At 46.0% G+C, this 72,089-nt stretch overlaps 1 protein-coding gene across 1 annotated transcript; it reads left to right on the top strand.

Moving 5' to 3' along the window:
• Positions 1-48,923: 48,923 nt before the first annotated feature.
• On the top strand, positions 48,924-49,958 carry LOC128063686 (protein ABHD18-like). The gene has a single exon (XM_052656494.1). It carries the CDS (start codon positions 49,089-49,091, stop codon positions 49,956-49,958), a length of 870 nt encoding a protein of 289 aa, XP_052512454.1. The 5' UTR covers positions 48,924-49,088.
• Positions 49,959-72,089: the final 22,131 nt, after the last annotated feature.

Raw genomic sequence — 72,089 nt, 5'->3', positions numbered from 1 at the left:
CACAGGATGCTACCCGCAACGACCGCTCAGCTTCGAAATGTCCATCAGGGCTGAGGGCGAGAAACCCTGCTTTCAGGAAACACCTGTTCTCCTTCAGCGAGTGGGAACGTGGGGAATTCAGTTCTCAGGACCGCACACCTCACAGCTGGGCTGCCGCCGGTTTTTACAGCCTCGGGCACCTGGAGCTGTGTCTGCGCCGGAAATGGGATCTCGCGCATCCCGCCCCTTGTCAGAGCATCCGCGAGTCCCTGCAGATTTGTACGAAGTAATTGACCAAGGCCAGCTGAGCTCGCCTTGTTCCCGCCGGGCAGGGACAATGTCCCATTACCGGGAGGCCGGGTCCCAGCCCGCAGCAGCTCAGAGTGTGGACTGGAGAGGGAGAGAGAGGGAAACGGGGCAGGGCCAGAGAGGTCCTGGGATGAGAGGGCAGAGAGACGCAGGTACGAATGGTTGTAAACAGGACAGCACCAGATGTCAGTATCTCCTTCTGAATGCCCAGTCCGTGAGGGCTTAAGCTTTATTCACAACCCTGATGGGACACGATACCTCTTCCTGAGGTGTCGTTCGTTGTCCTTACAACCAACCAGATGAAGAAACTGAGGCTGAGAAAAATCAGGTGCTTTGCCAAGGTCACCCAGCTGGTAGGTGGAGAAATAGAGCCCAGAACTCGGATGATCTGAATTATGGATTTTATAAAGGCTCTAGTTTGTGCTAAGCACAGTGAAAGTGCCAGGTGGAGAGCTGGTAACCTCAGTAGGGCGGAGAACTCGGAAGAACCTGATGAAAACCCCGCCGCTACCTTCCTACAGCGCACGCAACTCCTACCTACCAAGAGGCTCCGCCTCCGCCATCACTGATTGGACTGGAAGAGGGTGCGGCCCAGTGTGAGCCAATCAGAATTCCTCGCCAAGGATCAGCCATCAGAACGGACCCCCTGGGGGTCAGAGAGAAGTGGCCTGGGAAATTTTGTTAATGAAGATCCAGAGAAAGCAGCGTTCTTCCGATCCAGGTGTTCAAAGCCAAGGTCAGGCAGAAACGAGGGAAGGACAAACCCTGCAAACTTCTACGCGCGTCGTCGGGGTTCTCAGTCTATGGAGAGGCGGGCAACTTTCACACAGGAAGCAGCTAACCCGCCACGCAGCCCTGGAGGCGGAGATGGTCTCCGAAATCACTTGTCCTCCAAGTGCCTTACTCCCTGCGTCTGGATTCCAAAGGAAGCTAGACGAGAATGTGGTTTTTCTCTTCGCCTCTAAATCTGAAGTTGACAAACTTTTCCTGTAAAGGACCAGATAGTGTTTTTGGCTTCGAGGGCTACACGGCCTACATCCCAGTGCTCAACTCAGCCACTGCAGGAAAAGCAGCCATAAACGGCAAGGAAATAAAGGAGCATGGCTGGGTTCCAGTAAAGCTTTAAATACCATGATGCAAGAGGGCAGAATTTGGCCCACAGGCTGGAGTTTGCTGACTCTTGGTCCAAATAAAGCCTGAGGTCTCGTGCACAGCATTTGTCTAAACCACAAGTTCGTGTCTCAGGAGATGGCATGGCCATTTATCCAATTGTCTGGCTGAAAACCTGGTGTAACTGAGCAGACAGTGCCTCACCCCACCCCATCCCTGGGCACTAGCCTCTACACCTGAAGCTGCTTGCTTGCTACAAAGTCCTGTGACTCAGTGTGACAGATGGGGACTCAGCCCCTCACCCCTTGTGTCTCAGATGTGTGCCCCTGATTCCCCCTGAGTCCCCAGCCAAAATAAGCTGAGGATCTATGGAGAGAGGAGCCTGGCAGGAGGTCCATGGGGTCACAAAGAGTCAGACATGACATCACAACTAAACAACAACAGCAAAGCCCACAGTGGTAATTTCTTGTTTCCGCATCTTTATTGGCTGTGTTCCCTTCTCAACTCAGCTCTCTCCCCGTGAGTGCTTCCTGGAAACACTTCTCTAATAACTTCCTCGCTCTGGAATCCTGCTCTCAGGATCTCCTAACCCAGACTAAGACTGCCAGGACTCATCAATGGCCGTGCCTATTCTCTCTCACCCCACACCCAGATTGTCATCACATCAGTCCTTCAAAACATATGGAGAATCAAGCTGACCACTGCCACTGCTTTCCTCTTGGTCTGAGCCAGTCATCTCTGGGACCCTCACAGTCCGTTTTCCCCATACACAGCAACCAAATAAAACCAGTGTAAGGCTAATTCCCACCTCTGCTCAAAACCCTCCTAGGGCTTCCCATACATTTAGAATAAAATGCCACGACCTTAACCTCATCTGTAAGACTTTATAGGATCTGACTTCTTACCGCTTCTCTGATCTTTCCTTGCAACTCTGTCCCTCTCACTCAGCCTAGTTCATACTCTGGCCTTCTTTTGAGTACGCTAATGTGCTCCTGCCTCAGGGCCTTTGCACTGGCTCTTGTGTTTACTTAAACCACTGTTCCCTGAGATATCTATGTGGCTTCTCCTCTCGCTACACTCAAGTCTCTTCTCAAATTTGACATGATTAATGAGGTCCTCGCTGTCTATCCTCCTTAAGATAGAACTCTTCCTGGGACTTCCCTAGGGGTCCAGTGGCTAAGACACTGTACTCCCAATACAGGGGCCTTGGTTTGTTCCCTGTCAGGGAACTAAATCCTATACGGCCTCAACTAAAGAGCCTGTGTGTGGCAACTAAGATTTGGTGCAACCAAATAAATAAATTTCAAATAATAATAATAATTAAGTAGCAAGATAGAAGCCTTACCTGTTCATCCTCTTGCCCTACTATCCTGAATATATCCTAAATATTATACATTTATTTGCTAATTTGATTTTGTTTTGTCTTTTTTTTTAACTTAAAAAAACTTTTTATTTTGTATTGATTAACAAACAACGCTGTGATAGTTTCAGGTGAACAGCGAAGGGACGCAGCCATACATATACATGTATCCATTCTCCCCCAAACTCCCCTCCCATCATCAGGCTGCCATATAACACTGGGCAGAGTTCCACATGCTATATACAGTAGGTCCTCTGGCAGGTGGATTCTTACTCATTTTTAAAAACTTTGTTCAAATTGCACCTTTGTTCAAACTGTCACTGAAGCCTTGGTCCCTGTGGCCCCTTAGACAGGTGGAGGTTGACAGTTTTGTCTTTCCCAACTACAGTGTAATCTGCTTGGTCTGTGCCTGGCATGTTCTCATTATTTAAACCATGTTAGTTAAAGAAGAGAAAAAGATGTTAGGCTGCTTGGGTCCAAATCTCAGCTTTGACATGAACAGCTGTATGACCTTGGGAAAATCATTTTCCCTCCCCATGCCTCAGTTTCTCATCTGTATTATGGGAAGAAATAAGAAACAATGATAATAAAACATATATAATGGGATTATTGTGGAGATAAAGTGAAATAGGGTTTCCCTGGTGGCTCAGATAGTAAAGAATCTTCCTGCAGTGTGGGAGACTTGGATTTGATCCCTGGGTTGGGTCGATGCCCTGGAGAAGGGAATGGCTACCCACTCCAGTATTCTGGCCTGGAAAATTCCATGGACTGTATGGTCCATGGGGTCACAAAGAGTTGGACACAACTGAGCAACTTTGACTTTCATTTTCAAGGTGAGATAATCCAAGTATAGTGACTGCAGATATTACAGTGCTTAATAAATGGCAACTGTGTTTGCCATTGGGATGATCATAGGTCCTCAGTTTCCCAATCTGTGAAATGGGTCTGTTGCAAGACTTAAATGAGGTGAAGAATTGACATTGCTTGGCACACACTCTTCTATTAAAATTAGTGATTTTTTAAAATAAATACACACACACACACATCCAGTCAATGAAGTGTCATTCATGTCTGCCTTCCCTAAGCAGATTCCCTGAGGACTGGGAATTAGCATGACCATAAGACCGTGAATTCAATGGCTGAAGAAGGGTGGCTTCTGTTCAGCCACATCCACGCTGGTTGCCTCTAAGCTGATGCCAGCACATTCTTTCTGGGAGTTTTCTCTTCGCACACACTCTGCAACCCTGGTCTCCAGCAGACAGGCAGCCCGGCGTCCCTGTTAAAGCCCCACACAGGCACAGAACCCCAGCTGCTCCCCCTCCAGAGCCCAGACCACCAGGCTGAGCAGCCACCGTGCCTCTGTGTGGTGTTGCTCCTTATTAGGCATCATTAGGTACACAGTAATTATAATAATTATGTGCACTGCTTAGGCGACCATCCTCAGTAACAACCACTGCTATTCAGAAGTCATAATTGCTGCATCAAAACTTAAAATGAAGGCTAATTCAATGTCAGCTGCTCCCCCTACCCCAACTCACAGCCCTCAACATAATCTCTATACCCAAAGTGCCCCATGACCCCCGGCCATCCTTGATTAATCTGCAGAACCTCAAACAAAGAATCTGGTCCACAGGAGAGCATGATTCTGCCAGTGGGATTACAAGGAAGCATGAGGAGGCTTGAGGATGACTTTGTGGGGGTGTTAAATCATTTAAAAAGAAAAGAATTTGAGAGCAAGAGGTGATTGCAGAGCCTGGGTGGTGGCAGCGGGGGGAAGGAGATGGGATTTGAATTCAGGTTGTGTCAAAGGCTTCCATGAAGTTGAGCTGGTCACTCATTCCCCATCAGTGAAGTGAGTGGGGTTGACTTGGGGAAGCACAATGAGGGCTTTCCCTCTAACGATATTTTATAGGGAGGCAACAAATAAAGATATGCAAGCAGAGCTACTTTGAGAAAGGAGAAACAAGAAGGTCTGAGGACCCCCCTGCCCTATGCCATCACACAGCACCTCTGAAATATCTCTGTGAACCCCTAGGTTTCAGGGCATGTCAATGCCCTCTGAAGCACAGGGGGTCACTGGGGAGATTTAAAAACTGCTAATGCCCAGGTCTTACCTGGACATTATACCTGGGCTTCCCTGGTGGCTCAAACAGTAAAGAATTTGCCCGCAATGTGGGAGACCCAGGTTAAATCCCTGGGTCAGGACGACCCCCTGCAGAAGGAAATGGCAACTCACTCCAGTATTCTTGCCTGGAGAATCCCATAGCCAGAGGAGCGTGGTGGGCTACAGTCCATGGGGCTGCAAAGAGTTGGACATGAGCAAGTGACTAACACACACTCGGACATTTAAAGGGTCTCGATTCCGCCCAGCCTAGTTCAAGCATCTCCTTCCTGGGCCTGTTTCCCCATTTTCAAAGTGAGAGTGTTGAATGCAATGGCTCCCGCAGGGCTCCCGGCTCTCACTTCCCTCAGGTGGGGGATCACTCCCAAGCTCAGCGTGGTGAGACTGCTTAAAGCAGGAGGGAAAGCGTGGCTGTTTGTGTCCCTTTTTTTCTGCCGAATGTTTGTATCCACTTCTGTTATGCAGGCCTGGCCTCAGGGCTATAGAACAAAAAATCCGAAGAAGACTACTGAGTATTCCTTGCCCTCCAAGCACTTTAGGAACCAACAGAGAACCATTTACTGAAAATAAAAGGGCAAACAGGAATATATACATACGCATTAGTCATTAGCATTCCCCCAAGGTAAACTATGGTTCTTGTGACTCATATCCAGCATTTCTCCAAGTGGGCTGGGCAGGGCACTAATCCCACGAGAAGATGCTCACTGAAGATCTGGACACATGACAAAACACTACGGAAGAGTCACATACAAAAGAGTCACAAAGCAAGTGAGCCGAGTAAGAAGAACCCGGCAATGAAGAACCCTGCAATAAAGAATCCTGTTTCGCTCTTTTTAGCCTATAGTTCCCAGACCTTCTTTGACTAGAGAACTCCACTCAAGGTCATTGGAACTAGTGGTCATCTGAGCACAGACAGAAACAAAGATCCAGGCATGGACACCCAGTTAATGCAGCCTAAGGAATGGAGGTCTAATTTTAGCAGCTTTGGGCAGAATGTTGGTAAAATTGCCACAAATTTGTCTGACTTTGGCTTCAGGAAAGACAATGTTCTCATGTGATTCTGAAAGAAATGGAGCCAAGCCATGGGTGCGTTTCAGGAATTGAGGGGCGGCACAGGTCAGGCCTGTCCATACAAGCCTGGACATGGATCCAGAACATGAGTCAACAAGAAGCATCCAGAGGGGATTCAGACAGAAGCTCCTACGCTATCCCCATTAGAAGAGATGGGTAGCTGACAGCCCTCATTGGGAGAGGTCAGTTATTCACAGGGAAACTTTTTGTTGCCTTTATAAAATTGCAGGTTTTAAAAAACACGAATTTTCAGCAAGAAATGGATTAGACATCAGTAGTGGCACAGAGTTGAACACAACTGAAGCAACTTAGCAGCAGCAGTATCTCAAGAGGAGGAATTTCTTGAGACTGCAGTGGTTGCCAAGTACCCCCAAAGTACCTAGATGCCTCAAGTAAAGCCTGTAATTCCACCCTAAGTAATCCCTGAGTCTATAGAATCATAGCGGGTTTCACAGAGGCAGTGGCAATGAGGAAAGCTTTTGCAAATGGTAACTGCAAAAAAATCTAGCTGGTGCCTAGGAGGAATCTATTCTCTAGAGTGGATTCTTCTAGAGTGTGATTGCCTTCCTGATCTATGGATAATCCAAAGATCTTCTCATGCAGTTCAGGAAAAGGGCCTAGAATATTCCTCTTTCATCATGAAGCCTTGAATTATAGGGGCTGCCACTGTGTCCTTGAGCCATAAAGGAGCTCTGTGGGGCCAGGAGGAAAAGAGCAGATAATTCTTACATAGTACCCACTACATGCTAAACACTGCTCTAAGTACTTTACATGTATTATCTCATTTAATCCTCAATATAACCCTATCAGTTGTTACTGCTATCATTCCCATTTTGCAGATGAAACTGAAGCAAGGAGAAATTAGGCAAGTTGCCCTAAGGTCCTCATCATAGCTGGACATGGTAAGGAACACCCCTTGGGCACTTCATTAGCCTGAATTCCTCCGGGTTTTCCAGGCAAGGCACTGAGGTAGAGGGGCTGTTTACAAGCTAAGAACCAGAAACTTTTGTTGGGATTCCCTGAAGATCCTTGGCCAACAGAGGTGCTATGCATGTGCAGAACAAGACTCTGCAAGGCTAGCTGAGAGCTAGTGATGAAGGCTGATGGCTAGACATCAGAAGTTACACCATGTAGGGAGTTCTGGCCCAGGGAGAGTGAGAAGGCTCCCACTGAACACCTCAGGCATAAAACTGAGAAACTAGAAAGTCTATGCAATGGAAGAACCACATTCTAAAGTAAGGGCCACGTCCTAAGACCGAAGACAAAAATCAACATAGAAGCAGCATAACAAAATAAAATAAAATAAAATAAAACCTAACAAAATCAAGAGAATCCACCACTAGCTTAACCAATTGCCAGAGCAAACATCAACACTACTTAAAAGAAGACAGCGAAATCCAAATTATCCGAAATATCAATGCAATAAGCAGTTCCTACATGTGCAAAAAGCAAAGCAAAACAAACAAAAAGGCACGCAGGAAAGTAACCCCAAATTAAGTAGAAAATAGAAACAGATCTGAGCTATTTAGAATTTATAATTGACAGCCAAGAATATTTGAACAGGCATATAGTGTTAAAGAACTTAAAGGAAAAAAAAAAAACATGGAGAATTAAAAATGGGGACCTTCAAATACAAATCATAAAAGAGAATCAAATGGAAAGTCTGGAGCTGAAAAGTTCCATAACTGAAATGAAATATTCTCTGGATGGTCTTAAAATCAGAATGGAAGTGGCAGAAGAAAGCCAGGAAACTTGAAGACAGATCAGCAGAAATTATCCAATTTGAAGAACAGAAGCAGCCAAAAAACTTTAAAAAATGAACTGAGCCTCAGCTACTGTAGAACAATATTAAGTAGTCTAAAACAGATGTTATTGGCACTCTAGAAGGATAAGAGAGGAGGAGAAATATTTGAAAGAATATTTTCCAAGTTTGAGGGAAAGTACCAGCTGAGAGATCCAAGAAGCTCAGGAGATCCCACCATAAATATAAATATAAAAAAGCCATACAGGCAGCTCATAGTCAAAACACTAACAAAGTAAAAAGATGTATCTAAAAAGTAGAGAAAAATATAATACATGAAAATAATAATTATATAGCTGATAAGTAACCTCATCAGAAAACATGCAGATAAGAAAAAATAGAAGGTATGTCTTTAAGACCTTGAAAGATAAAAACTATCAATCCAGAGTTAATATCTGTCAATCTAGATATTAATATATCTGGCAAAAATGTCCTTCAAGAATAAGAGTGCAATAAATATATTTTCAGATAAACAAAAGCATAGAAAATTCATTGTCAGGAGACCTACATTACAAAAAAAGAAATGCTTTAAAAAAGTTTTTTAGGCAGTTCAGTTCAGTTCAGTTCAGTCGCTCAGTCGTGTCCGACTCTTGGCGACCCCATGAATCGCAGCATGCCAGGCCTCCCTGTCCATCACCAACTCCCGGAGTTCACTCAGACTCACATCCATCGAGTCAGTGATGCCATCCAGCCATCTCATCGGGGTAATTAAATCAGATGACAACTCAGACTTTGGGGAAGAAATGAAAGCGTACTGGAAATGGTAAACATGTGAATACCTTTTAAAAGATTCCCTTTTCCTTCTCTTTGGCTTTGTAATAGGCAACTGACTATTCAGAGCAAAAATAGTAGCACTGCTTTGTGAAGTTTATAACTTATGTAGAAGAGAGAATGGCAATGATGGTGACGATGGCGATGGAGATAGATAGATAGATCTCAGACAGATGTACATAGACAGAGAAATATGAAAAGAATAGCACAATGAATAGGGAAGAATAAATGAAAATGATAGCGTGTAAGCTTCTTATATTTTAGATGAAGTGGTAGAATATTAACTCTCAGTAGAGCTAAAAAGAAATATATCTGAAAAAAAGAATAGAAGGAAAAATGGAATCAAAAAGTTTCTATATTCCAAAATAGAGAAAGACAAAACAGAAAGAAAAAGATCAAATAGAGAATAAATAGTAAGGTGACATGATTTAAACCCAACTGTATTAAGAACATGAAATGGCAATGTTCTAAACACTCCCATTAAAAAGCAAATATTATTATTCTGATTCAGACAAACAAGGTTAACTTTATTCCAACAAAAGAAATATTTAAAATAGTAAGACTAATTAAAAGGGGAGAAAATGTGGACCCTGTAAGCAGTAAAAGTTTGGTGTAGTTACATCAATATTAAAAGAAATAGACTTTGAGACAAAGAGTATTCCAGATAAAAGTAGGTATATTTTTTATTGAAGTATAGTTGATTTACAATGTTGTGTTAATCGCTGTCGTACAGCAAAGTGATTCATATATGAATATATATGTATATCTTTTCATATTATTTTCCATTATGGTTTATCCATATATATATATGGTTAAATGGATCCAGATATATATATAGTTCCCTGTGCTGTACAATAGAACTTTGTTTTTTTATCCATCCTATTTATATTAAAAACTCACTTTATATCCAAAAGCACAAATAGGTTAAAAGTGAAAGGATGCAGGAAAAATTATGCATGCAAATAATCAAAAGAGAACTGAGGCAGCCTAACTAATATCAGACAAAATGGGCTTTAAGACAACAAATTTCCCAAGAGACAAAGAGGGAACTTACACATTGATAAAAGAGTCAACCCATCAAGAAGCTATTATATATAGCAATTATATACATATACATGCTTAACAACAGAGTCCCAAAATATGTGAAGACAAGCTTGACGAAACTGAAGAGAGAAATAGACAGTTCCACAGTAATAGTTGGAAACTTCAATACCAAACATTCAATAACAGGTAGAACAGCTACATGGAAGATTGATTAAGAAAGTAGATTTAAACAACACTACAAGTCAATTCAGTCTTATAGAAGCATACAGAACACTTCATCCAACAACAACAGAATACATCTTTTAAAGTGTATGCAAAACATTCTCCAGTATAGACCATATGTGCAGCCACAAAAGCAGTCTCAACATATTTTAAAAGGTTTAAATCATACAAAGTAACTCCTTTGGTCACATGTAATTAAATAACAAATAAATAACAGAGGAAAAGTGGAAAATTCAGACATCTTAAAATTAAACAACACACTCTTAAATAACTAATGGATGAAAGAAGAAATAGCAAGGGTAGAAAATATTCTAAAACAAAAAATGAAAACACAAAATACAAAAAGTTATGGGATGCAGCAAAAGCAGTGTCAAGGAAAAACTGTAGCTTTAGATGCCTACATTTAAAAAGAAGAAAGATCTCAAATCAAAAACTTAACCTGACACATTCAAGAAGTAGAAAAAGAAGAGGAAAATAAACCCAAAGCTAACAAAAGGAAGAAAATGATAAATATTAGAGTCAGTTAAGTAGAATCAAAAATAGAAAAATAGAGACTCAATAAAATCAAAAGTCAGTTCTTTTAGGAGATCAACAAAATTCACAAAGTTTTTGCAAATATTTGGGTTTTTACAAATTGAAGGTTTTGGCATTGTCAGATGATGGTTGACATTTTTCAGCATTAATTAAAGTATGTACATTGTATACAATATGGCTATTATATACTTAATAAATTACAATACAATGTAAACACAACTTTTAAATGTATTGAGAAACCAAAAAAAAAAATAAAAATTGTGTGACTCACTTTATAGTGATATTCACTTTATTATGGTGATTTGGAACTGAGCCGACAATATCTCTGAGTTATACCTGCAAAGAGAGTTTATCAGTAATCAAAACTTCCCAACAAAGAAAAGTCCAGGACCAGATGGATTCACCGGTGAATTATACCAAACATTTAAAATTAACACCAATCTTCTCAACTCTTCCAAAAATTTGAAGAAGAAGAAACATTTCTGAATGCATTTTATGAGGTCATCATGACCCTAAACCAAAGCCAATCAAAAATAATACAAGAAAACAACTGACTAATACAACTTACAAATACAGATATGAAAATCCGCAACAAAATACTAGCAAACCAAACCCACCCAGCAACATATTTAAAGGATTATGCACCATAACCATGTGAAATTTAACACAAAAATGCAAAGTTGGTTCAATCTTCAAAAAATGATATAATACATTACATTAATAGAATGAAAGAAAAGATATTCATAATAATTCTAATTGATGCAGAAAAAAAAATTGACATAAGCCCACACCCTTTAATGAAACAAACTAAGGGGAAGGGAACTCCCTCAACATGATAAAGACCATTTATGAAAAACCCACAGCCAACGTCATAATCAAAGGTGAAAGTCTGAAAGCTTTCCCACTAACGAACAAGACAAGGATTTTGCTTTCAGTATTTCTATTCAACATTGAAATAGTTCCAGCCAGAGTTACTAGGCAAGATAGCATTTAAAATTGGAAAGAAGACATAAAACTATCTTTATCTGCAGGTAGAAAACCCAAAGGACTCCACAACAATACAAGAAAATTTTATCCATCAAAGAACACCATCAAAAGAATTTTTAAAAAAAACTACAAAATGGAAGAAAATATTTATAAATCATATCTCTGATAAGGGTTTGGTAATCCAGTAAGTATTATCTTGTAACTAACTGACCAAAAGATAAACAATCCAATGAAAGTGTGGGCAAAAGACTTGAATAGATATTTTTGTAAAGATATATAAATTACCAATAAGCATATAAAATGAAGCTCAATGTCATTAGTCATCAAGGAAGCTCAAGTCAAAATCACAATAAAATAGTACTTCACACCCACTAGCTTGGTTATAATTAACAACAACAACAAAGGAAACTGGGAAACAAGCGATGGTGATGATCTGGCGGCAGCATCTTCATACATTGCTGGTGGGAATATAAAATGATATAATCACTTCAGAAATCAGTGTGGCAGCTCCTCAGTAAGTTAAACATATTATTAAACCATGTGACCCATAATTTCCATTCCTAAGTATGTGCCTAAAAGAACTGAAAACGAACCTTCAAACAAAAACTCGTCCACAAATGTTCATGGCAGCACTATTTGTGATAGCCTAAAGGTGGAAATAGCCAAATATTTATAAGCTAATGGATGCATAAACCAAACATAGTATATCCATACCATGAGATATTATTTAGCCAAGAAAAATGAAGTACACACTACAATTTAGATGGATTTTTAAAACATTATGCTAAATGAGAGAAGCCCAACACACACACACACATACAAAGTTTTACTGTGTAATTCATTCATATGAAATATCCAGAACAAACAAATCCACAGAGACACAAAACAGATTACCAGTTGCGAGGGCCAGGGAGCAGGAGGGGGTGGGATGTTAAGTTGCTTCAGTCATGTCCAGCTCTTTGCAAACCCATGGACTAGAGCCCATCAGGCTCCTCTTCCCATGAAATCTTCCAGGCAAGAATACTGGAGTGGGTTGCCATTTCCTTCTCCAGGGGATCTTCCTCATTCAGGGATCCAACCTGGGTCTCTTAAAATCTCCTGCATTGGCAAGTGGGTTCTTTACTAGATGCTTAACGTATAAGAAAGTTGAGCACTGAAGGATTGATGTTTTTGAACTGTGGTGTTGGAGAAGATTCTTGAGAGTCCCTTGGACTGCAAAGAGATCAAACCAGTCAATCATAAAGGAAATCAGTCCTGAATATTCATTGGAAGGACGGATGCTAAAGCTGAAACTCCAATACTTTGGCCACCTGATGCAAAGAACTGACTCATTGGAAAAGACCCTGATGCTGGCAAAGATTGAAAGCAAGAGGAGAAGGGGATGAATGAGGATGAGATGGTTGGAAATTCACACATGACCCAGGGACAGAGACGCGCAGTGGCAGTACTATTCACACTGACACAGGCCACACTAGACATACACCACACCAGGCATCCCAGGCATACACCCATCAGACACTCTGATGAGATGAGATGGATGGCATCACCGACTTCATGGACGTGAGTTTGAGAAAGCTCTGGGAGTTGGTGACGCGCAAGGAAGCCTGGCGTGCTGCAGTCCATAGAGTCGCAAAGAGTTGGACATGACTGAGCAACTGAATTGAACTGTATATGGGGTTTTCTCGAGGGCGATGAAATGTTCTGAAACTCCGTAGTAGTAATGGTCACAGGACATTGAGTATGTACTCAATGCCACTGAATTATACACTTTAAAATTTAAAATGTTGAATTTTATGCTACGTGCATTTTAACACAATAAAAACAATAAGATACCACCAAAAAACCCAGACTCAGATGTTACAATGGAAGTGTGCAATGTGTACAATCTCCCTCTTCTACACTAAAATAATTCACAAAATATTAGCAAATAGAACCCAGCAATATGTAAAAAGATAATACATCATGGCAACAAAGTGCAATTTATCTTTATAAGCAGGACTGATTTAATATTTGAAAGGCATACAATAGAACTTATCCCAATAACAAAGGAGAAAAATCATTGGATCATCTTAATAGATTCATCAAACACATTTGAAAAAATTCAACACTCATTCAAAAACTTGCTAAATGTCTCTCCCACTCTCATCTCATGGCTGGGAAAACTGGAGCCCAGGAGGCTCCCATGGGGGTCAGCAAATGGAACACAGGTTCCTCATGATGGTTCACCCTTAGCTTCATTTCGACCCACCCTGGGTGTGGCATCTTCCAGCCAGCCACCATTCCCAGGCCACTGGGTTTCCCAGGAAAGCCGGATGTTCATAGGCACATGGTCAGACATATATGTGCACAAGTCTATACATGTTTACACACATCTAGACAGTCCCAGAAATTCACACATGACCCAGGGACAGAGACGCGCAGTGGCAGTACTATTCACACTGACCCAGGCCACACTAGACATACACCCCAGCAGGCACCCCAGACATACACCCATCAGACACCCTGCCCCACGCACAAATATACTTATGTCTACAGCACAGGCTCACACACAGTGCCCCAGGCAGAGAGAGCTGTTGAGGCTCCTGCTCAGATATGTACACCCACAAACAAAGACACACACACATCAGAGACACACACTGTCCACCACGGCCAGGAGACTCACGCGGGCAACGCAATCACAAGCGCGTGCACTCCCGCACAAGCAGACAGACCTGCAGAGACAGCACACCCCCCCACAGGGTCACACCCATTCTGCCGCACGAGCACAGATGTGTTTACACACTCCGACACCAGCACACGTTGCACGTGTGCTGAGAAACAGCGTGCTCTCCCACGCACGTGCACACACACACACGCAGACGCAGGGGCGCGCCCAGCACACAGGCAGCGTCTCCAGCCCGCGGTTCCCGGGCGGGTGCTGCCACACAGTGGAGACGCGGCAGCCTCCCCGGGGGGCCCCGCCCCCCTCCCCCGCTCCCGGGCAGTCACGTGGATGAAAAGACAAAAATATGGATGGGGCGGGGGAGGCGGGTAGTGAGGAAGGGAAGGGGCAGAAGATGAAATAATAATACTGCTGGGTTTGTTCATTTCGGTGATAATTAGCGGTGCATTCACACCGCCTCACCGGCCGCTCCCGGCTGATCCCGCGTGATGGATGCCTGGTGGTGCTGAATGCAAATTAGCATAATTTCATTACCGAGGGACCCGTGAAAAGGTTCAATTATAGAGCAATCTCATTAATACCAGGGCTTGTTAAACTAATAGAAAGAGACAGGCCCCGCAGCTCCAAGAGGTAGGCATGTGCTCGGAATGCAATTAATGCTGGAACCCCTAGTACCTGGGCCACGCCTCACCCCCTAGACCCGACCCCTAGTGCCCTGCAGACTTGGTCTCCCAGGGAGACAAGGGGCCCCCGAACTTGGTGGCCCAGAGCTTGATAAATAGACATCCATCGGAGAAGTAAAGCATCCAGGCTGGGTCAGCCTTTGCAAATCTAGCCTGAGCCTACAGATGGGGAGACGGAGGTCCACAGAGTGGTGACCCAAGGTCAGGGACATGGGAGGCAGCATGGCAACAGAGGGGAACATTCAGGAGAGGGAAGGTGACGCTCATCCCCGTTTTAGGCACCGGTCTACATAACAACCTCCCAGGAGCCTCTCCCACTCTGACTCAGTTTCTCCATCAGCACTTGGAAACAGAAATGAAGGTCTCCAGAAGGCTTTCTCTTATGAAATTACCTGGCTTCATTATGTCATGAGAAAAAGAAAGGGTTGCTTGGCGTTCCTTCCTGTCCTCATGAATCTTATCAAAGCAAAAGGACCAGCTTCAGCCCTTCCCCCACCAGAGCCAGCCACTTGAGCCCCCAGCATCTCAAGAAGAGGTGTCAGAGCACCACAGACCGAAGCCTCGGACCATTGGAGGAAGCAGAACTCCAGCACCGTTTCCTCCATCCCCACTTCCATCCAACCCCTCCCACCTGCACACCCAGCCTAAAGACCAGAAGGCACAGCTCTCTTTGAGGGAGGAACCACCACTTTCTTCCCCAACACTCAGGACTTGGATCCAGAGGCCAGCACATTCTGCCTTCGGCATCAGAAAGTTTCTTAGGGATGTCATCTTTGCCCCTTTCTTCAATTTCAGCAAAAAGGGGTCATGCTTGACATTCAACTTTGCCCACACTCCCCACCCCCTGCACCCTCAAAAACCCTTCACAGTGACCTCAGGCACAACTAGCTCCCTTCCCAGCCCTGGCATTGTGAACACACCAAGTTGGGTCATATGAATTTGCTGTATTTTTTATCACCTCCGTAATATTTGATTTTTTTTCCTGTGATTGTAAGTAAAACAGCACAAGTCCCAAAATACCCCCAAGCTGGAGAATGACTCACACTGTATATTACTGAACACATAAAAATATGCAGTGACTCAGAAGGGCCCAGCAGAAGCGACAACCCCCACAAAAGGCCCCATTGTTCAGATTCTAAAGGTAGAGGAGGGGGGCTCCCCAATCACCAACCCTGGCTCTGGCTGCTGACACTTGTCAAACGCCTGGCAGTCTGCGGTGTGTTTGGATTCTCTCTTTTTCTCATGACATAATGAAGCCAGATAATTTCATAAGAGAAAGCCCCCTGGAGACCTTCGTTTCTGTTTCAAAATGCTGATTGGGAAAGATGAAGAGGCAACCTCAGAGACCATCTGGCCATGGGACCCCAAGAAGCTGAATGTCCAAAGGAGGGACTCCTGGTCATGCTGATATCCACCCCCTCTTAGGGGACCCTAGCAGAGCCTGGGATGGGGGACTGAACGCAAGAGGAAGGACAGAGTGATGGGAAGAGGAACACAGACCCAGGAGCCCAGGTCAGCCGTGAGCGCTGGTCCCCACAGGCACGTGATTGGGCCTTGGAAGGGGCCTGTGGAGCTGCAGGCAAGGCCGGGTCCCGGAGCCTCCTCTGACCAACAAGGGCTTGGGAACTACAGGAGGGGCAGCCAGCCCTGCAGAACCAAGAAACAGAAGGGGAGATAGCATCTTCAAAGTTAGGAAGGTAAGCACTGGAAGCGCTGGAAATTAACACTGGGATGCTGTGTGAGTGGAGTAGGCGTGAGTGTGAGGGTCATCCTCCCGTGAGCACAGTCCTCATCCATCATAGCAGAAAGTCGATAGATAATGTCTAAAACTGATGAATCAGGAAATAGTGGCAGACGTGCATTATTGAGAGATATGGGCAGTGCTCAGGAGGCCAGGCTGGGAGTGAGCGTGGAGGCTCTGGGAAGAAGGCCTGCGCCACCAGGAAAGGAAGGAGACTAGGCTTTGCATAGGAAGCTGACCAGCACTGTTTCATTGTTTGAAATATTGTCTTAAATGTCTGTTGTTTATGCTCCTGGCAGTGGCTCTGCTTCATCACCATCACCCTGAATGGTTGTAGTCACTCCCTGAGCACGTAAATGAGAGGGGCTGCTGTCTGTGTGTGTGTACGTGTGTATGTGCGCACACACGTACCCATTCACACCTGTAAATCACCACTCTACTAGGCAGACATCCACCCAGTCTCTTTCTTATCTGCATCTCAGTCTCTCTTATCTACATATTTGGAAGCCTTTCCTTTCTGATGGTCTGAGGTTTTGTAAGGATGAAGTTTAAAGCCGGAAGACCCAGTTTCATCCCGGTTCTGCCACTTTCTACCTGTGTGACCTTGAATAAGACACTCACCCTCTCTGTGTCGGGTTTTCCTCCTCTCTAGAATAAGCAGGCTAGGGACTTCCCTGGTAGTCCAGTGGTTAAAAAAGAATTCATCTTCCAGTGCGGGGGACACAGATTCCATCCCTAGTCAGGGAACTATGATCTCGTATGCCATAGGGCAACTAAGCCCAAGCACTGCAACTAGGGAGCGCAAGCACAGCTAGAGAATCCTGCGCACTACAGCGAAGAGCCGGCACCCCACAGTGAAGATCCAGTGAGGCCAAAAATAAATGAATAAGCAGGGTAACTGCAGAGCCACCACAGGGATCCAGTGAAGGACAGTAGGTATCAAAGTGGCTTGTTAGCTTCACAAATCCAAGGGGTTGTGGAAATCTGTGGGGTTGCTGCAGGTGGATCCTCATTCCTTAGGCTCCCTTGACTCAAATGGTATATTGCTGCCTCTGTTCCATTTCCCCCTTCCACTGTGTCTTCCTTTCTCTCATCTCACCCCCTACTTTGAGGGATCATTGGAAAGAAGTAGGCTAAAAGCTTCAACTATAGTGAAAGACCAGGGGATGGAGAGAAGCAAGATTAGGGAGGGAGATGACCCCAGAGGATGACTGGTGTATGGATGGAGGAGGAAGGGGCACCAAGTGTGACTCTGTGCTAATCGGGACTCTTTGGGCTGAGTCGCAGAATCTAATCCAATCTGGCTCAGATGAAAAAGATAAGCTGATTGGCTTATCAAACTGGGAGCCTGATGCCATCTTCAGGCATGGCTGGATCCAGAGGTTCTATCCTTTAGAACCTGTGTCTCTCTCCAGGTGTCAGTTCTGTCTCCTCTGTGGCAGTTAAAATAACAAGGAGGCTTGTTCCAAGTGATGGGGAGAATGGTCTTTGTTGAATTTAGTTAGTTCAGTCGCTCAGTCGTGTCCGACTCTTTGAGACCGCATGAATCGCAGCACGCCAGGCCTCCCTGTCCATCACCATCTCCCGGAGTTCACTCAAACTCATGTCCATCAAGTTGGTGATGCCATCCAGCCATCTCATCCTCTGTCGTCCACTCTTCCTCCTGCCCCCAATCCCTCCCAGTATCAGAGTCTTTTCCAATGAGTCAACTCTTCATATGAGGTGGCCAAAGTACTGGAGTTTCAGCTTTAGCATCATTCCTTCCAAAGAAATCCCAGGGCTGATCTCCTTCAGAATGGACTGGTTGGATCTCCTTGCAGTCCAAGGGACTCTCAAGAGTCTTCTCCAACACCACAGTTCAAAACCATCAATTCTTCAGCGCTCAGCCTTCTTCACGGTCCAACTCTCGCATCCATACATGACCACTGGAAAAACCATAGCCTTGACTAGACAGACCTTAGTCGGCAAAGTAATGTCTCAGCTTTTCAATATGCTGTCTAGGTTGGTCATAACTTTTCTTCCAAGGAGTAAGCGTCTTTTAATTTCATGGCTGCAGTCACCATCTGCAGTGATTTTGGAGCTCCAAAAAGATAAAGTCTAACACTGTTTCCACTGTTTCCCCATCTATTTCCCATGAAGTGATGGGACCAGATGTCATGATCTTCGTTTTCTGAATGTTGAGCTTTAAGCCAACTTTTTCACTCTCCTCTTTCACTTTCATCAAGAGGCTCTTTAGTTCTTCTTCACTTTCTGCCATAAGAGTGGTGTCATCTGCATATCTGAGGTTATTGATATTTCTCCCGGCAATCTTGATTCCAGCTCATGCTTCTTCCAGTCCAGCGTTTCTCATGATGTAGTCTGCATATAAGTTAAATAAGCAGGGTGACAATATACAGCCTTGACGGACTCCTTTTCCTATTTGGAACCAGTCTGTTGTTCCATGTCCAGTTCTGTTGCTTCCTGACCTACATACAGGTTTCTCAAGAGGCAGGTCAGGTGGTTTGGTATTCCCATCTCTCTCAGAATTTTCCACAGTTTATTGTGATCCACACAGTCAAAGGCTTTGGCATAGTCAGTAACACAGAAATAGATGTTTTTTCGGAACTCTCTTGCTTTTTCGATGATCCGCAGCTTCTAATTTCACAAGAGCCTTCCTCTCCCAGCACCACTAGCACTTTCCCCCAGAGGAACTCTGATTGGCCCTTCCTGAATCACGTGCCCAGTTCCAGGCCAGTTATTGTTTCCAGGCAGATGAGATTTCCTGATTAGCTGGCTGGAATCACATGGTCTGCCCTGGGGCAGAAAGGCAGGGCCCTTGATTGGCAGTCCTACCAAAATCACCTGGAAACGGAGAAAGCAGTCCCCGGAAGAGACGAAAGGGGAGAGGGCCATGAGGGACAGATACCTGAAGGCCACTTCCAATGTCAGGGTTCTTAGCCTGGGAATGAGGTGAGGGGAAGACAGGCAAAGGGGTCCCTGATGCTCCAATGGGACTCCTTCCACCAACACCTGATTCTCTGCTGACAAGGGCTGCAGCTCTTGCTGCCCTTGGCCCAGTGGACCGGTCATTGGGTGCTCACTATCTGCTGGGCATTTTAGCTACACAATGTCTGTTTTAAATTCTCTTCTTTTATTGGAATATAATTGCTTTACAATGTTGTGTTCATTTCTGCTGTACCGTGAAGTGAATCAACCACTTATATATATCCCCTCCCTCTTGGAGCTCCCACGCACCCCACCCCATCCCACCCATCTAGATCATCACAGAGGGGCAAGTTGAGCTCCCTGTGCTTTATAGCAGGTTCCCACTCATTATTCCAAATCTCACTTAACACTATTTTGGGGAAATCGAAGTTCAGAGAGGAGAAATGACACCCCTGGGAGCACACAGTTAAGGAAACAGTGAGTGTGGGTCAAACTCTGAACCCTATGCTTTAACCAACAGGCTCAACTGTGTGTAAGATGTTGTATTTACTTACAATTACCTATGTAGTTTGTGGTTGGGGCCAGGAACTCTCCAGAATACTCACTCTACAGGCACCCTCACGTAATTCCATAAAGTGGACACTTTTGTTACTCCCATTTTACAGATGAAGAAACAGAGGCACAGAGGAATTAAGCAATGTATCCCAATGCCCAGCCAGTCTCCTTAGGGGATGCACCTAATTGCCCTCCAAGCCAGTGCTAGCCCAAGCAAGTATTGTGAGTTTTTGCTGAATGGCATTCCCTCTGGCAGCAGAAAGCCCTACTGGATTCAGTACACCAACTGCCCCCAGAGCCCTGACATGAAGTTTTCTGAAGAAATCTCTCTCAGTGCCTCAGCTTCTTCATCCGTAAAGGGGCTCAGACTTGGGGCAAAGACATGTTAATGCATGAGGGTAGGGAAAAGGAGATGAGAGCCATAAAGGAAAATAGAGACACAGTCCCAAAGAAAAACTTACAAAAAGGAGAGAGAACCATGCGGAACCTGGGTGGTTGCACAGCCAACCCCAGGGCACAGTGAGTGGGGCTGGGGTCTCCCAGCTGAGAGGGGAAGGAGGAAACCCCCGGTGGGGTCCCCGCAGCCCAGCTCACTGTGCTTTCCCTGCTGGCCCGCTGCCCAGCTGGCCTTCAGAAGTGGGTCACTGAGGGTATAGATCTCTCCCTAGGACCAAGAAGGGGTGAAGTGGGGGAGGGGTTGCTTGGAAAGAATGAGACTTCAGCCAGGGGTCTGTAACAGAAAAGCCCTCCTTGCCATCCTGCTTACTCTCACAGCTGCCATAGCTTCCCAGTCCCCACGTCCCAGCCAACCTTATGGCCCTCCACCACTTCTCCCCAACATCCCACCCCTCCCTGTACCCCTGGACATCTGTCTACTCATCACAGGACGTCTGACCTCCAGGCCTTTGATTCAGCCTGTGCTTTTAAACATAGATCACCCTTCTGACCACCACTGCTGCCCCTAATCCAGTCCATCCCTCAAAGCCTGGCCCAAACTGGAACCCCAAGGATGTACCCATCACTCTTATCCCAGACCCCACCCAGCAGGCGTTCTTTCCTCCACCTCCCCAAGCCTAGCATCCATCACCGAGTCTGCTTCCTCAGAGATCTATTCCCCCAAACCCAGCGATTATCTTAGCCTCAGTTTCCACCTAAGTTTCATTTTTGTGTCTATATGCAAATGTAAATAATGATAGTAACTGTATCCTAGGGTGAGTGTGAGGGTTCAAATAAGATGATGCCCTTGAATTGGTTAGAACAGAGCAAGACACTTCATAAGGATTCAAAGAATACCCCTACTATTGCTATTGCTGTTATTATGACTGTGGTTATGACTATTACTATCTAGGAGGAGACGGTTGGCTATATTTTTCAAAATAGTTGTAGTCCCATAGGCTCCTGAAGAACCTGTCACTTACTGTCAAGGGTTGGAGGGACGAAAGTGATGCTATATGACTGCTAAGTCTAGGATATAAAAATGATATAGCTTCTGTCTCTTTTAGTCTTTGTCTCTCTTATCTCTGTTCCTTTCTCTGTTTCTCTGTCTATCTCTCTCGTTTCTCATTCCACTCACCCTTGTGGTGCTGTGAGGATGCCCAGGCCACATGAAGAGACCATATGGGAATGTCCCAGCTGAATGCCCCAGTTACATCTCAGCCAACAGCCAGCATCAACAAGCAGCCATGAGTGTAAATGAGCCTTCAGCTGAGACCAAATTCCAGCAGGAGAATGGCTCCCCAAAGATTTCTATGTGCTAGTCCCCAAAGCTTGTGAATATTCTCCATCTCACAGCAAAAGAACTACACATGGAATTAGGGTTGTGGGCTTTGAGAGGGAGAGAGAGCAGCCCGGGTTACACAGGTATGCCCCCCATCTAATCACACAGGTTTGTATAAGCAAAGATTCTTTCCCCAGAGGCTGGAGGGACCAACAAGGAGGGACTAGCAGAGGGGGCGCAGCAGAGGAAGAGGGAGGAGCGATTTAAGCAAGGCAAGGATTTAAGCAAGGCCTGCTGTTGCTACCTTTGGAAATGGAGAAAAGGGCTACCCTCTAGGAATAGCAGAAGGGAAAGGCTACCCACTCCAGTATTCTGGCCTAGAGAATTCCATGGACTGTATATAGTCCATAGGGTCACAAAGAGTCAGACAGGACTGAACGACTTTCACTGCACTTCACCAGGATTTCAGGCTGCCTCTAGAAGCTGAAACATCCATCCCAGTAAAGAAACGGGGACTTAAGTCCAACAATCACAAGGAACTGAATTCTGCCAACCACATGTATGAGCAAGAAAATGGATTCTCCCCTAGAGGCTCTTAAGGAGCACAGACAGCCCTGTCGTCCCCTTGATTTCAGCCTTGGGACACTCTAATCAGAGACTTTGCTGTCCCCACCAGAATTCTGACTGATAAGGTAAGAAAATCAGTTGGTGTGGTTTTAAGCCTCTGCATTTGGGATAATTTGTTGTGGCAGCAGCAGAAACTAAAGCAGCCTTGAAGATCTCCTTCGGAGGCTGGAGCAGAGGCAAACATCCCCATTCCTATGAGCGAAGGCTCGTTCTGCGCCAGTGTTGGAGGACAGGCTGTTACCACCCAGCCCCAGGAACTGACACAGCGTCTGCCCCCCACCCTCCCCGGAGGAGGAGTCTGCTCTCTTCTTCGAACTCCCCAAGCCGTGGTTTCTTCATCTGAACCATGAGAATAGTAATAATAAAGAGGCAACTGGCAAATGCTGCCATAAAAAGGTACCATGCTGTGTTTCTAAGTGCACGTTTGGTAACCAATTTACATTGTATAACACCATTGTTGCGAAATTAAAACCTATGGACGTCACAATGAGATGTCTCATCACACCCATTAGAATAGCTATTATCCAAAAAACAAAACCAGAAGATGGGTGAGCAAGGATGTGGAGAAATTGGAACCCTTGGGCATCACTGGTGAGGATGTAAAATGGTGTAGACACTGTGGGAAATGATATGGCAGCTCCTCAAAAAAACATAGAACCACCAACTGATTCACCAATTCCACCTCTAGGTATATACCCAAGAGAACTGAAACAGGGATTTGAATAGATGTTTGTAGACCCATGTTCATAGCAGCATTATTTAGAATAGCTAAAACCTGGAAGCAACCCAAGCGTCCATTGGTAAATGAATAGATAAGCAGGATGTGGTCTGTGCATACCGTGGAATATCACCCAACCTTGAAAAGAAGGAAACTCTGACACATGTTACAGTGCGATTGAACTTCAGACAGTATGTTAAGTGAACTAAGCTAGTCGCAAAACTACAAATACTGTATGATGCCATGTAAATGAATCATGAACTCCCTGTAATAAATATAATATAGTAGGAATGTGTGTGCATGCATGCTAAGTCGCTTCACTTGTGTGTGACTCTTTGCAACCCCATGGACCGTAGCCTGCCAGGCTCCTCCATCCATGGGATTCTCCAGGCAATAATGGAATGGGTTGCCATGCCCTGTTCCAGGGGATCTTCCCAACCCAGGGATCGAACCCAAAGAATAATATTAGTCAAATCCATAGAGACAGGAAGTAGGATGGTTGCCAGGGGGGAGAGCAAAGGGGCATGTGGCATTACTGTGCAACGGGATGGACGCAAGAGTTTCTGTTTGGGATGGTGGAAAAGTTCTGGAAATGGAATGATGGTGATAGTTACACCACACTGTAAAAGGATTTAATGGTGCTGGACTGTACACTCGAATTTGGTTAAAACAGCAAATTTTATGTTAGATATATTCTACCAAAATTTTTTTTTAAACTTTATGTGTGTATGTTTGTACCTGTATTATCTGTGGATGTTCAGTCGTGTCCAGCTCTTTGCAATCCCATGGACTGTAGCCCACCAGGCTCCTCTGTCTGTGGAATTTTCCCGGTAAGAATACGGGAGTGGGTTGCCATTTCCTTCTCCAGGGGATCTTCCCAACCCAGGGATCGAACCCAGGTCTCTTGCATTGGCAGGTAGATTCTTTACGGTCTGAGCCACAGGGGAAGCCCCCACCTGTATTATGGAAAGCTTAAAAGGATACATTCTATATCATCAAGGATGGGAATAAACTGTGGGAGCATAGAGTGGGAAGCATGTATTTCATCTTTTACTTAATATACCTACATAGTGCTTAACCAAATTATATAAGGAATGAGTTAAGCTTGCAATAATTATACAAACAAATATGCATTTTTATTTTTAAAAAATGTTTATTTATTTATTTGGCTGTGTTGGGTCTTAGTTGCAGCATGCAGGATCTTAGTTCCTGAACCAAGAATGGAACTCTGGGCCCCCTGAATCATATACATTTTTTAATGGTGCCAGCAACACCCACTTAAAAGGCATGATGTGAGGATTAATATCCTTGCTGTAGGAAAGGCATCTACCTACCCGGGGCCTGCTTTGGAGTTCTCGCTAGAGGAACATAAAACCTTCTCCCTTCCTTTTCCCAGTCCTGAGCCTTTTCTCATTTCTAGGGTTGGGCCTAGAATTGAAGGATCCGAGCCCAGCACAGCTTTGTGCCCTAGAATTGAAGGACCCGAGCCCAGAGCAGCCAAGACTAAGGAAGGGTCCACCCCAAGAGGCTTACCCACAGCCTGGTGAGCCGCCCAATCGTGAGGCTGGGAAACTGTCTCCACCTCGGGAATGAGCAGGAGGCTTGAGTCCTGAACACTGGGAGGAAAAACATGATCCTTTATGGGTGGCCACATCATTAAGTGCAACAATTGCTGCCTCTGGATCATTCTCAGGGACCACCCTCTGGGTACCTGTTTTCTGTTAGAGTCAGACTCTCCTTCTAGGCCTGCACAGACTCAAGCTTGCTACATAGCTGGGTGCCCAGCAGTTGTGAGCATAGGCTCCAGAGCAGGGTAGTGGGGGAGGCAAAGAGTGAGGATTTGGAAGCCAGCTCTGCCACTTTCCCGCTTTGTAATCTTAAGGTACTACTTGACCACACTGTACCTCTGATTCCTTACCTATAAATTGGAAATAACGATGGTACCACATCACAGAATGTTTCAGAGTCAGTGAATAATACATGTATGGTTCTATGGAAACTGATAAATAGCAAGTCCTGAATAAATACTTACGGAATGAATTATACTATCTTTGAATTGGTCCCAACAGGCTGAAATGGTTTGGTGGCTCCTGACTGTTTTACGTAACAAACCCAGAAGTACACTATTGCACTGGTCTTTTGAGCCACTCCAAAAATAAATATTGGTGATTTTCTGAAGTCTAAAACCCCAAAGCACTTAAAGAAAAGTAAGTTTTGTCATCAAAATATTCTGATGATATAAAAATTAAAACTTTGTTTTTTGGCATCAGATAACAAATAGATGGGGAAACAGTGGAAACAGTGACAGACTTTATTTTGGGGGGCTCTAAAATCACTGCAGATGGTGACTGCAGCCATGAAATTAAAAGACACTTCTTAGAAGAAAAGTTATGACCAACCTAGAGAGCATATTAAAAAGCAGAGACATTACTTTGCCAACAAAGGTCCGTTTAGTCCAAGCTATGGTTTTTCCAGTAGTCATGTATGGGGAGTTGGACTATAAAGAAAGCTGAGCACCAAAGAATTGAAGCTTTGAACTGTGGTGCTGGAGAAGACTCTTGAGAGTCCCTTGGACTGCAAGGAGATCAGATCAGTCAATCCTAAAGGCAATCAACCTTGAATATTCATTGGAAGGACTGATGTTGAAGCTGAAACTCCAATACTTTGGCCACCTGATGGGAAGAACTGACTCATTGGGAAAGACCCTGATACTGGGAAAGATTGAAGGTGGGAGAAGAAGGGGAGGACAGAGGATGAGATGGTTGGATGGTATCACCGACTCAATGGACATGAGTTTGAGTAAACTCCAGGAGTTGGTGATGGACAGGGAAGCCTGGCATGCTGCAGTCCATAGGGTGGCAAAGAGTCAGACATGACTGAGCAACTGAACTGAATTGAACTGAACAGAACAAACAAAATCAACTTACACAAGTAATAGATTTGGGGAAATACTTGCAACATAGAAAATTGAAGGTTAATATTTATAATATGCCAGTGAGGTGTTAAAAATAGAAGGAATTAAATTTTAAATTGGGATAAGTACATGAATAAGCAAATCACACCAGAACAAGTCCAAAATGTCAATAAACAACATATGTGATATGAATCACCAGTCCAGGTTCAATGTATGAGACAGGGTGCTCAGGGCTGGTGCACTGGGATGACCCAGAGGGATGGGATGGGGAAGGAGGTGGGAGGGGGGTTCAGGACAGGGAACACGTGTACACCCATGGCAGATTCAAGTCAATGTATGGCAAAACCAATACAATACTGTAAAGTAAAATAAATAAACAGAAAAAAATAAAAAGAAAAGATTCGAACTCTGGGCTATGTAAATTGAAATAAGAGGATACTATTTTTAAACCAATAGTTTGGGTTATATATTTTAAGTTACATAACATCTACTGCCAGGAAGTTGTGACAAACTGGGTTCTCTTGTTCAAATCTAGAAAATGAGAATTATTTCCAGAAACAGTCATTAACATGTAAAAATACATATATTCTTTGATCTGGCACTCTCTTTCTAAGAAATATATCTTACAAAATAAAAACACTGATACCTAATACATGTGCTTGTCACACAGCTCTTCACCATGATGAGATGCAAGCTGCTCATCAAATCATTCATGGATAGATATATTCATATTACACAGCCATAAAAAAGAATGGATTAGAGCAATGGCAAAATTAGAAGGATTTCTTGAAGACACTGAAGAGTAAGAAAAACAAAAAGCAGGAAAATATGTATAAAAATAATCCCATTTCTGGTAAAAATAAACAAAAACTCCAAATTGATGCAGTTATGTAAATATTTGGGCTTATGAAATAAAAATTATTAAAAACATAGCTGCAAAAAAGTATGTGCTATTATTGGATACATATTTACACATGGGAAAGTACAAAAATGCTCTGTCTAGAAGATTAACCATGAAAATAGTGAGGATCATGGTCTCTGGGGAGGAGGGAGGGGGTGGTTAACTGATAAACAGTTTTATTTGTAATACCTTATTTCTTTAATGAAAAGCACACTGTCAGCAAATATGAGAAATGGTTAATAGCTGAGTCGTAGGAGTAGGGATGTTTGTTACATTATTCTTTAAAATAAAAATAAGAAAGGGAAATAAATCTAACTATACATTCTGTCTCAGTTGATTCAGTTTGGTGTGACAGAATACCATAAACTGGGTGACTTATAAACAGTACAAATTTATTTCTTACAGTTTGGGAAGCTGGAAGTCCAAGCTCAAAGCACCAGCAGATTCAGTCTGGTAAAAGCCCACTTCCTGGTCCATTGACCGCTGTGCTCCCACTGTGATCTCACATGGCAGAAGGGCAGGAGAGTTCTCTGGGGCCTCTTTTATGGGGCACGATTTGCATTCATAGGGGCTCCACTCTCATGACCTCATCACTTCCCAAAGGCCTCACCTCCTAAACTCAGTACCTTGGAAGCTAAGCTTTCAGTATATAAATTTGCAGGGGGGCATAAACATTCAGCTCATTCCACATTCGTTATATAACGAGAAAGCATCAAAAGCATCTGTTACGGAGTCTACAGATTTACCCCATATCGTGTCCCCATCCATACAATGAGTAATACTCGTAATAGGATGCTGAGAAGTTCAAATGAAAGAATACTCACAAAAGGGTCCAGCACTCAGCCAGCGTCAGTGAGCCCTATCTCCTTGGGCACTTGTGTACAGATTGGCAAAATACTTTGGTGCCCCTCCCAGGGGCTGATAATCTGGCCCAAGCATGGGGCCCTTGATGGCTAATCTGAACTCTTGGGCATTTCCAGAAGCCAGGGGCAGAAGGAACACCACAAGAAAGGAAAACTACAGATAATATATCTTACGAACATAAATCTGAAAGTCTTCAAGAAAAATATTGGCAAACTAAATATTGCAACATATAAAAAGAGTTATACACCATGACCAGCTTGGAGTTATCACAGGAATGCAAGTTTGGTTCAGCATCTGAAAATTAACTAATGTAATAAATCATATCAATAAAATAAAAAACAAAAATCACATGATCATCTCAATTGACATAAAATATGCTTTTGCCCATCTGAATAGAGAGTTCCAAAGAATAGCAAGGAGAGATAAAAAAGCCTTCCTAAGTGAACAGTGCAAAGAAATAGAGGAAAACAAGGAATGGGAAAGACTAGAGAGCTCTTCAAGAAAATTAGAAATACCAAGGGAACATTTCATGCAAAGATGGGCACAATAAAGGACAGAAATGGTATGGACCTAACAGAAGCAGAAGAGATTAAGAAGAAGTGGCAAGAATACACAGAAAAACTATACAAAAAAGATCTTCATGACCCAGATAACCATGATGGTGTGATCACTCACCTAGAGCCAGACATCTTGGAGTGCAAAGTCAAGTGGGCCTTAGGAAGCATCACTATGAACAAAGCTAGTGGAGGTGATGAAATTCCAGCTAAGCTCTTTCAAATCCTAAAAGATGATGCTGTGAAAGTGCTGCACTCAATATGCCAGCAAATTTGGAAAACTCAGCAGTGGCCACAGGACTTGAAAAGGTCAGTTTTCATTCCAATCTCAAAGAAAGGCGATGCCAAAGAATGCTCAAACTACCGCACAATCGCACTCATCTCACACATTAGAAAAGTAATGCTCAAAATTCTCCAAGCCAGTACGTGAACTGAGAACTCCCAGATGTTCAAGTTGGATTTGAAAAGGCAGAGGAACCAGAGATCAAATTGCCAACATCCACTGGATCATAGAAAAAGCAAGAAGAGTTCCAGAAAAACATCTACTTCTGCTTCATTGACTATGCTAAAGCCTTTAACTATGTGGATCACAACAAACTATGGAAAATTCTTTAAGAGATGGGAATACCAGATCACCTTACCTGCCTCCTGAGAAACCTGAATGCAGGTCAAGAAGCAACAGTTAGAACTGGACATGGAACAATGGACTGGTTCCAAATTGGGACAGGAGTACCTCAAGTCTATATATTGTCACCCTGCTTATATAATTTATATGCAGAGTATATCATGTGAAATGCCAAGCTGGATGAAACACAAGCCAGAACCAAGATTGCCAGGGGAAATATCAATGATCTTATCAGATAGGCAGATGATACCACCCTTATGGCAGAAAGTAAAGAGGAACCAAAGAGCCTCTCGATGAAGGTGAATGAGAATGAAAAAGCTGGCTTAAAGCTCAACATCCAGAAAACTAAGATCTGGTCACATCATTTCATGGCAAACAGAGGGGAAAAATGGAAACAATAACAGACTTTATTTTCTTGGGTTCCAAAATCACTGCAAATGATGACTGCAGCCATGAAATTAAAAGACACTTGCTCCTTGAAAGAAAAGCTATGACAAACCTAGACAGCGTATTAAAAAAGCAGAGACATTACTTTGCTGACAAAGGTCCATCTAGCCAAAGTTATGGTTTTTCCAATAGTCATGTGCGGGTGTGAGAGTTGGATCATAAAGAAGGCTGAGCACCAAAGAACTGAAGCTTTTTAACTATGGTATTAAAGAAAACTCTTGAGAGTCCCTTGGACTGCTTTGACTAGACTCAAACTCAATCGTAAAGGAAATCAATCCTGAATATTCATTGGAAGGACTGATGTTGAAGCTGAAATTCCAATACTTTGGCCACCTGATGCGAAGAGCTGACTCATTAGAAAAGACCCTAATGCTGGGAAAGATTGAAGGCAGGAGGAGAAGGGGATGACATAGGACGGGATAGTTGGATGGCATCGCTGACTCGACAGACATGAGTTTGAGCAAGATCCAGGAGATGGTGAAGGACAGGGATGCCTGGCGTGCTACAGTCTGTGGGGCTGCAAAGAGTCAGACACGACTGAGCGACTGAACAGCATGCTTTTGACAAACTCCCACAGCTTTTCAGGGTAGAAAGACCCAACAAACAGGTAATAGACGGGAACTTCCTCAGCCTGTTAAAGGGCATCTACAAAAGGCCCACTGTTTAACATCATATTTAACCGTAAAAGATTGGATGCATTGTAAGATCAAGAGTAAGGTAAGGATGTGTGTTCTCACTACTTCTATTCAATGTTGTACTACAGGCTCTAGCAAAGGCAACTAGGCAAGTGAAAGAAATAAAAGGCATTCAGATTGAAAAGGAAGAAGTAAAAACTATCTCTATTCACTGATGACATCATCTCATACTTAAAAAATCCTAAGGAATCCACTAAAACTACTAGAAATAATAAAAGAGTTCATTAGGTTGCAGGACATAAGATCAATGTATAAATATCAATTGCCTTCCTATATACTTGCAATAAAAAATCCAAAGTGAAAATTCTTAAAAAACCATATTAACAATTGCATTAAAATGAGTAAAATCATTAGGAATAAGTTAACCAAAGAAGTGCAAGACTTGGACACTGAAAACTGTAAAACGTTGTTGAAAGACATTTTAAAAGATCTAAATAATTGGGAAAACAGCCTATGTTTATGGTTGAAGACTTAACATTGTTAAGACAGCAGTCTTTCAACCTGATCTGCAGATTGAGTACAATCCCCATCAGAATCCCAGATGACTTCTTTATGGAAATTAACAAACTGATTCTAAAATGTATAGAGAATTTCAAAGGACCTTGGTGGATAGTAAAAAAAAAAAAATCTTGAGCCAAGAAGAACAAAATGGGAAGACTCACATTCCCTGATTTCAAAACCTAGTACAAAGCTACAGTAGTCAAGACCATCATGGTACTGGCACACAGACAGACATGTAAGTCAATGGGCTAGAACTGAGAGTCCAGAAATAAACCATCACATCTACAATCAACTGATATTTAACATGGGTGCCAAGACCATCCACCATCTTTTCAACAGATAGACACATAAGTCAATGGGCTAGAACTGAGAGTCCAGAAATAAACCATCACATCTACAATCAACTGATATTTAACATGGGTGCCAAGACCATCCACCATCTTTTCAACAGATAGACACGTAAGTCAATGGACAAGAATTGAGAGTCCAGAAATAAACCAACACGTCTACAATCAACTGATATTTAACATGGGTGCCAAGACCATCCACCATCTTTTCAACAAATGGTACTAGAACAACTGAACAGTCACAGGAAAAAAGAATGAAGTTAGACCCTTACCTATCACTATATATAATAATTAGTTCAAAATGGATCAAAATCTTAATGTAAGGGCAAAACTATCAATACAAAATTCAGAAGAAAACCAAGGGTAAATATTCACGACCTTGAATTTGGCGAATCCTGCTCTTTTTCACCCTTTCTTCTCTTGTGCCTCTGTACAATGCACGGCATGGGGTAAGTACCAAGAGAATTATCATTGAATGAATAGCATGTCTCCTCCATGAGCAAGAGGAATAAATAGAATCCATAGTGTGCACGCCTTGCCTTACATGCAACTTGCATGTCTGATTTCAGACAGTCTTCACGAAAGCCCCTAAGATAGAGGCTCCCATTAGACCCATTTTACAGATAAGAATGCTGAGGATCAGAGGAGTTCAGCAGCTTGCCCTGAGTCACACAGCTTTGACAGCTGGAATTTAACTCCAGGCTATCTGGCTCTAGAGCCCGTGCTCACCATCATCATACTCTAGTACCCCTCACAAAAATATGAGTCTGCACAGCCTGTGTAGATGCTTGTCCTCTGAGCAAAGAGAGGAGATTGGGGTTCTGATCCCAGGCTGCCCTTTACATGTTGTACATTCAGAGGAAGGTACAAGGAAGTACATTCTCTTCTGTAAGAGGAAGTCCTATCTCTTCCTTGGACCTCAGTTTCCCCATCCCAACAGGGAGCAGGATGGACTGGGCCGTCTCAGGAGGCCTTTCCAACTCAGACCTTCTGTGAAGTGGACATGAGCCCACATGAGCCTTCAGGGCCACAAAGATGTCTGTTAGCAGCACTGTTTCTGGTGGCTCAGTGGTAAAGAATCTGTCTGGCAAGCAAGAGACGCAAGCTCAATCCCTGGGTCAGGAAGATCCTCTGGAGAAAGAAATAGCAACCCACTCCAGTATCCTTGCCTGAGAAACCCCATGGACAGAGGAGTTTGGCAGGCTGCAGTCCAGGGGGTCCTAAGAGGAGCAAAGATTAGTGGCAGGAGGGCCCATGGGGAAGGAAGAGGTACAGACTGGGTAGGGGTTTGGGCAAACAGACCCTCTGGGCACAGGAGGAAATTAAGGCAGTCTGTTTGGAGTACAGTTTTGCAGCGTGTATCAAAAATGCAATTCCCCTTCTCGAATCTAGTAATTCCCCTTCTAAGTCTCCATCCTACCAGAATGCTCTCACCCACCCACCAAGACACACCCAAGCATCCGTGATCTCAACAGGCTGAAAACAGATGGAAGGTCCCTCCGTGCAGAAGTGGTTGAATCCATCACAGACGTAGCTCCTCTGAAATCCTCTGCAGCACTTCACAAGACGGCGTGGGTGGTATGTTCTGACATGAAAAGAAGATCCTCGAAATATTGCTGAGGGAAAAAAAAGCAAGAGCAATATATTTAATATAATCACAGGAGTCCTGGAAGAAAAACCAAGACATGAATGTGTAAATGGGTATTGATATAAATGCAGAGAGAAAGATCTGGAAGAATGGATCCTCTGGAGTGGAGAGCAGGCTGGGACAGGGTGTTGGCAAACACTTTCCCTTGATGCCCTCCATACTATCCCTGTACTGTATGAATTTCTTACTGTGAGGATGTATTCATATTTTCCTGCATCACTTTTAAAACAAACTAAATGATGTGGAGAAGGCTGAGCGCCGAAGAATTGATGCTTTTGAATTGTGTTGTTGGAGAAGACTCTTGAGAGTCCCTTGGACTGCAAGGAGATCCAACCAGTCCATTCTGAAGGAGATCAGCCCTGGGATTTCTTTGGAAGGAATGATGCTAAAGCTGAAACTCCAGTATTTTGGCCACCTCATGCGAAGAGTTGACTCATTGGAAAAGACTCTGATGCTGGGAGGGATTGGGGGCAGGAGGAGAAGGGGACAGAGGATAAGATGGCTGGATGGCATCACTGACTCGATGGACGTGAGTCTGAGTGAACTCCGGGAGATGGTAACGGACAGGGAGGCCTGGCGTGCTGCGATTCATGCGGTTGCAGAGTCGGACACGACTGAGCAACTGAACTGAACTGAACTGAAATTGCCAAAGAGAAAACAAAGCAAGAAGTGGGAGCATGGCTGGTGCCGCTTCTTTTTCTCCATGGCATTTTTTCTCACTTAGAACGTGCTGTGTGGAACTTTTTCTTGCCTTAGTTACTGTCTGTCCCCCCAGGAGAATGTCGGCCTCATGTGGGCTGGAACTTCTGCCTAGGATAAATCCAGGTATATATCAGGCACTTAAATAGTATTTGATGAATGAATGAATGGTCTTTCTATTCAATCGTCAATAGAACTGAAACCAAGAAACACAGCCGCACACCCAGCAGTGATGTGGACTAAACAAGGTCCCTTCTGAAAATAGCTTTCTCTCTTCATCCTCCCTTTTTCCTTTCCCCAGACTCCAAGACCCAGTGCAGATGCTCCTTCCAGAAGCCTTTTCCTCTCATCCAATGATTTATTCCACAATCAGTCACTGAGCATCTGCTCCAGGCCAGGCCCTGAGCTGAGTGTTGGGGACACAGCCATTTGCCTGGGACACAAAGAGACCTCCTGGGTCACCCAGCACAGAGCAGGAGGTAACAGCCCAGCACCCCCAAGACACATATCCTGGTTGCAGCTACTCATTTATCCATACGGGATAATTCTAGTGAAAAGATAAAAGTCCATTTCTCCATAATAACAAGTCCCAAGCTAAAAAGCCGGCTGCTAATGCCGGGGTGGAAACGAAGACCAAGAAGCAGTTTAAGAAAGCAAAGCATGGGGTAAGTCAACAGGCACAAAGTTACATGAATCTAGGCAGGAAGCAGTGCTGAGTCCACCCTTGCTTCAAGTGAAAACAGGAAATAGCCAATCGCAAGACTCTTTGGGTGAAGGGCTCCGAAGATGGGGAAACAGCTCATCAAATGAGAAAGAAAATGAGGCAGTTTAAAGTGGCAGAACTTATTTTAGTACCATTATTCAATCATTTGGTGGCTGAGCAGTCACTGAAATGACTCTGTGATATTTCTTTTTTTGGAGGGGGGCATGCCTAATGTGCTCATATGATGCACCCTTCCTGAAGACATACAGGGTGAGAGGGGAGAGCCCACAGAACAGATGTTCATAGCAGTGCTGGCTGAAACGGCAAAGAATTGGAGAATGTTTAAATGTCAAAAAAGCAAAAGCTCCTCTAAACCACTGGAGGTTCATCCACTCCATGGAATATATGCAAGCTCTAGAATACAGGTCTTATAAACTTGTGGAAAGTGCCCTCCTGATAGTACTCTATATGGAGCAAAAAGCAGGAGGCTTTTTTCCTATCTGGAAAAAAAGGCTGTCTGGCAAAAGAGCAACTTTAAAAACCATACATTCACAAGGACAAATGAGAGCACGGAAAGACCCTTAAAATGTGAGAGACTGTAAATGAATTCTGTCCTCTATTTTTTGGCTGATGCGACATTATTGTTTTGCGATTAGAAATGCTGAAATCAAAACAAAGCCGGTTAAAGGCTACTTATAACTCAGATTTAAACACTCACACACACAACGCTGAATGGAAAGGGTCTGACTGGTCCTGAGCTGAGATTTTTGGACCTTGGAGACAGAAGGATATGGAGCCAGTGCTTGAGAAACTCCCAGTTGGAGATGGGAAGGGAGAGCATCATAACATAGCAGCAAGGCTCTGAGTGAGATGGGCACAAGAAACAATAATGTCAGTATTAAGAATAGTGATGGGGATGACATCAGCATCCATGTCGTACTGTATTAGTCAGGATAAACTAGCGTATGCTGCAGTAACAAACAAGCCCACAATCTCAGTGGCCAAGGTCTATTGCTTATTCATGCTTGTTCATTGAAAGTTGGCTTGTTCATTGCAGAAGGAAGAGATGCTGCTTATTCTAGTTTGTAAAAGACCTGGGCAAGTGAAGCAGCTTCCATCCATTCAAAAGTTGCCAGTCACTGTGCCAGAGAGAAAGCGTTCAAGGGAATCTTACACCAGCAGTTGAATACTCTGGCCCAGGAAGTGACACCCATCTTTCCTGCAACTAGTTCATTGGCCGCAGCTACTTCTGTGCACCCAACTTCAAGGGGACAAGAAGTATAATTCTACCAAGCTTCCACAAGGCAAGGGCCAGAAATCTTTGCTAAACTATTTTTAACTGCCATCAACATGATTTCAGGTGCTGTCCAAATGCATGACATGTATTGGCACTTTTAATTCAGATAACAAGCATAAGAGATAGGGACTGTTATCTCCATTATGAAATAGAGGAAAGTGAAGCCCAGAGAGGTGAAGTAACGTACTCAAGGTCACAGTGGACGTGTTCGAACTGGACTTTGAGCCCAGGACCCTGGCTCTGGAACTGGGCCTCTTAGCTACATTACTCTACTGACTGAACTCTAAGGAAGAATAGCTCTTGGGCACCTGGGGCCAGAAGGTGGTCTGGGGAGTGATGTTTGAGCTGATGATCAAAAAGCCTGACCATTGCCAGCACACCACAGCCTTGAAGGATGATCTCACACGATATCAGGTATCCAGCTTCTTGCCAAAAGTGCATAACCTGAATAGAATCAGGAGGAAACAATCAGACCCAAATGGAGGGGTGTTCTACAAAGCAGCTGTCCCGAAAGCCTCAGCCTCACTGTTGTGAAAGACAAAAGGGGCAGGGAGGGTGGGGGCGGAGGCGCTGTCTGGATTCAGGGAGACACACACATGAATGCAAGCCTTGCTTCTCGGCTGGATATTGTCTATGGACACAGTGAACGTTGAATAGGGACAGTGCCAGATAACACTATGGTGTCAGTGTTAACTTTCCTAAATTTGATTATTATACTTGGACATGTAAAGAAAGTGCCTGTGTTCAGATATCCCCTGAAATATGGAGTCACGTGAAGGGTCCTAACCTGTACTTTCTCTCACAGGAGGCAGCAATAATCATAAGGGTGTTGCAGGCAGGGACACCCCTTCCAGGGCCAGAGCGTGGGCTCTTGTCTACTTGAAAACAAGTTGTCCAAGGAGACCCATGCACTGACCAAGCAAGAGACTTGATTGGGAAGGCGCGCCAGGCAGAGAGCAGGAGGGTAAGGGAAACCAGGAGGACTGCTCTACCAAGTGGCTCCCAGTCTTGGGTCTTATGGTGATGCGATTAGTTTCCAGGGTGTCTCTGGACAATCATTCTGACTCAGCGTCCTTCCTGGAGACACACCCATCACTCAGCCAAGATGGCTGCCAGCGAGGAGGATTCTGGGAGGCTCACAGGACATGTGCACTGGTGTCTCCTGTCTCCTTTTGAGCTTTCCGGAATTCTTGGGGCTTGTTAGTTCTGTGCTCCTTACCAGGACCTCCTGTTATAAAATAACTCACACAAATGGCTACTGTGGTACCTGGTCAGGGTGGGAGTTTCAATCAGAAGTTCCTCTAACAAGAATACTATACACCGATAGAAGGAGAGAGAAAGCAAAGGTAGCAACATGTTAGCAACCGGTAAATACAGGTGGCAGTAAACAGGCATTCACTGGACATTCTTGCAACTTTATATGGAAATTTCCACTTCAAAAGAACCCCAGTGCCATCTGCCTTCTGTCCTATTCTTGCTCTATGTGTGCGTGTGCGTGTGTGTGTGCTATTCACCATCTGGTTGGTGACACGGGCCCTCCTTACCCACTGGTTGCCCCTTTGAGGACTGACTCAGTCTGTCCCAGTCTGTCTGAGCAGGTGCTGAGGGGTGTGGCCACCAAGCTCTGACCTTGTGACTTGTCACAGTGAAAGGAGGAGTTGCAAAAATCACATGGCCAGGATGGTGGAGAAAGGGGGCCAGTGTTGCAAGTAATTGATCCAAAAGTGTGCAAGCCCCGCCTCTGTCCTTATGTGTGTGTGAAGCAGTGGGCTTGCATGAAGTACACGTGCATGAGAACTGCACAAAGTGTTTGTGCTGTATGGCAGGCTTCCCACACTCTGAGACCATTCATGCCACCCTTCTGTCTTCCCAACCCCTCTTGGAGACAGAGCCTGTGACTGGTGGCAGCTCTACCCGGAAACTCCTTGCAAACTCCCTGCCCAGACCCAGCGCTTAGCCTGGTTGTACAATGATTAACCTCCTGTTACCCTGCTTGTCCTGGTGGCTCAGTGGTAAAGAACACTCCGCAATGCAGAAGACATAGGTTTGATCCCTGGGTCAGGAAGATCCCCTAGAGAAGGAAATGGCTACCCACTCCAGTATTCTTGCCTGTGAAATCCTGTGGACAGAGGAACCTAGTGGGCTATGGTCCATGGGATCACAGAAGAGTCGGATACAACTTAGCAACTAAACAACAACAGCCCTTTCTGCAGGATTGGCTCCATAATTTCTGGGGCCTGAGAAAAATGCAAACACAGAGTCCCTTACCCCAAGATTATTAAAAAAATTTAAGACAGCAACAGCAGAGCATTAAAACCGAGCATGGAGCCCTGCTAAGCATGGGTCCTGCACAGGTCACACGTTTGTGATCCTGGCCCTGCCTGCCAAGCCTCCTCTTCTGATCTGACCCTGGCTATCCCACCAGGTAGCCTCTGCTGGGTCCATCTCCATCCATTCATGCAATACAAGTTTCTTGAGTGTCCACTACACCCCCAGGGACTGTTCTACGTGCTGAGGATACAGCAGTGAACAGACTGGTCCATGCCTTTATGGAGCTTACATTCTAGAGCAAGAGACAAACAAATAAGATAAATAAACATGTTCTACATTAGACTTTGAGCAGGGCTATGGTGAGAAGGGCTTCCCATGTGGCTCAGTGGTAAGGTATCCACCTGCCAAGCAGGAGACATGGGTTCTATCCCTGGGTCAGGAAGATCCCCTGGAGGAGGGAATGGCAACCCACTCCAGTATTTTTGCCTGGAGAATTCCATGGACAGAGGAGCCTGGCGAGCTACAGTCCATGGGGTCGCTAAAAGTCTGACATGAACTAACGCACCTTCCTTCCCTACCATTTCTTCCTGGATCACCTCCCAAAGAATCACTTGCCCCCAAACCCTTCCCTGAGATATGCCTCTGGGAGACCCTTCACTAAGAGGGAAGGACCACAGGACCCGGGTGAGAGCAGAAGGTGGTTGAGAAAGCCAGGACATCACAGATGGTGAGAAGGGGTCAGACAAACGGGCTGTGGGTCTGTAGACTCAAAGCACCTGTCTCCATTCACCTTTGCTTGTGTGTCTTGGTGGTGGTGGTTTAGCCGCGGAGTTGTGTCCTTCTCTTGCCTCCCCGTGGACTGCAGCCCGCCAGGCTCCTCTGTCCATGGGAGTCTCCAGGCAAGAATACAGGAGTGGATTGCCATTTCCTTCTCCAAAGGATCTTCCAGACCCGGGAATCGAACCTGGGTCTCCCGCACTGCGGGCCTGACGCGGGAGTTGGGAGGGTCTCCGCCTCCTGGAGCAGGAGGCAGGACGAGGGCCTGGACACAGGCCCTCGGTGCCCAGCCGCCAGTCCGTGTCCTGAGGGGCGGAGGGGCTGCGGCTGGGGGAGTTAATGAGGTCCCAGGCTGCAGCGCACCCCGCTGAAAATGACAAACGAACAGCATTAGAGGCCGTTCCCACAATTACTATCAGTTGGCTGTAATATAAATATGCAAATTCCCTGGGCTTGAACTTTAACACCCTCTGTAGAGACCATTCATCTCTTTAAAGTATTAATTTAAGTTGTAAAAGGGCCCATACATCACCGCGTGTCATTTTGAAAACAAATATTAATCAATTTTACCCTCGGAATTGCGGGCGGTGGAGGCGGCCCCCCGTTACTGCGGCACCAGGCGGCGGCGGGGAGAGATTTACATATTCATCCGAGCTTAAGGAAGCCGGCGATAATGCAAGAACAACCCCCGAAACTTGGGCTTCCAGACCTTATCTGCGCGCCCCGCCGCCCGGCGCTGCTTGGGCATTCGCGGCACCGCCCCGCCATGCAAATGAGCCCCGAGCTATCTGATAACCTTGAACGCCGGACGGCAAGCACGCGGGGCCGCTCCCGCTTCTCTCCTCCCAGAAACGATAAAGTATTGGGAAAAGGTTGGGTTCGCCCGCCCTCCCCAAGCAGTGGAGGAACTACTCTGGCTTGTGGGGTGCTGGTTAGGACTGGTAAGGGCGCAAAGTTTTCCCTTCCGCCAGTCTTAGAACTAGAAACAGCAGGAGGGGCTGTTTCTAGTTAGTTCTAAGAAACAGAACTTCGGCACTGCCTTCAGCAGTGGGCAGTATCTCATGGGTGGGCTTCTTCTGGGGACAGAAAAGGGCTGCGGAGTCCTGGAGTCCTGGGTTTCAGCACTGATTCTGTGTGTCCACGCTGTATAAACTTGCATGGGTTGATTTGGCATCTCTGAGCCGCAGTTACATCATCTGAAAATTGAACCCGGATGGCTGCTAAAGATACCAACTCACAGAGTGGCTGTCAAGATTAGAAATTATCTCTCAGAAGCACCTAGCACAGGAATGGATATATAGTCAGCGCTCAAATTGCATTATCAACAAGTATTATTATCCTCAATTATTGTCACCTGCCCATCAGCCCCTGCTTCCAGTTCTCCATCCTTGCCTTGGAAGTGGGTGTAGAGGGACAGGAGCCCCCTCACCCCCAACTTCCACAGTCTAAGATCTCCGGCCACCTGCCTGAATATCAGCCACTTCTTTACCAAAAAAGACAGGGCCCCCACAAACTCCCTTGAGTGAAATGCCGGGCCTGGTGAAAAGATACCGACCCCCCCCCCCCCCCCCCCCCCCCCCCCGCCCAAGGCTCTGACCCACCTCGGCTTCCCCAAGGAGATAGCGCTGTTCCTCCAGGCAACCTCCTGAGGCGGGGGCTTGCGGGCACGTAAGGACCCCCATCAGCTCGAGGCTGCCGCTGTTCCCCGGCCCAGCCAGAAGAGGGCGCATCACACCTGGACAGGTGTAGGAAAGGGAACATAACACTTGTCCCCTCTTCCCTTTCCAAGGTGTCCCTCAATGGGCTGCAGACGTGTGTGGGCACCGACTGCATCGCGTGAGTTTACACGCACATTCTGGCACAAGGGACATCCAATGTGTGATCCACCTCCGTATCACACCCCAGAAAATCCCACCTCCCTTCACCCACCCACCTACAAGGCTCGAACTCACTGGGTGGAACTCTGCACAGCCCAAGTATTCTCTAGGGAATGTTATATTGACCAGTAAGTATTTTCCACCGCCCTCTGGGAATGTTGCTTATCAGCCAACATCAGACATTCTCTGGGGGAGCTGAAGATGCTGGCTCAGGTGAGGAAGAGGACAAGCTCCCTACCCTCTCCCCTCTGCAACAGACGCTTATTGCATCACTTCTAAGCCAGGGCAGGATTCGGGCTCACTCAGGGATTCAATGAAACTCCCACCTCACAGGTGTATCTGAACCACTCCAAGCATGTAACACACATGGATGTTGAGTCACATGTAAGCACGTGCACATTTACACGCTGAGCCATGCGTGTGCATGTGTATATTGAACCGCACACACACATATGTGCATTTGCACATGTATGTGTTGGCCCACATGTAAGTGTGCCCACATTTGTGTTAGAGGCTTCCCTGGTGGCTCAAACACTAAAGGATCTGCCTGCAATGCGGGAGACCCAGGTTCAATCCCTGGTTCGGGAAGATCCCCTGGAGAAGGAAACGGCAGCCCACTCCAGTGTTCTTGCCTGGAGAATCCCATGGACAGAGGAGCCTGGCGCGTCCCAGTCCATGGCGTCACCAAGAGTTGGACACGACTGAGACCGAGTCTCAGTCTCACGACTCTCACATGTAAGCACTGAGTCTGCATGTGCTTGGGTGTGTGTTGAAGCACAGGGATGTGAACGGACATGGGCACGTTGGTCTGTGAGAGTAGGTCCAAAGAATGACAATCAGAGATAATGACAGGAAAAAATTAAGCACAGTCAGAAGCCAAAAAATAAAAAGAAATTCTTGTCCAAAACACTCTACATTCAAATTTTGAATTCACCACCCATCCATCCCACAAGTATTTATAAGGACCTAGTAAATTTCAGGTAAACATCCACTCAGGATTTCCAAGGCTGTGTTATGAGGAGCAGAGCAGGCAGCTGGAGTTTTCATCAAACCTGAGGAGGAGTTCTAGGCTAGAAATAAAAGTATGTTTTGATAAAGTCAGGAAATCACAAGCACATCCTTTAACCTCTGCCCTGAAACTTCAAAATTAACCTGGTTATCCCCTGTTACTTAATGAAATCTCAGGATTTTGGAAGACAGTGATAATACTGAGGTGGAAAATTCCAGAAAAGAGGTTTTGTTTTATTGTTTAAGGACAACATAGGTTTTTTTGTTTTTGTTTTTCTAAATGCAACATTGAAATAAGTCGTCCTCTGCCAGGAAATCTATCTTCAGACACAAGCCATATTTCCACACAGGCCCAGTGTCCCTTGTCAGTAGATCTCCAAGTTCCTGGAAGTGAATTACCTGATAAGCTGGACAGCAAGGATAGTGACCTTGGACAAGTTACTTATGGAGCTTCCACTTCCTCACCTGTAAAACAGGGATAGCATCAGTACCTGTCTCACAGCATTGTTGTGAGGATAAAACCTGCCTCAAACAGATCCTGGTACGTGACAAGGACTCAACAATATTAATGTCAACTGTCATTCATCACCATCATCATCCTTAATCAGAACCAGCAGATATTTTATTTTATCAATGGAGTGGGGTTTCTCAATTTATTTCAATTCAGCACCAACACTAAAAGTTAAAACAGTTGACCTAAAAATTCAGAATTCCAGGGATTTCTCTGGTGGCCCAGTGGTTAAGACTCAATGCTTCCGCTGACTGCAGGGGGCACTGGTTCAGTCCCTGGTCAGAGAACTAAGGTCCTGCATGCCGCAGGTTGTGGCCAAAAAATGAATTCAGAATTCCAGTTCCTCTGTAAAAATCTAAACCTCTAGGTCTGACAGGCTAGCGTTCACCCCGGCAATATACAAGCTGCTGGTGACTGAGTTGTGGTGGTGCCCTCCAGCCTGCCACAGTCCCCTCCCGGCCCACTTGCTCATCTCCACTGCTGCCTGGCACCAGTGTGAACCAGAGTATAAGAGCCCCAACGTCCTGCTCACTTCCCATCTGCTGAAGATGGGAAGACCAAGGCCACAGCAGGGCCCCAGAAGGCAAGGGCACCCACCAAACCCCTGGCCAAGAACCCTTTCCACCCTCCCCTCCTAAATTTCCTGGACCACAAAACCAGAGGGAGACTGAAATCTCAGCTCGGGTTTTTCCAAGCTCTAAGAGACAGATTCCCTCCATTTCTCAGAATAATGAGATTTCCAAAGATGGATGGGGCCATGAGTTTAGGGTGGAGCTGGGGTTGTTACAGGAGTATGTGGCTTGTCTGGACTTTAATGTTTTTGCCTGTCTTGCGCATTCTTTTGCATCTAACGTATTACCAATATTAAGGCAAAGTCAATCTATTAGACGATTACACGAGGGAGCCCAGCTGCTACCATGAAGCCAATGAAGTTATGACAGCAGGGCCCGGGAGGAATCAAAGCTGAGTAAAACCTGTCGAGCTTGCTGACAAATGATGATAAAGTGATCGCTTGTGCCAGCGCTCAATGGAAATTGACAAGGTGAGCCTCCTCACCTAATGAACAGATGCAACCCTTGCTTTCGATGAAATGCACGGCAAGTTTAATCTCCGTGAGCATCAAAAGAAATTTGCTCCCACGTTTAGAAAGGACACAGACACGTGGGTGGGAGGCATGGCCTTCGTAGAAGGGACCCCAGTGTGTGATGTCGGGGTAGCAGCAGAGGTGCTGGAGGCTTCCCCGTATGCAGTATCCCCCATGCACCTGCCTAAAAATTAGGCCACTGCCCACCTGTCCTGCTCCCAGAACAGACACTCGGGCTCAGATGGCACCTACGTCACAGGGACCCGAACTGCTCAGAGAGCGATTGTCTCCATGACTCCTATTAAATGTACTCAGTTCTGGATTCTTATAAAGTAATGTCAGTTACAGAACAATACCAGCCTGCCAGACAAGACACATTAGAGGAACAAGGCGGATGGTGAGGGGGTGGGGGGAGACACCCCCCACCACCAACCCTCGGAATACAATGCACCAGCTGCACATTAATAAATATGTAATGTTTGATTAGAAATATGTATAGTATTTTTCCCTCCCCAAATGCCGGTTCGCCCTCAGGCGGAAGACGGGATCTGGCCCACTCTGACGGGTTTCTTTCTTGCTTGCTTTGAAAATACAAACTCAAATGTTTTCCTGTCCCAGCTGTTTCCCATTGTTGCTGTTTATCAGCTTGAAGGATGAACAGTGGAATAAAAAAAACAGGCTTGCATTTCAAATGTGCCAGTCAGTCACTCCATTGTTCAAAGAAGAAAGCTTAATTGTCTGTGCTGGCAAACTTATTTTTGGTGAATGTCCAGGTTTTAAGAAAAGCTATTCAGCTGTGCAATTTGTTTAATACATGCAGAGAAAAGCATATAAAATCACACGTTTTCTGGAAAAAAATGAAATACGGGGAAAAGAGGAATTTTGGGGAAAGAACAAGTCATACATTGAAGTTTTCCAACTTGCCTGCACTGGGCACAGTTTTGTTCTTCTAGGGAAGTCTTAGTGACCTAAACCCCACCTTCCCCGCCAATTACACCAACTTCTGTTTGAACACTTTCTGCTTTCTAGGAGTGAATGAGGTACAGACACAGCCCACAATGCTCCTGACTCATCTAGAAAGTTGATTCTGGAGCCCTCTCCAGATAAAACTTGGGTGAGAAAAGATTTCTATGGATAAGGTTGCGTGCGTGCATGCTAAGTCACTTCAGTTGTGTCCAGCTCTTTGAGACCCTATGGACTGTAGCCTGACAGGCTCTTCTGTGCATGGGGAGTCTCCAGGCAAGAATACTAGAGCGAGTTGCCATGCCCTCCTTCAAGGGATCTTCCCAACTGTGGGATCAAACCTGTGTCTCCTGTAGTTCCTGCACTGCAGGCAGATTGTTTACCACTGAGCCACCAGGGAAGCCCATGGATAAGGTCACTTATGCCCAAAGCAGATGAAGCCCCATCACTACAGCTCAGCCAGATCCTGTCCAGCGGGCACACAGGCACCCCCTCTAGGGGCTGGCAGAATCTATAGCTGCCTGTGGAGAGAACCCACCCTGTCTCAAACAGAAATGCCATTTACAAGCAGCACGGTCTTCTGCTTGGGTGGAAATTTCTCAGCTTATCTTCCAGAGGAACCTGGCCCTGAGAGGCTTTCACATTAAAGATGGATGCCAGGGATAGGAGAGTGATTAGAGCATCAGAATCGGCAGGAAGACCTTCTGCGTCCCTTCCAGACCCAGTGTCTAAGAAACTGCTTCAAAGGTGTAGATGACTGATGTGTGAATGGAGGATGGAAGACTTGATGGAGTTGAGGGGATACCAAGGAATTGGGGGAAAGGGCCTCAAAGTAGGCGGAAATAAGAGCCAGTGTCACAACTTAACCAGAGGGTGGCAGTATTACCCATCTCACTCTTTCTCTTCCCAAATTTGACCTCAGCAATGTTTTTTTATTCTAGAAAGGTATGTGCCAAACCAGAAGAGGTAAGAGATGCAGGTTCAATCCCTGGCTGTGGAAGATTCCCTGGAGGAGGACATGGCAACCCACTCCAGTATTCTTGCCTGGAGAATATCATGGACAGAGGAGCCTGGCGGGCTACAGTCCATGGGTCACAAAGAGCTGGACACGACTGAAGCAGCTTAGCACACTTGCATAGTATAGACATAAGTATCATTACAGCCCAATTCAGTACAATGTCCCCAGAATTTCTGAACATGCCATTTTTATGCCCGGTGTCACTCACAGCCACCCCATGAGGTCAGTGTCACCATGACCTCTGAAGAAAAAGAAGGGCTCCAAAGGGAGGCAGTGTTCCCAGGGTCTCACAGCTTACAAGAAGTCACAGGAGGATTTGAACCCAGATCTTCTGGGTCCTGGACCTCCTGGGTCTGCAAAGAAAGTCACAGGTGGAAAAGATCAACCAGATCCCACTCAAGTTCTCCTGCCCTGCCTCCTGAGAAACCTGTACGCAGGTCAGGAAGCAACAGTTAGAACTGGACATGGAACAACAGACTGGTTCCCAATAGGAAAAGGAGTCCGTCAAGGCTGTATACTGTCACCCTGCTTATTTAATTCATATGCAGAGTACATCACAAGAAACGCTGGGCTGGAGGAAACACAAGCTGGAATCAAGATTACTGGGAGAAATATCAGTAACCTCAGATATGCAGATGACACCACCCTTATGGCAGAAAGTGAAGAAGAACTAAAGAGCCTCTTGATGAAAGTGAAAGAGGAGAGTGAAAAAGTTGGCTTAAAGCTCAACATTCAGAAAATGAAGATCATGGCATCTGGTCCCATCACTTCACGGGAAATAGATGGGGAAACAGTGGAAACAGTGTCAGACTTTATTTTTCTGGGCTCCAAAATCACTGCAGATGGTGATTGCAGCCAGGAAATTAAAAGACGCTTGCTCCTTGGAAGGAAAGTTATGACCAACCTAGACAGCATATTAAAAAGCAGAGACATTACTTTGTCAACAAAGGTCCATCTAGTCAAGGCTATGGTTTTTCCAGTGCTCAGGTATGGATGTGAGAGTTGGACTATAAAGAAAGCTGAGTGCTGAAGAATTGCTGCTTTTGAACTGTGGTGTTGGAGAATACTCTTGGGAGTCCCTTGGACTGCAAAGAGATCCAACCAGTCCATCCTAAAGGAGATCAGTCCTGGGTGTTCATTGGAAGGACTGATGTTGAAGCTGAAACTCCAATATTTTGGCCACCTGATGTGAAGAGCTGACTCATTTGAAAAGACCCTGATGCTGGGAAAGATTGAGGGCAGGAGGAGAAGGGGACGACAGAGGATGAGATGGTTGGATGGCATCACCGACTCAATGGACATGAGTTTGGGAAAACTCTGGGAGTTGGTGATGGACAGCGAGGCCTGGCATGCTGCAGTTCATGGGGTCCCAAAGAGTCGGACACAACTGAGCAACTGAACTGAACTGAACCCAAGTTCTCCAGCTTCCAAACCAGCACCCCGTTCAGAGTGGCTAAGGACTGGCTGGGGGCAGTGCCTGTGGGCTGCCCCTCTGATCCAAGGGCTGGCTTCCAGTGAAACACAGGAAGCCTATTTCCCTGTCTGGCCCCCTCTTATGCTCCCCACAGTGATGATTCGTTTCTCTCCAGAAACCCTTGGCTCCTCTCTGCAACCATCTCTCTCTCCCCATGATAACCTCACATCTTGGCTCTCACAAAATACAGAAGGAGTCAACGAGAATACGGCTCATCTTCTACCATCAAACCTGCAGGCACACCTACACCTCTGCCTGCCCTTGACCCATGCTGTGTGTCTGAAATCAACCCCGACCTTTGAGTTCAGCCCCTCAAGGTGCCCAGGGGACTGCACTGCGTCAGTCATCACTGCTTCCCTGCATCTTCACCTTTCCCTGCTCTGTTGCCACCATGAAAGCATATCTCAGGGTCTTCTGAGTTAAGAAAAATGAACACACAAAACAACAAGATCCGGGAGACACATCAAGCTTTCCTGTCTCCCTGCCCTCCTGCCTCTAATCCCTGAAAAGTCATATTTTAGAAAGATGGTGATGATAACCCTGTAGGCAAGACAGCAAAAGAGACACAGATGTATAGAACAGTCTTTTGGACTCTGTGGGAGAGGGAGAGGGTGGGATGATTTGGGGGAATGGCATGGAAACATGTATAATATCATATAAGAAATGAATCGCCAGTCCAGGTTCGATACAGGATCCTTGGGGCTGGTGCACAGGGATGACCCTGAGGGATGGTAGGGGGAGGGAGGTGGGAGGGGGGTTCAGGATGGGGAACACGTGTACTCCTGTGGCAGATTCATGTTGATGTGTGGCAGAACCAATACAATATTGTAAAGTAATTAGCCTCCAATTAAAATAAATAAATTTAAATTAAAATAAAAAATAAAATAAAATAATAAAAAGAAAGAGTGGGGCTTCCCTGGTGGCTCATTGGTAAAGAATCTACCTGACAATGCAGGAGATACTGGTTCGATCCCTGATCCAGGAGGACCCCACATGACGCCAAGCAGCTAAGCCCCAGTGCCACAACCATAGAGCCCGCGCTCTAGAGCCTGGGATCCGCAACCACTGAAGCTCGAGTGCTCTCGAGCTGGTGCCCTGCCGTGGAAGAAGCCTCCGCAATGAGAAGCTCTCACACCACAGCTAGAGAGCAGCCTCCGCTTGCCTCAGCCAGAGAAATACCTGTGCAACAAAGACCCAGCTCAGCCAATAATTGCCTAATTAATTAAACTATAAAAAAAGAAAAAGGAAGAGCGAGTCCATCACTAGGTTGGACAAACAAGAACGTGTCTGCAATTCTAGAAGATGAGAGGCAGACCGTGTAAGGTGGAGAGGAGTGGGCAAATCCGCAGTGAAAAGCACCATAGCCAGAGCCACTGAGGCAGGGGACAAGAGACCCAAAGGAGCCTCGGGTTCAGAGGAAACAAGCGCCGAAAGCCAGGGGCGGAGAGATCAGGAGAGAAGTTAGTAGAATTAGCACGCTGGGAACCTGCATTGGAGCCAGTGGAGCCCACCTGTCCCTGTACAGTATCTAGAAGGCTGCAGCGGCATCCAGGTCAAAACGCAGGGACTGCACGTGCAGAAGGTGAACCGACTTCCACAGCCAGTCTCACCCTCTGATCTGCCAAGGGGAGGTACAGTCACCTTCACTCAGGAGCTAGAGACGTTTCACCAAACCTAAAGAATCTTGTCCTGACAAAAGTGCAATCCCAGAAACCCTCCAGTTCATTCACAATGAAAACCAAAAAGATAAAATAGCTGAGACTAAACCTACCAAGAAATGTTCAGGACCTATGAGAGGAAAACTATAAAAATTTACTGTGGGACATAAAAGGAGACCTAAATAAGTGGAAAGGCACAACCATGGACTGGATGGGAACACTCAATACTGTAAAGATGTCAGGCCTCCTCCAATTAAACTGTAAATTCACTACCATCCCAATCACTACCCCTACAGGAATTTTTATGGAACTGGATGAGCCCAAACTGAACTTCATTTGAAAGAGAAAATGCAAGAGAATAACCAGGAAAAGCCTGAAAAGGAAACCAAACTGTTTGGGCATTTGTTCTACCAAATATGAAAACAGACCATGAAGTATTCAAAAGAGCATGAAGCAGATGGGATTAGACAAACCAAAGAAAGAGAATAGAAAGTCCAGAAATGTACACATGAATATAGAGAAAATTAGGAAAATGATGGAGTTTTCAAATGAATGAGATATGATATCTGGTTCTTCATTTGAAGGAGGAAAAAAGTCAGATCCCTACCTCACATCATGTATAAAAGTAAACTCCTACCAGATTAAGACACGAAAGACAAATACAGAAAAGCATTAGGCAATACCACGTGTTGTATTTGATGTGAATTAGAATGACTCAATTCTAATTCTAATTCAAAACTGAGTACCTCTCACTTCTCAGTTCCTGGGGAGACTGTTGTCACTGCCTTTGGGGCTCAGGAGGACGGCGAGTCCCAGGAGCCTAGGGAGCCGCGGGGCTGAGAATCTCAGCCAGCTGGACGGCAGGCGTCCGCCAAGCGGCCACTGAATGTTTGTTTGCTACTGATGGGTGTGAGCAAGTTAGATATTCTATTCCAGAGACTACTCCTTACAAAACTTTTTATCAGAGGATGGGGAAGGCCAGAGGATCTCAGAAGACTCTTTGAATTCAGAAAGATTATTGGAAATCGAGAAAGATGTCAGAATCTGGTTTTGAGAGATTATCCAGTGTACATTGATAAGATTGAAGAGCAATCAGATTGTAAGATCCTAGATGGACACTTTGTTTCCCCCATGGCCCGTTATGTGCCTGATATCATGCCAACTGAATCTGTTACTGCTAGGTTCCAATTTATTGTGCCTAAAGAGTGGAACAGCAAATACAGACCTGTATGCATTCATCTTGCTGGAACAGGAGATCATCATTACTGGAGACGACAAACACTAATGGCTCGTCCTATGATTAAAGAAGCCTGAATGGCCTCTTTGCTGTTAGAAAACCCTTATTATGGCTGCAGGAAACCCAAGGACCAGATAAGGTCCAGCTTAAAAAACGTGTCTGACCTTTTTGTGATGGGAGGAGCTCTTGTTTTAGAATCTGCAGCGCTCTTGCACTGGCTACAGAGGGAGGGTTATGGACCTCTAGGAATGACCGGAATATCCATGGGAGGACTCATGGCTTCCTTAGCAGTATCCAGCTGGCCTAAGCCCATGCCATTGATTCCATGTCTGTCTTGGTCCACAGCATCTGGGGTCTTCACTGCAGGCGTGCTAAGTAAATCAATTAATTGGAGGGAACTAGAAAAGCAGTGTTATACACAGACAGTTTATGAAGAAGAAATTATTCACATGCTTGAATACTGTGGAAAAGGTTCTTTTAAAATGGGACAAGAGTTCGTGAAATGCTTCCCTAGCAGTGCAGACAAGCTAACTAACCTTGATCTGGTTTCTAGAACTTTAAATTTAGATGTGACGGACCAAGTTGTGTCCCCAAAACCCACTGAGTGCCATAAATCTGGTAAAACATCTATCAGTGCCATATCAGAAGGACTCTTGTTACAAGATGCCTCCAAGATGGACTGCTTCAGTCACACACTTTCAACCAACAAAAGTAGCTACACAAGCTGCAGTCCTCAGTTATGCCACCTACTCAGTAAAGAACAAAGGAGACACAATCTTCAGAAAGAATCTTTAATATTTATGAAAGAAGTTATGGGTGAATGTACTCATGTAGCAAATTTCTCAGTTCCAGTTGACCCAAGCCTCATCATAGAAGATCCCTATATTCCACAACAGGAGTTCAAAGTCTACAAGAAATTTGGCCTGGCTGTGAAATCCGATATCTAGAAGGGGCTCATATTAGTGCTTATCTTTTTAAACAAGGACTCTTCAGGTGAGCCATCTATGATGCATTTGAACGCTTCCTCCATAAATACACCAACTAATGGGATCACTGTATGTAGCCAGTGGAGCCATCATGTTTCTTACGAAAGGAGCTTCATCCTTTGACGACGTGAAGAACAAGCAGACAGCACGAGACACTCTGCCGCTGCTGCTGCTAAGTCGCTTCAGTCGTGTCCGACTCTGTGCGACCCCACAGACGGCAGCCCACCAGGCTCCCCCGACCCTGGGATTCTCCAGGCAAGAACACTGGGGTGAGTCGCCGTTTCCTTCTCCAATGCTATATATACACTCTACCTGCTGTCAACTGAGCCTGGACGTCAGTATTACGAATCAGTCAACTATTATCTTTAAATACATTTGAATACAGACACAACTGAGCGACTTCAATTTCACTTTCATGCATGGGAGAAGGAAATGGCAACCCACTCCAGTGTTCTTGCCTGGAGAATCCCAGGGTCGGGGGAGCCTGGTGGGCTGCCGTCTCTGGGGTCGCAGAGAGTCGGACACGACTGAAGCGACTTAGCAGCAGTAGCAGCAGAATGACCCAATGGACTGTCGCCCGTCAGGCTCCTCTGTCCATGGGATTCTCCAGGCAAGAATACTGGGAGTGGGTTGCCATGCCCTCCTACAGAGCATCTTTCTGACCCAGGGATCAAACCCATGTCTCTTACGTCTCCTGCATTGGCAGGCAGGTTCTTTACCACATTCTTTACCACAGAATGATGTCATTTTGAAATCGTGTAATATAAAAAATTCTACACACAAAATGTGAAATTGCCCTCATGTGAAACAACTGTATGGTCAGGCCACTCAAGATGTCTGTTCTCTTGCTCTCTGTATACCCCCTGCTCGGCCAGGCCCTGCTTCACTCACAGAACTCTCTAATCCTCTTAATTATAGAGCTTCATCAGTAACTGCCTATGTGCTTGCCCCTGCCCCAGCCTCTAGTTTCCATGGTAACTGATGAGCCAACCTGACGTCAGATCCCCCTATAAATGGGGAATATAAATACTACCCCTTCTCCCCAGGGGTAGTAAAGATTGCTGCCACTTTCTGCCTGCTGTCTGCTGTGCATGGTAGGGCGTGGCTCTAGGACAGGAGTCCTGCTTCAGACACCCTGTTAAAGAAACTTTTGCTGCCTCTGTCCCTGTTTCTGGACTCTCTTGGGCCAAAGACTGGGCATTTACAAACCCTGCAGGTCTGTGGGGTGCAGCCCAAAAACTAAGCAGAAATGGTGGAATCTCAAAACTAGGGCAAAGTAAACTGAAACTACACTTACATGAGTACAACGTGGCGCAGCCTCTTCAGCAGGTGGAAAAAAGGACCCGCTGTCCTTTGTCATTACTGTTGCAACCTGAGCAGTGGTTCTCCCGTCACAACTTCCAACAGTAAGTTTGATGACTAATGCCACATGCCTTATGGCCACCCCCTCCCAAAAAACAAGAACCAATATTATAACAAATCCGATAAAGATTTTTAATTACTGCAAAAAATTATATAGTTTAATCTCTTAACGAAATCCTCCAAGCATTTATTAGAGTGATAGCACTATGTTTGTAGCTAAAATACCCCCAACATACATACACATAAACATAGAAAACTCCGGGGTAGAGAACAGAGGCAATAAAAGTATTTTGAGGACCAAGCAATTACTATGATGTGCTACTAACTTAGGAGTGTGTGCTCTGTAAACTATGGGAAATATTGCTGGAAAAAACTCACTATCGTGATAGAGTTGCACTCCAGAAGACAGTACATCACCTCACAAAACAATTCATCTTGAATGATGCTAACTCTGAATTAGCTGAGCTCTCTGGGATGCTTTGGTGTTCTCCCAGGGCCCCTTTCTGGACCCCAGCTGTTATGAAGTAGGCTGGGAATGGCCCCCAGCAGCCCATTTTCTAGAGAATTGTCCTCAGCTGATGGCGGGTCCTTTGCCCCGGAAGTTAAACCGCAGCACGCAGCAAAGGCAGCCCATAGCCCTGAGGAGGGACAGCTGCAGCGTGGTTTATGCCCAGAGCTCCCACCCATCACCGTGTCTCAGACAAGGCTGAGTGTTCTGAGGGTACCTCCTCGTGCAGCTCTTTCTCTCAGCTTCTCCTACTTGATCCCCTCCCTTATAGGATTTTCCAGAAGAGAACCCTCTCTGTTAATCCTGTGCTCCTGAGTTCTCATCTCAGGCTCTGCTTCTAGGGAACCTGAACTAACAGAATTGGGACTGAGTCATCCTTGGAAACAGACTTAGGGAATGCAATTCTAAATTTGCTAGCCAACTAGCATGACAACCCCACTGGGAGTCTTCAATCGTCTGGGACATGTAGTATCAGCAGTTACCAAGGCGCCCACCTGCGGGGCTTCTGGGGCCTGGGATCCATGTGGATGGCGTGTGCACTGCCTCATGCGAGAGTTCTGAGGTTGGAGTGGTATGGGGGTAAAATGGACTTAGACTGCGGGACTGGGAGCTCATTGATGAACACCATCAATGCCTTCCAGGAAAAACCAGGCTCGGGGGGACCAGTCGCAAGGTGGAGAACACCATGAGAGAGCGAGAGCCCTCGTGACAGCATTACAGGCAGAAGGAGCTGACCACCAGGAACCAAACCGCAGAGAAATCTCAACTGCCGACCTAAGCAAGATTTCTGCACAGAGTCGGGACCCTGATGAGGACGGCATAGGACTCTGAAACTTGGGCGAGGGTCATCGGGATACATGCACCAGAAAACTCTGAAGCCTCTGAGTCTGCAGAAGTGGCCCACTCCCTGGATAGCGATGAGGAGATTATGGGAAAAGCCTCTCTTAAATGGGGCTTGTAAGACAGTGCTGGTCCTCTTCACAGTCTTCTACCACCTCCTTCTCTGACCACCAGAAAACTTCTAGGGTCGGATCTGAGTGTGAGTCAACTGCGCCAAGCCTGCAAAGGGCCCGTGGGGTTGAAAAGCTAAAGGAGCTGCAGGAGCCCATGAACAGGTCCCCGCAGGACTGGCAGAGGGTGCCCAGGAATGGGTCCGGGGGATGCTGGTCACAATGCTGGGAGGAATACACAGAAGATAAAGCTGGATATAGAGGGAATATTTGTTGATAAGTGAACTCTCTCATTTGACACAGGAAATGGGACTTTCCATTAAAGCATCAGAAAGCTCAGAAAGAGACTTCCCTGGTGGTCCAGTGGTTAAGAATCTGCCTGCCAATGCAGAGGACGCAGGTTCAGTCCCTGGTCTGGGGAGACCCCACATGCCTGGGAGCCACTAAAGCCCGGGGGTCACAACTGCTAGAGCTCTAGAGCCCACAAGCCTCAGCTACTGAAAACCCGTGCACCTAGAACCAGTGCTTCGCAGCAAGAGAAGCCACCGCAAAAAGAAGCCTGCAGCGACAAAGAGTAGCCCCAGCTTCTGCTCACGGCATCTAGAGAAAGCTGGCAGGCAGCAACAAAGACCCAGCACAGCCAATAAATAAATAAATACAAATTTAAATTTTTCTTAAAAGCTCAGAAAAACTGATGGCTCACATTAAATGAAGTAGAGATGCCAGAACTCTCTTTCCAGATGGTGGGAGAAAAACTCAACCAAGGAATAGCTGAAATGCAGTTCCTGTGTCAAACGGGGTGTATTTACTAGGGCAGCTTACCACAGTGTCACGTACATGGCTTGCACTCTCTGATCCAGCAAAATATCTCCTCCATCATCACCCTTTCCACAGGATGTTAGTTTCCTGGGGCTGCCCTCACAATTTGTCACAAAGTTGGTGGCTTGAAAGAATAGAAACTTGTTCACTCACAGTTCTGGGGGAGAGAGGTCTGAAATCGAGGTGTTAGCAGGGCTGTGCTCACTTTGAGAGCTTCAGGGAGGAAGCCTTCCTCGCCTCTTCCAGTTTCTGGTAGCTGCCAGCAATCCTTGGCTTGCAGGCACGTCACCTCAGCCGCTGCCTACATCTTCACATCACCTTCTCCCTACATCTTCACATCACCTTCTCCCTAATGTGTCTTCCCTTCTTATCTCAGGACACTTATCTTTGGATTTAGGGCCCACCCTAAACCAAAATGATCCTATCTTGAAACTCTAATTATATCTGCAAAGATCCTTATTCCAAATGAGGTAATGTACCTAGGTTCCAAGTGGATGTATCTTTTGGGCAGGGACAGAAAGGCACCACCATTCAACCCATGACACCTACCCATCACAAATGAGGATGCCTATACATCCAGTGGAAAATAGCACATATTTTGATTCTGGCCCTGGAAAATGGTAGCTCTGATTTCTGTCATCAGTTCAGTTCAGTTCAGTCACTTATTCGTGTCCGAATCTTTGCAACCCCATGGACTGCAGCATGCCAGGCCTCCCTGTCCATCACCAACTCCCAGAGTTTACTCAAACTCATGTCCACTGAGTCGGTGATGCCATCCAACCATCTCATCCTCTGTCATCCCCTTCTCCTCCTGCCTTCAATCTTTCCCAGCATCAAGGTCTTTTCAAATGAAATCAACTCTTTGCATCAGGTGGCCAAAGTATTGGAGTTTCAGCTTCAACATCAGTCCTTCCAGTGAATATTCAGGACTGATTTCCTTTAGGATGTACTGGCTGGATCTCTTGCAGTCTAAGGGACTCTCAAGGGTTTTCTCCAATACCACAGTTCAAAAGCATCAATTCTTCAGTGCTCAGCATTCTTTATAGTCCAACTCTCACATCCATACATTACCACTGGAAAAACCATAGCCGTGACTAGATGGACCTTTGTTGACAAAGGAATGTCTCTGCTTTTTTATATGCTGTCTAGGTTGGTCATAACTTTTCTTCCAAGGAGTAAGCATCTTTTAATTTCATGGCTGTAGTCACCATCTGCAGTGATTTTGGAGCCCCTGCAAAATAAATTCTGCCACTGTTTCATTGTTTCCCCATCTATTTGCCATGAAGTGATGGGACCAGATGCCATGATCTTCATTTTCTGAATGTTGAGCTTTAAGCCAACTTTTTCACTCTCCTCTTTCACTTTCATCAAGAGATATAAAATGAAGGACCTAGAATCACCAAAACAGCCTTGAAAAAGAAAAGCAAGCCTGGAGGAATCATGGTCATTTCAGACTTACTACAAAGCTATCTACTATAATCAAGATGACATAGTATTTGCATAATGATATCAGATAGATCAGTGGAACAGAATTAAGAGTCCAGAAATAGACCCACATAAAATAATCAATTTACTTTTGACAAAGGATCAGAGGTAATGAAATAGGGAAATAATAGTATTTTCAAATTTCATGCTCGTGTGCTAAGTTGCTTTAGTCAGGTCCCACTTTTTGTGACCCTATGGACTGTAGCCTGCCAGGCTCCTCTGTCCATGGGGCTTCTCCAGGCAAGAATACTGGAGTGGGTTGCCATGCCCTCCTCTAGGGGATCTTCCCGACCCAGGGATTGAACCCACATCTCTGCATTAGCACGTGGGTTCTTTACCACTAGTGCCATCTGGGAAGCCCGTTTTCAACATATGATACCTGAAATGTGGACATCCATCTCAAAAGCAAAGATCCTTGACTATTATGTTGTACCATATACAAAAATGTAACTTGAAATGGATCATAAACCTAGATGTAAAAGATGAACACATAAGAATTCTGGAAGAAAATATAGGAGAAACATTTTTGACCCGGGTTTAGACAAATACTTTTTAGATAGAAAAGAAAAAGCTCAAACTGTAAAAGAAACAGATTTCATCAAAATTTAAAACTCTGCTCTACAAAAGATAGTGTTAAGAAAATGTAAAGTCATGTCACAAATGGAGAGCAAATATTTGTAAAATACTTATCTGATTAAAGTATACAGTCTCAATGAGGCTGCTGCTGTTGCTGCTGCTGCTGCTAAGTCACTTCAGTTGTGTCCAACTCTGTGCGACCCGATAGACGGCAGCCCACCAGGCTCCCCCCTCCCTGGGATTCTCCAGGCAAGAACACTGGAATGGGTTGCCATTTCCTTCTCCAATGCATGAAGGTGAAAAGTGAAAGTGAAGTCGCTCAGTCATGTCCAACCCTCAGCAACCCGATGGACTGCAGCCTTCCAGGCTCCTCCATCCATGGGATTTTCCAGGCAAGAGTACTGGAGTGGGGTGCCATTGCCTTCTCAGCAGTGAAGGCTATATCACCCTAAAGGGGGCAAAATTTGTTCTCAGGGGACTAAAAACCTTTTAAATATCATAATGTGTCCCTCCAAAGAGCAATGGGGTATAAACAGATATGCAGTATATCCTTAGCATTAAATTTCATGGGGTCGGGGTGCAGGCATGAGGGGAAAATGTCCAAAAAGACTCCAGGGTTGGGAGAAGGGTAATATTCAAAAATACATATTGAAAAATGCTGGATAAAATGTTTGTATCTAGAATACATAAAAAGTCTCTTCCAAATCAGTTATAAGACAGAATCCATTTTTTTAATTGGACAAAAATCAAAACTACATCAAGAAGGTATATGGATAGCAAATAACCCATGAAAAGATGTTCAACATAATTACTCATTGTATGCATGCATGCAAAGTCATGTCTGACTCTTTACCACCAGGCTCCTTTGTTCCTGGAATTTTCCAGGCAAGAATACTGGAGTGGGTTGTCATTTACTCCTCAAGAGGATCTTCCCGACCCAGGGATCGAACCTGTGTGTGCTGTGGCCCCTGATTTGGCAGGGGGATTCTTTACCCCAAGTCACCTGGGAAGCCTTATTAGTCATTAAAGAAATTCAAATTAAAACCACAACGAGATACTAATACATCAGCATAAGAATAACTAAATTTTTTAAACAGATTAAAAATCCAAGTGATGGTGAAAATGGGACACAGCCAGAACTCTCTTGGAAGACATTTTGCCAGTCTTCGATAAAATCATAACATATACTCACCTTAGGATCCAGCAGTTCCACTCCTAGGTGGAAATAATTTATTTGAGCACAAGGCCCTACATTCCAGTGTTGTGGCTGCATTATTTATGTGAGACTAAACTAGAAACAACCAAATATCTATCAGCCAGTGAACAGATGTGACGCAATACTGCTTATCAAGAAAAAGAATGAATCACTAATATGGGCAACAATACAAATGAATCTCAAAAGCATCATGGTAGGTGAAAGAAGCCAGACCCATTTTCATTTTTCTGATATTCAAGAAAAGGCAAAACTATAAGAACAGGAATAACTCAGTGGTCGCCAGCGACTAGGGGGTCAGAAGGAAAATGACTAAAAGGAACATAAAGGAAGTTTTTTGATCCAGAAAACATTCTATATCCTGATTGTGCCTATGGCATGACTGTGTATATTGTCAAAACTCATCGAACTGTGCACTTTTTAAAGTGATTTTTTTACTCTATGTAAATTACACCTCAATAAAACTGACAAAAATAAAACATTTAAGGCGTTCCAACTGCTTGCCAAGCATTGAGCAGACACTCTTCTCACAAAGCTTATGGTCACTTAGCGATTTACTCTGCAGGGTCCCAAGCCCAGCACTGGACTCAGCAGCTGGGAGAAGGCGAGGAATGCAGAAACCAGCTCAGCGCAGCTGTCCCTCCAGGCACCTCTCCTAAGCCTCCCTCCACACTGTACAATTTAGTGACTGTTGGCCACAGCTGAAAGGCTGCTCTGTCTGCCTGGTTCCCCAGCGTGTGGTCCCCAGACCAGCAGGCTCAGCATTGCCTGTTGGGGACCAAGGGGGGCTGGGGGGAGCGATGTTAGAAACGCAGGATCTCACACCCCAGCCTGGACTTCCTGATGGCTCAGCAGATAAAGAATCTGCCTGCAAAGCAGGAGACGCAGGTTCAATCCCTGGGTCAGGAAGATCCCTGCAGGAGGAAAATGGCCACCCATTCCAGTATTCTTGCCTGGAAAATCCCATGGACGGGGGAGCCTGGTAGGCTACAGTAGTCACAAATTGACATGACTGAGCCACAGACGTACACACACAGACGTATACATACACCTGCACATACCCCAGCTCAGGGCTGCAGAGTCAGAACCTGCATTTCCACCAGACTCCAGATCATTCCTGTGCCTATAAACACTTGAGAAGCTTCAAGTCTGATCACAGATTGAGTTGGCTGGTGACGACTGTGTATATTCTCCCACACATGTATGCCCAAGTTGCTGTAATAGGCATTAAATATTATTCAACCCATGAAATTTGAGCAGGAAAAATTTTTTCAAGTAATGTGAATGTATCTAATTTGAAGATTCCACGACAGTTGTTTGCTTTAAACATTGTTGTAGAAATAGGTGTGTAGGTAAGGCAATTGTAAAAAATGAAGATAAGATATCATAGAAATCTAGGTTTTCATATTCAGATCGCTCCACAAGTGTCTTTAAGCCTCTCTGCACTGACTGTTCATGATAACCAAGACAAGGGAGCAGCCTAAATGTTCATCAACACATGAATGGATAAAGAAGACATGGCGCACATCCAATGGAATATTACTCAGTCGTAAAAAGGAATGAATAATAACACTTGCAGCCACAGAGATGCAACTAGAGACTATAACAATAAGCGAAATGTCAAAGACCAATATCGTATGGTATCACTTATATGTGGAATCTAAAGTGAAAGTGAAGTCGCTCAGTCGTGTCCGACTCTTTGTGACCCGTGGACTGTAGCCCACTGAGCTCCTCCGTCCATGGGATTCTCCAGGCAAGAATACTAGAGTGGGTTGCCATTTCCTTCTCCAGTGGAATCTAAAACATGACACAAATGAGCATATTTACAAGACAACAGTCTCACAGAAATAGAGAGCAGACTTACGCTTGCCAAAGGGGAGGGCATTGGGGGAGGGATGGATGGGGTGGGAGGTTGGGATTAGCAGATGTAAGCAACTGTCTATAGGGCAGATAAACGACGAGGTCCGACTGTATGGCACAGGGAACGATATTCAGTATTCTGTGATAAACTACAACGGAAAAGGTATGAAAAAGAATACATACGTACGTATGACCGAATCACTTTGCTGTACAGCAGAAGTTAACGCAACATTGTAAGTCAACTATACTTCAATTTTTAAAAAGTCTCTCTGCACCTTTAGAAACTGAAATCGAAAATAGCCAATTCATCACGAATGCCATTTACAAAAGACAGTGCTGAGCTGTAACCACTGTAGGATTTACCCCTCCCAGCCCTTCCTAAAGGATTTTATAGTAGAATTTCAGGGTCTGTGGTGACTCAGAGGAACTATCTATCTGTGGTCAGATACATTCCAAGCAGAGGGAACAAAGTTGAACCAAGCAGAATGAAGGCCTAAGTCAGAAATGATGCTTTGTTATAGCTGCTCCTGCTGCTGCTAAGTCGCTTCAGTCGTGTCCAACTCTGCGCGACCCCATAGATGGCAGCCCACCAGGCTCCCCCCTCCCTGGGATTCTCCAGGCAAGAACACTGGAGTGGGTTGCCATTTCCTTCTCCAATGCATGAAAGTGAAAAGTGAAAGTGAAGTCTCTCAGTCATGTCCAACTCTTCACGACCCCCATGGACTGCAGCCTACCAGGCTCCTCCGTCCACGGGATTTTCCAGGCAAGAGTACTGGAGTAGGGGGCCATCGCAGCCCAAGCTAATTAACACACTCAGGCTCCATGCTCAAGTCGCTCAGTCTTATCCCACTCTTCGTGAACCCATGGACTGTAGCCTTCCAGGCTCCTCTGTCCATGGGATTTCCCAGTTAAGAATACTGGAGTGGGTTGCCATTTCCCTTCTCCAGGGCATCTTCCAACCCAGGGATTGAACCCAGGTCACCTTCATTGGCCAGCTCATTCTTTACCACTGAGTCACCAGGAACGCCCTAACACACTACCTATCCTTAAAAAAAAGGAAAATAATATTCCATCTTTCACGGTCCTGCTGCTGCTGCTGCTAAGTCGCTTCAGTCATGTCCAACTCTGTGTGACCCCAGAGACAGCAGCCCACCTGCCTCCCCATCCCTGGGATTCTCCGGGAAAGAACACCGGAGTGGGTTGCCATTGCCATCTCCTTCGTGCCATCTCCATCTCCACACCCTGATTAGCGAAATGATTAACAATATTAACTATGGGGTCAAATACATCTGGTTATGAGGTTTCTGCTCCAACCTTACTAATTACAAATGTGAACAAGAGACAGTCAAGTAGTTAATTTCTGGGACCCAGTTTCCTCAACTGTAAAATGATATTAATCATACCTGGCTCATAGAATGATGACGTATACAAAATGAGAATTATGTGTAAAGCATTATTATTAGGGCAAAGACTTATCCAGTTACTGCTTCTTCACTGGACAGGAATCGGTGTTTCCCCTTGTCTGAAATGCCCAACCCTTTAAACTTGAACTATGGGAGTCAGAAGCCATCACCATCTTCTTTATCCATGTATCTGCTGATGGACATTTAGGCTGCTTACATGTCTTGGTTATCATGAACAGGTGTGGTGAGACTTAAAGACACCTGTGGAACAATCTGAATACACAAACCTAGATTTCTATGATATTTTCTCCTCATTTTTTATAGTTGTCTAACCTACAACTATTTCCACAACAATGTTTAAAGCAAAGGCAAATCGAAAAGGCAAATCCTTCAGCTGGCAGAGGACCCAAGGAGCCAGAATCACCATTAACACCTCAACAACATCAGATTACCTGGCAACCCACCAAAGCCCAAGGAGGGTGGGAAACCAGTATGGGGAGAGGGCTATTTAGGCTGGAAGAGTTCTGGTTAAGACTCAAGAGCAAACTTGCCCACTCCACATGGCATACCCCCTCCCCACTCACAGAGTTTGATAGTCATGTGTTCAACCGTCACACAATTCACTCAGTCACTCAGGAATTCATTCATTCATTCATTTACTCATGCATTCATCCTGAAAAATATCTATTAAGGAGCCAGACCCTGTCCCAGATATCAGGTATACTGTCTTGATCTGTCTGAGCCTCTGTTTTCCCATCTGTAAAATGGGCTGTTGGCAAAATTCGTTGTGTGTCCATGAAGGGTCCTGTATGGTGATTGGCTCAGAAAATGCCACTTCTGTGCTCCCTTCTCTTCCTGTTAAGTACTTTGGTACACTAGGCTCTGAGATTTCCTTTTCCTTAAAATGAGACTGGTGTTCATCTTTGCTGGGAGATAGGACAGGCCTGTGGACCCTGGCAACCACTCTCTTTATGCCAAGGGTTGCAAACTCAATTATCTCTGGTGACCAGGCCTTGGGGAATGTGACCAGTTTGGGGCAGAGCACAGAGCTTGTCCTAGGTGCTCAGCTCCAGCCCTTGGTTGCCCTTCCACTTAAATATGCCAGAGTTCCCAGTTTTTCAGGAAAAGCTGGAGGTCCAGATAACATGCGAAAGTTTCCATTTTTCTGGAACACAGGCAACTTTTCACATTCATTTTCAAACACGCAGACTTTGAGTTTACCACCTCTACACAGCAGAGAAAAGGCTGCAGTTCACGGTTGCCATCAAATCCTTTCGCCAGGGGAGAGTTTCCCGAGACACAGACCAACTTCATCCTTAAAGACCAGCCCATCCCCACACCACCTGGGCCCGCAGTCCACGCCCAGCAGAGCCTCCTCAGTTCTCAGATACATGCTCGTATATCCACTGCCGCTGCCCAGGCCCTCTCTCCCAGTAAGGAGATGTCAGAGCCCACTCTTTCTGCCTCTGGAGAATGTCGACCAAAGAGCCCTTTCTCTGTTGGAGACACAGATCAGTACAGGGCTGTGGGTGCTGCCGTGGGCAGGGGCCACCGTAACAAGCGGGACTCTCTCCCCTGTGGCCCCGCTGCCCTGCCAGCTGCCCACCTGCCTGGCAGCTGCTCTCCCAGCTATGCTCCCACCCACCTCGGCCACCTCTGCTCAGAGCGACACACGTGTCGCTCCGATGACAGAGGTGAGCGGCGTGGAAGGACTCGGAGTTCATAAAGAAAAGCTCTTCCCCTTGATGACCACTTGGCAACTGGCCAGGCTTTCCAGACTGCCTGGAAGGAATGTATTACATTATCAAACACTAGAAAGTGGTTTCTTTCTTGCCGTATTCCAATCTCTAAAAACAGAAAGAAAGTGGGGTTGGCGGGGGAGGGAAATTCCTTCGTGGTCCAGTGGCTGAGACTCCAAGCTCCCTATTCAGGGGGCCCAGATCGATCCCTGGTCAGGGAACTAGCTCCTACATGCCACAACAAAATATCCCACGTGCCGCAACTAAGACCAGATGCAGCCAAATAAATAAATATTGAAAATAACTAAATAATGTTTTTTAAAAAGGAAGAAGAAGAAAAAGCTACAGACTGGAAACCACCCTAATGCTAATTTAATGATGGCACAGACAGACAACAGAGCACTCTGCAGCTGTGTGGGAAAATCAGGAGGCCCATTAAGTAGTTCCACGAAGAAGGAAACGCAAGGGACCACGTTCAGAGTGTGTCCCATTTATGACCCCAAAGTGGTGATATTTGCTGATGCATGTGCTGCCTGTGTTGACGCATGACAAGATACTTCTGGAAGGAGATAAGAAACTGGCAAAAATGCTCAACTCTAGGGAAGGGGATTGGCAGCAAGGAGGCACAGGAGAAGGGAAGCTTGTCTTTCACTTTTATACTGTTTGGCATCTTTTTAGCATTATGGTGGGCTTCCCAGGTGGCTCACTGATAAGGAATCTGTCTGCCAGTGCAGGAGATGCAGGAGACATGGGTTGGATCCCTGGGTCGGGAAGGTCCCCTGGAGGAGGAAATGGCAACCCACTCCAGTATTCTTGCTGGGACAATCTCATGGATAGAGGCGCCTGGAAAGCTATAGTCCATAGGGTCACAAAGAGTCAGACATGACTGAACATGCATGAAGCTTAACCTTATGGTTATATTAGTGATTCTTTTAAACAAAGTTTTCATTTGAAAATATTTTTAGATTGACAGATTTGCAAGGAAGACACAGTTCCCCTTAAGGTCCACGTAACTATGGTACATTCGTCCAAGCTAAAAGACTGCCAGTGGGACCATCTCATAGACTTTATTTAGATTCCACTGATCTTTAGAGAAATGTCCTCTTTCTGATCCAGGCTCCCATCCAAGGTCCCTGTCACGTTAGGCATCACATCTCCTTAGATTCAGTGTGTGACAATTTCTCAGACTTACCTTGTCTTCATGAACGGGAGCGTTTTTGAAGAATTGTGGTCAGCTATCCTGTCCAGCGGCCCTCAGTTTGGGTTTCCTCTGTTTCCTCATGGTCAGTCTGGGTTGTCGGTATGGGGGACAAATGGCCTGGAGGTGACATGCCCTACTTGTCACACTGCATCAGGTTCCGTGATACGACGTTTACCCCTGGTGAGGTCAGCCTTGGTCAGCTGGTCAGTCTGTCTGCCAGTGCCCCCGCTAGCACGGTTGTTCTTTCCTATTCATACTCTGTTCTTCTGATGGGAGTCCCGGAGTCCAGCCCGCACGCAGGGAGAGGAGACGCTCCGCTCCAGAGCTGCCAGCAGCCACACGTGTTATTTGGCATTTTCTCAGAGACTTGTCCCTTTCCCCCATGTTTTAATGTAGTCAGTCATTTATTTGTATCACTGTGGATTCATGTATATTTATTTCATTTGGGGGATTATAATCCAATACTGCAGCTATTTATTTTGTCATCCAAATTATTCCAGTTTGGGTTACATTTGTTTTTTAATGGTTTTTGATGATAAAAACTCATAGTCATTTTAAGAGTCTGTGATCAAGGATAAGGTTGCGTGAGATCATGAGAAATTATTCCCAGGTCTCAATCTTCTATGGCAGAGGGGGAAGTCCTGGGCAAGCATGATGAGTTCAGGCCCCAGAGTGAGACCAGGGTTCAAATCCCAGCTCTGACACTTAGGAGCTGTGCAGCTTCTGGCAGGGTTTAATCTCTCTGTGTTTTAGGTGAAATACCCCAAGACTGGGATGATTGTGCTATATAATGTTTCCTAATTTTGTGAAGGTCAATTACAACAGGGTCTGGGAAGCATTCAGAATGTTGCTTGACACCAGTGAAGCAGGCAATAACCATCAGCTGTGGTTGCCATTGGCACAGTGTGGGGTGCTAGGGGGGTCGGGGTTGGGGTCCCTGTGTACTCCCCCCACCGCCACACCAGCAGTCCAGGTCATCAACAGCAGTGGGCAGAGGGCCAACCAGATGCAGTGGGAGGGGAAAGGCCTGGCAGAGATGGAAGGCTCAGAGGCAGGAGACCTGATTTCCAGTGAAGCCCACCTCCAGCTCTGCTGCTGGGGACAAGCTGTGTTGCCCCTCTAGGCCTGAGTTTTCTCATCTTTGGGGAAGGACCTCGTGAAGCTGGACTGCCTTTCTCAGTGGCGGATACCCAACAGCTTTGGAAACTGCCGAGTTCAGGGGACCTGATGAACTTGCATGCAGTTGAATCTCCAAGCTGTCTCCCCAGGCAGGGATCCAATCGATGCTTTTCCTAGCCTGGGCACCTTAGCCTTTTCAAGGCAGTCCTCTTTCAGGCTTCAGCAGGCTTGAAAGACCCCAGTCTGCCTGCCTCCTCTGCCCTGCCCCCAGGGTCCCAAGCAGCAGCTAAAGTGCAAGATCTCCATTGCCCACACTGAATTCCCTTGACGTGCCTGGCCAGGGTGACAGAGGCAGGGCTGACTTCCAGGCCCCTCCTCTGAGTGCTGCATGGCTGGGAACCCATTTCACAGCCCTGGAAACTGAGGCCAGAGTGAACTGCCCGCATCAGCATGATGAATACATTTCTAACCAAGGACCTGCCACAGGTCTAGACCTTCCCCAGGAATTCTACCCTGCCCATCATCTCACCACCGTCATCATCATTCTGGGCTTGGAAAGTAGCAGGAGGCCACTGGAATGAACCACCACTTTTCTCCACATCTGTTCCTGTCTTGATCTCGTTCCCTCGGGAGTTAGCCTAGAGCATCCGCCCAGCCCCCTCCAGGAGTCCAAACCCTTCTTCAAGGCTCTCCACACTCCCTCCTACAGGAAGCCCTTCTGACCAGATGAAAATTCCAGCAAGGACCCTGGATTCTCTTGGACTTGAGTTTGAATTCTGGTTCCGTATTGCTTAGCTGAGACACCTTGGGTGAATTACCTGCTTTGTGAAACGGAGGTACCACTGCCCACCTTGTGGGAATATCCCCAAAACTAGCTGAATGTATATAAAGCATTTGGCTTTGGTAAGTGTTCAGAAAGTGGTAGACAGTACTCCCCTCTCCTTCCAGCAGAACTTACAGGCCAGTGCGACCTCGTCCTGCATCATCCATCCCTCCATTCATTCAGCAAGTCCTCCTGGAGTTCCTGTTCTGGGTGAGAATCTGGGAACCCACTGCTAAACAATACTATGGTTCCCACAGAGCTTGCAAGGAATCTTGCTACCATCAGTGTCATGTGATATAAAATGATGGCTGGGGCAGGTACCTTGTTGTCCCAAGAACCCATACTTGGGGGACTTGGTGGAGCCTGGTGGCTGGGGAGGGGGGGGGGGCGGGATCAAGTGAAGTCTCTCCCACTTAAGTGAAACCTGAGGGGTGAGTAGGTGAAGAGCAGGCCAAGGGCCAGCCTTCCAGCTCCTGGAGGAAGTCCAAGGGCCTGAGAGAGGAAGCTGGAGGGGCCCAAGTGCCAGTGAGCCAGGTGAATTCCCAGAGTGGGTGACTGAGGCAGCTGGGGAGCCCTGTGCTCAGGCTAGGGAAAGGGAAGCCGTGAGGTGGTGAGTCGCCGCTTACCGTCCAGAACATTCTACCCCTGTCCACCCCAGCTGCCAGAGGGGCGTCCCCCTGCTCCCTATTCATTACCTGACATAACTAATTGCCTGGTGACATTTCCCATATTATAGACAAGTGTGAATTATGGGCCCAGCTGTTCCCCTGCTCGTCACCGAGAATCGGTTGATAAATATGTTTATTTGAGGTCAGCCCGGCCTCATCCATTAGAAATATTGTTTTTCTAAACATTACATTGATTTAATTTAACTCTAATCAATTTAAAATGGTTCTGACAATTAACAAAAGCTTCAAATATGACCTTAAAGTAATAGGATTCATTAGCTATGTTTAGGATTAAACTTACCCTAATAGAGCAATTTTTCTTCCGAGGGTATTTGGTGAGCGACTAGTGGTCAGTCAAAATGAAATCAATTATTATAAATTATACAGTTAAACTTGATTATGTATCCCCTGCTAATTTGTATAAATAAGGGTCTCTGACAATGGGAGTAATTTATTAATAACTATCTCTACCCCAACCCGGTATCACACTTCATGTAACAGCTGCCGGGGCATCTGTAACCCATGAAGTATTATTTTCCAGGCTGCTCTCGATGTATGCTAATTAAACCCATAATTAATTGGAACAGTTATAGTTAAGACACAATGCTGGCGCCCTTTGCCCTACTATTCATGACAGTCAACTCATTCAAAAGGCAATCTGATCAAAAATTCATATGCTAGCTTGGGCGCCCCCAAAGGAAGGCGATCTTCCTACAAAGGGTGCTTGTGATATGACAGCTGGTATGCTGGGGAGGGGAGAGATGCAGGCAGTCAGAAACTCGGTCCCCAGAGCTTGGGCTTCCCACCCCGCTACCGCCAGCCAATGCCCCGCGCAGAGGGAATGGAGATTCGGAGTGGCAGAATAGAGGATCTGGAATAGGATGTCTTAGCCAGAGCTAACGAATTGGTGGCCAGATTTTTAACAAATTTGGGAAATCTCACTGCTCTTGGAAATTCCCAACTTTGAGAAAAATCGGAATTCTCCGGGCCTGCTTCTCCCATCCCCTTTACCACCTCAACACTTCTTTCATTACCTGTCTGGTCCCTATAGGCAGTGCGCTTGACTGCCAAGGTCTAGGAGAGCTCCCCCATTCTACAGGTGAAAAAACCGAAGCCCAGAGGGACAGGTCATCAAGGAGCACATGGTGACCAGGCTCCAAGCAGGCTGGGTGTGGCTGGTCTCACACGCGTCTAGGCGAGCCTGGGGCCCGAGGCCAGGCGGGCCTGTCCCTGAGTGGATCCTCTCCCTGCTATAGATGCGCCAGCACCGCCATGTTGGATGTTCGCAGTGGGAAACCACAGGACAAGGCCCGCTAATCCCAGATTCTTCTGGTGGAGCTGGGGAAAGGTGGGGGAAATTCTTCCTAACCCTGACATTTGAGGGGACCAGAAGAGAAAAGTTCTGACAACTAAAACAGCATGTGTACAAAAGAACAGTCAGCTTGGAGATGCCTGTGAAAATAACCTCACGTGAACCATCCAACCCTCCAGAGGACGTAACGTGCTTCCCACTGGGTCTTCCTGGGAGGGACAATGAGAGGGCAGGGACAAGAAGCCTGTCGCCCTCTGGTCACCCTCCTACTGGAGCCAACAGATGAGAACAAAGCTGGCTAAGTCCCAGGAGTCTTGGGTGTGCCTGAGGAGGGGGCCCCTTGACAATAAGAGAGGAAAAAGCTCTGAGGCCCAGCCTTCCTCTGCACTCGGGCAGGTGAGAAGAGCATTCCTGTAGGGAAAGTCTTGAATTCTTCCTGTGCCAACCTGAGGCAGGAAGTGGTAGGTGGGTGAGGAGTGAGAGGAAGGAATAAGGCAGGTCTCAGGCCTCAGAGGCCTTGTTGGTGGGGAAACTGAGAAGTCTCACACAACAATCCAGGAGCTAGAGGTGAGCATCTGAGGCCGCTTCTGTCAGAAGGTCAGCCTTCGGACCAACCCACTCCCTGAGCAGAGCTTCCCTGGTGGTTTAGATGGTAAAGAACCTGCCTGCAATGCAGGAGACCCAGGTTCAATCCCTGGGTTGGGAAGATCCGCTGGAGAAGGAAATGGCCATCCACTCCAGTATTCTTACCTAGATAATTTCATAGACAGGTCATGGCGTCACAAAGAGTCAGACATGACTGAGTCACACACACACACACACACACACACACACACACACACACTCCCTGCAAGTTGGGGAAGGCCCAGCATGCATGGCCGGAACAAGCCCACATCCCCCAAGGTCTGCAGGGCTGGGGACCCAGCACAACCCCCACTCAGCTGCTCCCCACAACTCAGCTCAGCTCAGCAGACAGTGGGCAGACAGTGGCCTACCCAGGGGGTAGGAGGAGGACTGGCCCAGACCTGGGGTCCAACCCAGCTCTGTCCTAATTCATCACATGACCCTGGGCATGCCCTTTCTTTGAAGGCTTCAGGGCATCCAGCTACAAAATGAAGGGTCTGATCCATTCCTCATCACACCAGTGACCCAGGTGGTCCCTGTGTCCAGCAGACTGCAGGAAAGGCCTGCTTGCAGACTTGACCCTGTGACTACTGCTGCTAAGTTGCTTCAGTCGTGTCCAGCTCTGTGCGGCTCCATAGACGGCAGCCCACCAGGCTCCCCCGTCCCTGGGATTCTCCAGGCAAGAACACTGGACTGGGTTGCCATTTCCTTCTCCAGTGCATGAAAGTGAAAAGTGAAAGTGAAGTCACTCGGTTGTGTCTGACTCTTAGTGACCCCATGGACTGCAGTCTTCCAAGTTCCTCCATCCATGGGATTTCCCAGGCAAGAGCACTGGAGTGGGGTGCCATCGCCTTCTTCCTGAACTTGTGGAGGGTTTTCTTATTCTACATTAGGCCTGAGTTTCAAAAACAAGCGCAGTGCACATACACACACACACACACACACACACACACACACACACACACTTCTTTTGAGCTGGAGGTGACTATTAAAGTTACTGAACTTTAATGAAAAAATGTTTCTCAAAACTCATCCAAGTGTTTACTGAAAGTTTTGTATGTAAATTAGACTTCAGTGAAAGTGATTTTAAGAGCAAACTAAGGCATGTAGAAAAAAATTTCAGCTTATTTGAGCATTAGAATCAGCATCAAACCAAAAGGGGTTAGAAGCTGAGAACAGGATTCTACAGAGAAGCCAAGGAAGCAAAGATTTGATTGATGACAGCATCGCAGGTGCCTTGTTTGGGAAAGCCAAGCTCATTGGCTATTTTTGATTGGTTGTCCTTGTTGACTGTTTGTGATTGGTGGTCCTTGTTGGTTGTTTGTGATTGGTCGTCCTTGGCGTTCATCTTCTGACTTAGAGCTCACCACTCTGGTTTAGATTTGTTTAGGAACCAAGGCAGAAGAGCCGCCCCAGACCAATGGCCTCCTTGTTTAATTACATTTACTCTGGTTTTATAAATAAAACAAGGAGGGAGTAGAAATCAAAACTGCTTTGGAAACAGTCTGAAGTTCAGCTCGCACCTCTCTTATAAACCAGCAGGCCTGTTCCTAGGTGTTCCCAGGAGAAGGGCTTGGCACACACCAAAAACATGCTCAAGAGGCTCACAGAAGCATTATTCACAACATCCCCAAATTGGAAGCAACCCAAACATCCGTGAGCAAGAGAACCAATAAACAAATTATGGTGTATTTACACAAAAAGCCCTACAGGGCCATGACAGAACCACGGATACATGCAAATGGGTGAAAATCACAGGCGCTACACTGAGTGTACAGGATCCTGTCTCCCTTTAGGTGGAGCCCGAAACCCGGCAAAACGAATCAGGGTGACAGAAGTTAAAACAGTGATTGTTGCTGGGCAAGTGGGCAGGAACTGCCTGGGAGGAGCAAAGGGGCCGAACGCTAGAAAACCCGGGAGGCTGACCCGACGCCTGTAGGGACGCTCGAAATCCATGGAACCCCGCACAGAAGACATGTGCTTAAACAAGGTGCATCTCAATAAGAAAGAAGAAAAAAGGCCACAGCCAGATGCAGTCATGCCCACAGTGGGCAGGGTATCCTCAGCCTCCCTCCATCATCAGATCCTCGAATAAATCCCATATCTCAGCGCCATGCCCCCAAGCACCCCTCTGTGGCGGGGACGATGGCATCCTCTCTGCAGGCAGGCCAGAGCAGGACTCCAAACACTGGGCCACACCTGCCTCCGAAGCCAGGCAGCCCTGAATTCAAGTCCCACTGGCTCTGTCTGGGCCTCAGTTTCCTCATTTGGGAACTAGGGGTAAGATTCTTGTAAAAATGGGAGAGTACCGATAGGAAGCACCTAACCCAGGACCTGATGTCCACCAGATGGGGAAACTGAGACTCAGGGAGCAGACAGACTCGTCTCGATGGGGGTGTCCAGACCCCGTGGCTGCAGAGCTCTGTGGCGGCTCCGCCTCCAGCCCCAACTGCCCCCAGCCTGTTCTGCCACCAACAAGGGCACGGCCAGTCCTTGTGGTTCTTTCCCGCCCACTACTGCCCTTTGTGTTGGCCCAAACGACCCTATCTCAGCCTCCCCCAGCCTCCCCAGCCCTGCTGGTCCAGACCCCTTGTTCAGGAGGCTGGAAGGGGTGTGGCTTTGGGGAGGGCGGGGCTCCCTTCTTCCCTCCCCCTTCTCCAACTTGAGCAGGCAGCAGGCTCTGCGGAGGGACTCAGCCCGCTGGCACTTTCTCCTGCAGGCCCTGGGAGAAGCCAGCTTCTATTTTCAGGAGCACCACAGTAGACGTCTACTTTAACCTGTTGCTGCTAAGTTGCGTCAGTCGTTTCCGACTCTGTGCGAACCCCTAGATGGCAGCCCACCAGGCTCCACCGTCCCTGGAATTCTCCAGGCAAGAACACTGGAGTGGGTTGCCATTTCCTTCTCCAATGCATGAAAGTGAAAAGTGAAAGGGAAGTTATTCAGTCGTGTCCGACTCTTAGCGACCCCATGGACTGTAGCCCACCAGGCTCCTCCATCCATGTGATTTTCCAGGCAAGAGTACTGGAGTGGGTTGCCGTTGCCTTCTCCACTCCTACCAAATCCCCAGCTCCTCGGGCCTCAGATTCTCCACGGATGAAGCGAACCTCTCCATCCTATGCGTTTAGGGAATGAAGATGAAGGCTGTGAGTGTCCTGGCAACAGCACGAAGGACAACACCAAGCGGAGAATGGAGTGAAAAGGGCGGGGCCCAGTTTCAGCCAAGCCTGCTTACACCAAGCCAACCTGAACACTGTTTTCTTCCTTGGCCACCTAATGCCTGAGTGGCTGCCTCGGTGTCCCCATTGTGATCCTCCCAGTTCCTTGTCTTCCCTTCAAGATCCCCTCGCCCGGAATGGTCCTCCTGGTCTGGGAATAGCTTCTGTTTTGATCCGGTCATTGGCCTGTTGCTGCCTCACACTCTGTGGGGTCCTAATGCCTTCGGACCTCCATGGCCCCTCCAGCCTTCCTTCCCATTCCCCAAGAGCAGTCTTTTCTCTCCAGGACTACCAGAAGAGAACTTGAAAACTGGTGGACACACAAGTATCTTCATCACGCTACATGCGTGTTCTCAGTCGTGTCCAACTTTTTGCAACCCTATGGACTGTATGTAGCCCACCAGCCTCCTCTGTCCGTAGAATTTTACAGGCAAGCATACAGAAGCGGGTTGCCATTTCCTACTCCAGAGGATCTTCCCCACCCAGAAATCAAACTCATGTCTCCTGCATGTCTCTGGCATTGCAGGCAGATTCTTTACCACTGAGCCAATAACTTCCAGAATCACCACCCAAGCTCCCAAATGCCCCAGCAGTACCTGATTGACAGCTCACAGCCCTTCTCACTCCTATATCTCCTGATATGTGGCCCTTCCTAGCCACCTCCCTGCGTATCCTGTCATTCAGTCAAACACGGGTTTTGATGTGTATGACACTTATAAAAAGAAAAAGATGAAAATGTCAGAATCTTTTGTGGTCACAGTAATCTATGCAGTCACTATATTCACTGCTAACAAACTTTTCAGTACATTTATACAGACTTTTGTATGAACAAAATTAGATCTATTACAAAACATGTTTCATCATCTACTTTTTTCTCCTAATACATTGTGGAATTTGGCTCATGTCATTAAAAAAAAAAATGTTCCAGAAGTACAACGACTGCCAAATACTCCAAACATCTATACCAGAAATTGACCAGAGCCCTACACACTTAAGGGTCTCAAGTGAAGCCACACTATAAGCAGAGCATTTGTGGTCTTACAGCGAATCTTGGGCATCCTGGTGATCACATCCTGAGAAAAATGGCAGAGCAATAACATTGCCAGGTAGAAGGAAAACATTCAGGCTTTTGAAAAATTGTGCACGTGGATGGAACCCCCACATGACTCACAACCTGTGTGTAACTGTTCAGAGCCAGGGAACTGAAGAGGAAAT

Source organism: Budorcas taxicolor, chromosome 18 (assembly GCF_023091745.1).
Source record: "Budorcas taxicolor isolate Tak-1 chromosome 18, Takin1.1, whole genome shotgun sequence".
NCBI classification, from domain to species: Eukaryota; Metazoa; Chordata; class Mammalia; order Artiodactyla; family Bovidae; genus Budorcas; species Budorcas taxicolor.
This window is presented reverse-complemented; position numbering and strand designations above follow the sequence as displayed.

Coding starts and splice junctions, on each gene's coding strand:
- LOC128063686 (XM_052656494.1), top strand. CDS start 49,089: ATGGCCTCTTTGCTGTTAGAAAACCCTTATTATGGCTGCAGGAAACCC.